This window comes from Ambystoma mexicanum, chromosome 13 (genome assembly GCF_040938575.1).
Source record: "Ambystoma mexicanum isolate Mex_15411 chromosome 13, UKY_AmexF1_1, whole genome shotgun sequence".
Lineage (NCBI taxonomy): Eukaryota > Metazoa > Chordata > Amphibia > Caudata > Ambystomatidae > Ambystoma > Ambystoma mexicanum.
The window spans coordinates 327,598,966-327,671,054 of NC_090938.1; positions in this window are offsets into that span (position 1 = coordinate 327,598,966).

Here is a 72,089-nt window from a genome sequence, read left to right on the forward strand (position 1 = left end):
CATTGCCTCCATAAGTGTGGTAAATTCACATTTTAGCCATTCTCTGTCCAGCACCAGTACGTTTCTGACCTTATGGGCCTTGGGCACTGCCCCTCTCTTCAGTTCAATATTTGGGAAAAGCCACGCAACATACCTGACTTATCAGAAAAAACAGTGCGGTCTGTGCCTCAAATAATCCGCTGATAGACAGCCCTCCAAATAATGCATTTGTTCCCCATCCACCACAGAGAACATAGGAACAGGCTTACTAGGGCATATTTCTATTTTCAAAGTAGCTTGCTCATCCCACCCTTGTATGCCACATACAACTTCCCTTCTGTACTGTGCTCTTTGAATTCTATTTCAGTCCACTCATATCCCAGATCCTTTATAGGTACTTTACCATAAGCCCTGGGGTTGATATTGGGGTTTTTGAGGGTTGACACCTCCTTTCCATAACTTTTCTTGGTTCCATGTAATGTCGCCACAAAAATCTCACCATGCAAAAATATCGCCGAAAAATTGCCGTTTTTTGTGGCGACATTATTGCATGGAACATGCGGGGGACACCCCTGCAACCCCCAAATTTGTTTTATTTTTTTAATTCTTTTTTTTGTTTTTTGTTTGCCACTGTCCCCATATATATGGTCACCCATATAATATTGCCACAACCTTTTCCCGGCGATATTATTTATGGCGACCATATATATGGGGATAATATTACCTGATACCCTTTTCTTGTACATTTCTGCTGAGATCATAGTGTATGGTGATCCAGAATCTACTAACATTTCAATGTGTACACCATTTACAGTTAAAATGTCCCACGGCCCTTTCTTGGATGTCCCTTCAACATGTAACAGAGCCCCTTCACGTGCTATACTGCTCAAATGTCTCACCACCCAGTTGGCACCTCCTTCTGGCTCCCCCATCCTGACAGCTTGCCTTCCTTGCATACTGCCACCCTCCCAATTCAACCTGTGGATTCTGGCATAATGCACCTTGGTATTGCATTTCCTGCACTCCACACCCCAGGCAGGACACTCCTTGGCACCAGTGGAGTGACCTGTCCATCCACATCTTCTACACCCTTGTCTTCCTCCGGCACCAAATGGTCCTCTAGTATTCTTGTTCATGTGGTAATCCACCTTTTCAACTCTAGCTTTTGTCGCTCCACTATTTTTCTTGTTTGCTAACACCGCCTGCACAGACTCCCCTTGAGACATCCTATCGGCTTTCTCTGTAAACACTTGTACACTGGCACGGGACTCTTCAATGGCCCTTGCAATCTCAATCACTTTGTCCAAGGGGGGATCCCTGTCAATCCATAACCTCTCTCTTACTTTAGCTTTGCTTGTTTTCATCATCACTTGGTCTCTTATATATTCATCCTGTACACCTGTGAATTTGCAAGTTTACATGAGCGTGCATAGAGCTGTAACATACAAATCAATCAACTCGCCAGCCCCTTGTGCCCTGGAAAAGAAGTGATATTGCTCCAACAATACATTGGGTCTTTTACTGAAACACCCTTCGAACTCCTTGAAGGCAGTCTTATACAAGCTCACCACAATTTCTCCTTCCCCACTGCCGGGGATATGCACTTCCTCACCAGGCAAATGTCTGAACACTCTCAGCCCTTCAATACCTAAACAATTCAAAAGTGCTTCTTCCTTTTTTATCCTGTTTACTTGGCACCACCAGCTGCCCTCAAGTAGACCTTGAAGGTGCCTACCCAGAGGTCCCACAGCACTGGAGGTTCACCAGGTATCGACAAAAATGCAGGTGGATGCCTAGCATTGCTCTGCTGCATGGTCTAAGACATGGTTGCTCAACGTCCCTTGAACTATCTTGTGAGTTTGCACTCCTCAGTTCACTTAGCACTAACAGGGTAAGCTATTTATTATACCTAACTGAATGTGCACTGCTGTATGCACACCTCACATTCACCAAGCAAAAATTGCTACAGTACCTCCACCAGGCTGATGCTCCTGGGTGTGTACTCCTGTATGCACACCTCTTATTCATGAAGTAAACTGTTGCAAATGGATGCTGCTGCAAGTGCACGCGTGTGTGCACCTGGACAAGTCACCTCAAAAATGACTTACTGCTAAGGCATTCGATATTAATATGGAGAAAGCTCTCACTATTGCACTGTTATCTATGTAAACAAAGGCGGTTGCTGAGCAACCTTAGATTGCTGCCATGCTTGCCCATGTCATTGGGTCCTTTTCTCTGTCCTTTCCTCTGTTTGTGCACATTGCAGTATGCCCGCACTCCTGGCTTACTGCTCTCACTTCTGCGCATGCTGTGACCCACCCACTGCTGGCTCTCCAAACTTCAGGGGAGTGCCAGGGAGACCGGGACCAGCGCTGCATGTTTCTTTTCCTCCGGGAAAAGGAGTGGGCAACAGGCACATCTCACACCAGAAGCGGAGAGCCACTCCAATTGTTGCGAGCGGCTTGGCATCATGGATGGTGCATGGCAGCACGAAAACACATGTCTGGTCTGTAGGTCCGTTTCCTGCAATCTCGTTGCCAGTGAAAAATGCGCGGACAAGCCAGGTAAGAGAAACAATTATGTTTATTCAATAGAAAACAGACCCATGGCGGCCCAGCCACAAAGCCCCTGCCAACAGAAAAGAATGTGGAACCCTGGCCAAGAGTAAATCCACCAGAGATCCATTACACCAGATATCAATGCAAACATAGTTTGGATTCAGGCCTGAAGCCTAGACATCATTCATAAACAGGTCATGCTTGGGTTCTGACAACTGTAGTATTTCCTCTCGGAGGTCAACAGTATCATTATTGTCAACATTCTGGGATAAAAAAAGAGTATTTTTCAAGTTGAAAGAAAAATAATTAGGATAATGATGATATCATAGGAAATTACCAAAAAACATGTTGGAGGGATCCAGTTAATACAGGGGAGAACAGCCAAGTGAATTAACATCATACATAACATCAGAGTGCTTTCCTGTTAGGTATTATGCTACACACATAATAAATCACTTCCAGACATTAGATCTGAAAATATATATTTTACACCTTTTATTCAAAATAAGTAATCACAAATAATTATCTTGTCAACAAATATGTAGAAATGCATGATAACACAAACATGTGTGAGCATTAAACAGCAATTGCTAAATTAACCTCAAGAGAGTCACCACAGAAATCATGAAAAATACTTATTTTTCAAAAGATAATAAATAATGCAAACTAGAATTACACAAATGACCCATCACCAAGTTACAAATGTGAAAAAATGATAATTAATACCTACACCATGAAACACATTTATTTCAAGAAATAATATTTTTTTAAACCAATGTTTTGTTTAAAAACTCAACAAAATGCACAAGACCAGAACCCTGCAACTGTTAAATGATTGTATTTTCTGTGCCAAAAATTGCTCTTTTAGCAGATTTCCAATTTCATGCATTCTTCTGTGACATTGAATGTCCCAAATTTTGAGTGGCAAACTTCATAACCTTCTTTCAAAAAACTGAAGGTAGAAAAATCATTTGACGTGACTCAGTTTCTTATTTCTTATTTAGACGTGCCCAAACCATTCTGAGCACAATCTTGTTTTGGTGGATTCCACTTTCAAAACCCCCAGATAAAGAGCAAGTGCACAACCGAGGCCTCGACCATGACTAGGAACGCATTTGGCATTATGTGATCAGGCCTTGGTTGCATTCTGCAGCTTAGGACAATGAACACATGGAAAACGAAGTTCCATTGCCAGAATAATCAAAATATATATCACGATGTAAAGATAAACATTGATGGCATGGTGCATGAGAAACATACACATGATTTGAGGCCAAATATTAAAGTAGGCCACATGTGTAAAAGGAATTGTAACATTCACAAACACCATTCTCTGTGCATAAATAAATGCTGGGTTTTAGCCCTTAAGACATTTTCTCAGGAGATTCATTGCCCAGGCATTGCTTACCTCTCCTTATCAGATGCAAAAAAGTAATCTCTTTGAAGCTTCAGCTTGGCTTGAAAGGAATTTATAAAGGATGAGGTATTAAACAACTGGGTAAACAGAGATGCAGCCTCTAATCGGTATACCTTTCTGAAATACTTGGTATTAGAACTCAAATTGTGCATCCCTCTCCCTGAGAAGATGACATTTGACGGACACCAGAAGGTGCTTTATGTGCATGGAGGTGGAGCTTGCCTCTCTGCTCTCAAAGATAAGGACCCAAATGGGCATTTGCACTGGGAGAAACAATGTTAATGGATTTATACCAGGCCAAACCAATAAAGAAGCAGATGGCCTATGGTGTTTTAAAGAAATTCAATGTTATGTTGGTAGAAGTTCAAATCGTGTATAATTAAGAGTGCCATAAGCTCATACATAAGATCAGAATTTTTGGATTTTCTCCAGAACTATACATCACATGGAAATGGGACAAACATCACTGCACATCTTAGGAAAAGGCCTATATGTTGATTCCACTCTCATAAAACCTTGGGAACAAGAGCTACAACCTGAAATGTAATTATAACTTCCCAGAAAATGTCCCAAAGCTATGACTGTGGGAGCTTGGTGAATTATTTAACTCTCTGTAAAGTTTTTCAAACCTGCAACATCAATCCAAAATGAGACTTACTTCATTAAGTCCGGCATGATAAGAATAATCCAAATATACATACAACGTTAGGTTTATTTAGAAATTGAAGTTTTTTGCCACCTGGCAGTTTTTTAGGTGCAAAACTGTGAATGTGTGAAAAGGCTATCCCAGATGGGTGGAGTCATACATTCACAGGGATGATGCCTTGTAACCTCAGGAACCAATCATTGCAAAGGGAGTCACAATAGAGGTCCAATCCAAATCAAGAGCCAATAAACTGGCACATACTAATTTTAATAATTTGGGGTGTGATTATGGCTTTATAAAATGACGCACAATAGTAAAGAGGGAAGAGCTGTCTGATATCATCTGAGTTGGAACTGCTGACCAAATTGCTGAAGGAAACCAGGGGAAAACTAAAAGCTGACTTGACCCAAACCAGGAGAGGCAAATCAAAGGGGGATTGAGGCTGGAGATATCCATGACTGAATCTGGAAAGCCATCTGACCACATACCTGTCCTTTCCCTGAGCGAGAAATCCAGAGATTAGATATAAGCAACCTGTCCAACTAAACCAAGTCTTTTGGGGATCTGATTGATTTATATATTCCCTTATTCATTGGGTGGTAGACCAAGTAGATCCCTAGTATTTTACTAATTAATCATTTAATGAACTCCCCTATAGACAACTAATAGGTGATTTTGTTTAAATTTGAAATCAACAATATCTCTTCCAGTGTAAATAAAGATGGGCCTCATTACAAGTATGGTGAAGTAGTAAAAAATTGGTGGTAACAGAATTACTGCCAATTTTCCCACTCCACCACACTACAAGTATGTATACCTTTCCATGTTAACTGTTTCTACTTTTGCAAAGTAACACTTTAGGCCTCCGTCACATTTAATGGAAAGTAGGCCACTGGTTTTGGATCTTATCTTTCAGCATGGGGCCCATTTAATTCTTCCTTTCCTGCTCTATGAGCTCTGGTTCATAGAGTAGGTTTAGGCACCCTCTCGTTTCGGCATTTATCTGTGGTGCAATTGATTACTGCAATGCTACATTGTTGGTGCAGCCCAAATACAAAATCAGCCGTTTACAGGTTTTATAGAATTCTGCTGCAAGGCTGGTACCTAGCTCACCCAGATTAGTGTCCGCTTCCCCACACCTTAGGAAACTGTATTGGCTGCCAGTTGACTGTAGAATCAAGTTCAAGACCCTGTGCTTAGTACATCTGTCCTACTATGGCAAAGGAGCTGCGTATCTTCAGGAAAGGCTCATAAAATATAAGCCATCATTCGTTCTGCTGATAGCCTTCTTCTGACTGAACTCCAATTTTAAAAGCAAATGGTGGGAGGACGTGCCTTTTCAGTGGCTGTAGCAAAACCTTGGAATAGCCTCCCGATGTCTCTTTGGGCAACTGAAGGTCAATTAGCCTTTAAGAAATTATTAAAATGTGTTTGTTGCCGTCTTGTACTTAGCGTTGGTGCTGTTTACTCTCCTATTTCCCTGTTTTTTCACTTTCTTTTTTCTCTCTTCCTTGCTTTGCACCAGGATAACATTTGGATCACAGTTTGCCCTTTACAAGTTCCGATACCATACCATACCATATCATACCTAATTGTGTTATTGCCTGGAAGACAGACAATGTGTTTCCAATGTAAGAATTACACTACAACTTTCTTGTCTGGTTGTTTTTCTCACCCTGCTGGCCTACATTACAGCCTCTACACAGAAGGGCAAGAGGTGGGAGAAAGGGTAAGTGGGTTCAGGTAAAATACCCCCTGTAAAAAATGAACTGAATGCTTCTGGCAGCATTGCACTGGTGTAATTTGCTTGCCAGAAAAATTACATAGAACTGAATGTGTGTCAGTCTAACCCCTGCTCCATCTCCTCACTCCTAGCTCCACCACGCCTTCTCAGGATCTGGAATTAAGCAAATAGATTTAGCAGTGATTCACCAAAACATTCCCACCACTGACCCTACTACCCTCACCTGCTCTCCACTGTGAGTCAGGACCTGGGATGTCATTTCTGTGTTTAGCTTTGTTGGTTTCCTGTCCCTTCGTCTACCATTTCCTTTACTCCCTCATTTCTCTCCATCCCCTGAAGACAGGATTGATCAGAGAGTGTCCTTAGGCCATTAAGGACTGTCCCGTCACCTTTGCCACCTAACTTTTCTCTCCCTCTGCCTTGTGATTTGAAACAATGTTTGCATTGCAATGCAGCAGGTTATGAAACACCAATAAATAGATTAATAAAATAGAAGGCGAGAGACACCACACAATGGTGGTCAATATGAGGTCGCTAGAGGTCCATCACCAAAGACAGGAAAGAGATTGTGGATGAACCTGGAAGGACAGAGAGGGAACATGTGGAAGTTATGGCTCCTGATCAGTGATACATTGTGTAAAGAAATTACAATACTAAACTGGCCTTCACCGGGTGTTAATCATTTTGTTGAGTTGCAAACCAGTCCATCAAGATTGTTTATCTGACAGTCTTTACGTAAGTATAGATTGTGTTTTAATGATTAGAATGCTTTTTATTTGTGTACCTTCTTCTAGAATGATGTTGCTGCATGGAGCAATGACTTCCTGAAGAGCATTTGGACACTTGTTGGTTAAGTGAGTTTGTGAGTGTGTGAGATTGAGAACATATTGATATCTAAAGGGGGCTACCCAGCGGGAAGAGACTTACTTAATGAGGAATGATGATGGTATTTTGGGATTTCATAGCTCTCATGTTACTAATTCTGATATGTGCATGGTGACCTCCCCTGCAACACTTTCCTTTGTATATAGTTGATACATATCTATCCTTTGATGCTCATGTTCAGAGTGAAAACTGGGTTTTTTATTACTGATTCCTTTGTTGATCTGGTGGGGCACTCCCCCGACCCTAAGCAAAGTGAAGGATAATGCCTAAAGTTTTTACAGAGGGGAAAGCTATTTTTAGGGGAAACCTGCAGTCCACATTGCTAAGACTCGTTAATAACAAGTGGCAAGCTAGTGAGTAAAGGTCCTTCTCACACGTTTATGTATAAAAGATCAACAACATAGTGCCTTGAAGGAAAGTGTTATGGGAGTCAGGAGCAATCAATACAAGCTTACTTCATGAAAAAAGAAGAGTTGCTTTTTTCTCTAACCGTGAGTAGTTAAGGGAGCCCCTTTTTTTCCAATGTAAAATTTTTGGCAGGTGGGAACGCCCCCATGTTGTCCTTATTCCTGCCCCATTTTGATATGGAATTTGATATGAGTTTAATTTTTTATATCAACATGTTTCGATATCAAATTTTATATTGATTTAATATCAATTTTATATAAACGAATATGTAAAGTGTGTTTGTGTACTTTGATAAAGTTTATATTAAAATTATATAAAGTGTATATCATAATGATTTTAATATGGGCGCGCGTGTGTGCTCTGTTGCTTGGTCGAGGGAAAGTGCGTTGTGAGGAGTTAGACGGCAAGTGTTAGGGTTTGGTGATGTGGCGATTAAGCAGGAGTGCATTGGCCCTTACTGATGTCGTCATTTTATATAGATTTTATATAATTGTTCAACAGATTTTATATAAACAATATAATATTTTTATATATCAAAATATCAAAAATAATAAAAGTCTAATATTAAAATTATATCAGATATTTTTTAATATCAAACCATTTTTTGATATTACTATTTTTATATCAAAAATTTCATTTTTTATATCCCCCAAACATTTTGATATAAAAATTATATTGGTTATTTTTTATATTGTAATTATTTTTTTATATCAAGATGATTTTTTATATCAAATTATTTTTATCAACATTTTTTATATCAAATTGATATTGGAATTTTTATATCACAATTATTTATTTATATAAAAATGTCTTGATATCAAAATAATACCTTTTATATAATTTTATGTAATGTTAATATAACATTTGATTGAAAGGGCCAGATTATGACCACCATGGTGACGCGGGGTGGGTCAGACAGCTATTATGAACAGCTACAGGCATGATGAGGGATAAACACCTCTGGGAAGTCCCAGTGGTTCCCAGGATAATTATATCCCATATTGTTTTATTGATAGTGATGATCTAGAGATTGTTCAGGACCTGTTGGCGGATCATGAGAGCAAGGAGCTCTGCAATGACATGGCTAAACTCGCTTTTGACATCAACCGGCTCTTACTGTCATGGCTATGGAGGATGCTGTTGGATATTGTATTCAAAACATTAATGAACATGTGCCCGAAACAACTGGTAATCTATGAATGGCGAGCTGGAAGTGAGATGACGTGATCATGGAGGAACCAGTCTTGGGGATGCATGGCTTGGAGACAGTGGATATGAATTTATGGTTCCGCAGATGGACGCAGGAATGCCACAGAGCCTGATCACACCCTATTGCTGTGGCAGAGAAAATTCAGGGTCAAGCACCCCGGGTATCACATGGCCTGCTATCAGGTAGGTATGTTCTAAAGTGTGCATGTGTATTTTATAAGGCATACGATGTAGCCATAGTTAAAACTATGCATATTTGTTTTGTTTAGAGCCTTTAACTGATAAAGTGAACAGCAGTGAGAAGAACCAGGCTGTAGCAGAAATTATCAATATGTAGTCTGTTTGCTGTTCAAGCCAAATTGAAAATGCGGGGGATTCTGAAAATATTTTGTGTAAGACCTGTGTTTCACTAATGAAAATCGATAGCTTTAAAAGTGACACAGCCGCAACAGCTGTGACCTGGATTGATATTATGGCCATCAATGGTATTACGGCCATTGTTGTGAAAACATGTTTAAAAGAACACTTTCACAAATGGAGCTTGGGGCTCAAAATTGATAATCCTTGACAAGATGCTCACAAGTGTTTGGAAAAAGCTTATATGGATAATTCAATACATAAAATATGTCACATGCTGAGCTATAAACGCAGTGTATAAATGATGCGGTTGAAGGGTCGGCGTAGGGTCTGAGGAATGCTATCTAAAATGCTGTGGGCTATACAAACAGTGAATAACCCCCGTTTGAAAATGAAGCAATTTAGACGGGTGTGTCAGCTGTTTGTTAGAGGCATTATCGAGACAACAGTTAGTAAGTGAAGGGACAAAGTATATCAAAAACAGTATGATAGAGCAATCTGCATGAAGCCCCGTAAACTGACCAATGAGGACTAAGTGAGTTGAATGTTTTCATATATATTTCACTTATTTACAGGAAATAAAAAAGAAACACCTGCTGAAAAGTGATCAATTTAATGTGAAACCAGCATTTGGATGTGTACACCGATTATTGCTGGATCTACTTACAGTGCGTCTGACTACTATATGTCCAATGCTGATGTGTTCTCTGGAAGCACCAAAGGTGATATACAGAAGGAAATGTAACAATATTTTATGTATGGCAAACATCTGCGTCAACATCAAGCACCCACTAATGGATAACTACTGGAAAAAGAATCACAAAGGAGGTCAAGCTGATTTAAGATCACCAGTGGAACACACGTTGCGAGTAAATATAGCCACCCTGCAACAGAGCTTTCAATGCATCAAAGGACAATGGCTGTTTGACAGAGAACTTTATGCATTTTTGTCCACCGTCTCTCTATTATGTATGTATGCCTATCGACGTGGTGAAAGTGTTTATGAGGTAATTGATGATATATCGAAATTTGTATCGGAGAGGATTGTTGTACAACAATTCATAACACATGTTATTTGATATACAGACAAAATTGTCATTCTAAATGTGAATAAAAAGCTGTTGTTTTATAAAACATCACTATGTCTTTATGTTGAATGGATACTGGAGTCAAACACACCCTACATAAAATGGGTAGAAATATACAACGAGATAAAAGACTTCAAGAGTTTACAACACTGTCTGCGAAAATGAAAAAGTAAACATTTGAAAACTAATATCGAAAGGAAAAATACAAGTGTACACATATTTTATTTATAAAAAAGATATAGGTAACACAGAAATGAACGATACAAGTGTACACATATTTTATTTGTAAAAAAGATATACGTAATACAGAGAGGAAAAATACAAGTGTAAAAACAATTTAAGGCAAATAAAAATAAACATGTAGATATAGATGCCCGTAATCCCAGTCTCTCGGCTTTAAATTGAAATAGGGTTGCTGTGCAATAGCGAGGGAATGTTAGCGGTTATTAACCCATCTCCCGCCAGGGTTCTTTTATCAAACACAACACTAAGCGTCTTTTGTAGAGTGATGGTGCTAATTTCCCCACAGTTTTTTTTTATCGTGGACTATACCGGATGTCTTACCACGATAGATTGTGGGTCATTACACACAGTGGCATGTATAGAAGACTGCACCAGATCTTTTAAACTGTCAAAATGTTTTTGGGCCAAATCGTTAATATTTAACGGTATACCTTTTACTTTCATGTTAATGTTTCCTAGAGATTTGCGATAGGCATATGTTTTGGGCCTCGCAGATAAAAGCAGCTGTTCACTCATAGGCTGTTTCCACCCCTTCAACCACTGCGTAACCGTCTAACCAGTATTGTCCGTAGCTTTTTTCACCGCCCCCGGTTAGGGCATGTTGTATGGAGATGTTCTCTGTTTTTGAGATTTATAAGAGCCACTGAATAGCCAGTGTGGAATAACATTTTTGTCGACTGTGATATGAATCATGGGACAACATTGCAATTGTTTCAGGTTTTAGAAAGAGTTGTCTGTAGATCTGTATACAACAACTAATGAGGGTGATACTTTGAAAAGGGTTGATGTATGACACGTGTACCCCACCCTTTATAGGTGTTTCATGATGCCTCATTTGAATGATGCCATCCCTAAATAAATTACACGCCTGTCTTAAAATGTTGATATCTTCTTGATAGTAGTGCCCATAACTCTTGGCGAAAGTCAAGGACCCCTTGTACCAGTCCAAAAACTGCTCTTTTTCAACAGGCATCATGTATTGAACCCTGTATTGATCTGGGGTTGGGAATGGGACGATGAAGTCTTGGTTTGCGGCGGTGTTCAAAAGACAGGGAAAGAAACCCTTTGAGTTGGGAACACTAAAAGCTTTTGTAAGCTTGCTGAGTTTTATGGACAAAAAGTTCAAGGATTCAATAAAGCGTATCTGTAGAGCTACCACAAAGATTGCCAGAAGCTTGGCACCCTGAGTGGTAAGTTTCATTTACATTTTTTCCTGAACCAATTCTCTCAACACAAAGTAACCATCATAGGATTTGGAATTATGGGCTAGAAAAGTGTAACTCTTGAATTTACTCGTTATAAAAGTGCTCTCAAAGGCAGCCACACAGGTGTCCTCTGTAAACTCCCAATAGCTGCCCCGGTTAAATGTCTGGCATAGATATAATTTGGTTGGTGGGTTATATTTTCCTGGTGGGCCTCCATGTCATACATTATGTAGCTGCCGGTTTTATTTTGCGGTCTCCCTGCCATCATGTAGCACAGGTGTTCAGCTGTATTGGCAATGGAAGCTTTGAACACACTACAACACAGCCCTGTACAGCTCAGACTCTCTGGAAGACATTTATAGCACGCTGGACAATGAACGCGTGGCTCACACACGACAGACCCTAAAACCGCCTTCTGAATGTGTATGTCTAGACAGCCCCGAGACCTCACGAATGGGCGACACTGATGACATTTTGTAGGTTCGTCCTTATTCGTTTGCCATTCTACTCTCATACACAACCGACAGTGGTATTGGCAACTGTGTCTAGGTTTGTTATTGGAAATGTGGTGACAAGGCTGACCGAGATATTTAGCCCCCAAAAAACCTTTTAGATTCAATACACATAGAAATGGTTGTTGTGATGTAAAACATATAAAGTGTTTTTGGGAGTTTTAGCCATTAGTGGGAAATAATCGCCACATGCCATTGTTGAAATTGAGTATCTTGATGGGTCTATTAAAATATTCCTCAAAGAGTTTCAGTTGTCTAAAACCTACCGGCTTGTCCATCGGGAGTCCCAACTCTGTGTGCACTTGCAAAGCTTTTGCATGTATATCGGCATCTGTTATGCTGCACGGTTCGATTAAACCTATAAGACTAGACGCCAGGCAGAGATTTAAGGTCCTGTGATCAAAATGTAATAACCACTTAGATTGTATGATGTGGCTGTACAGAAGCTGCTGCAAAGGCTTATAAGCACCACCGGAGCATGGTCTGACAACTAGCGCCATCATTTTCAGCAGGGCAAAGCACTAAATCTCAGTCTTACTCTGGAGAAGTCTCTGCAAGTTCTCCAAAAACTGAAAAATGCAAAAAGTATCACAATGTGATCACCTTGTAAAAAAGGGTCTGTTTAAACCCTCACCTCCATTCTTATTTGAATTAAATCACTGGGGCCGACAGTTTCCATTATTTGGTGAACTGGTGTTTCCACTGCCTCAAGTATTACCGTTATTCCGTATGCTAGGGATCGTAAGTGGTTCAGGTTTATGAATCGAAATTCCGCATAATGCCCCACAGCTGCAACTGTTATATCACTTATTTGATAAGCCTGCATCCTTTCCAAATACACTGGTGGATCAGGTGTCTGGGGCGGTGAATGCAACAATGTGGTAGTTTGATCCCGTCAGGCTATAACCAATCAGGCCCACTCTACATCTCTGTGCTCGAGATCTGACCCATTTTAAGTTTTGGTCTCTGTTTTTAGGGTTCTGTTGAAAGAGATGGCCGCCACCGATTTGAACAACTACACCGCCTTTGCCAATGACAACGCCATTGTCTGTGTTGTAAATTTTAATCAATCTCTGAGAGCAGATGTCTGTGGGGTTTGTTCGTGATTGTTTTTTTGTTTTTTAATAGAGGGGCTTTGCAGGTTGTCGCTAGTTGCTAGTCATAACCTTTGGGGTGTGCTTGACACATTTGTCATTTGGGGTGTTTCAGGAACAGGTGCTAGCAGAGATGCTTATAAACTAGTTACCACAAATGCTTGTGGAAAACTAGCAAGACAGGCGGGTAGTGTGTTCTGTGTAAGATCATGGGTCTTGTCTACCGTTATAGAGGGGTGCAATTCTGTGAGTGTTTCAATAGCTGCATCGCTAGACCCTTCCCCGACTAATGCGGTGTGTTAAAAAACCAGGCCATCATCCGATGTAATACTGATCTGTTACCCGGTGACTGCCCCACAGGACAGCGCCATCAAGACCTTAATGTCACCCACCAGGTGTTTTACTAGCGTCAAAGCGGTTGCCTCTGCATTGTCAGAAGTGTACCGAATCAAAGACTGCACAACCTGCTTCTTTTTACAGTGGGGTTTTAAACTTTTACAAATGTTCATTCATTTTTTTCCTTTTAAAGTGGGCTTTTTTTTGCCTGTTCTTTTGAATAACTGCTACACACACACACAGCGCTGACAAAGCTTGAAACGTTCATGATCCTACAACCATCCCCCATAGCCTGATCAACCACATCTTGAGTGTCTGTATCACTATCCAGAATTAGAATGGGCTCATCGCTCGATGTTTCAGCAGGTGGATTGGTGTTAGTGTATGATGTTGATGGACGCGCTGGGGGAGTAGTGAGCCGAGTTTGAACACTCTGCATCTGAACATTTGAAATATTAACATCTGCATTGTAGACCCCTTCATCATTGCGCACACCACCCACTTGATCATCATCAGAAATATTAACAATGTCCTCATCATTATTCACACATCCCTCCTGAAAAACTACAGAAGTTCCATTCCCCACCCTGTGCACACTACCCGCTTGAGCGTCAACAAGAATATTAAAAACACCCACACCCTGAACATCATCAGCTACACTACTGGAAATATTAACATTGTGCGTTACCCCTCCATGAGCATCACCAGAAATATTATCGGGGCGTATTCTCTTCATGAACCGTATTAACAATATCCACATCCGCCAGAAGCGCCTCCAGAGATATAGGACCTCATTACTAGAATCGCAGGAAAAATGCAGTCATTACTGGCATGGTACAATTAGCGCATCTGTGTACCCTCGACACCACAAATAGCGGCTGATTACGAGAGCTCGAGCACGCGCGAACACCCATGCCGGTAATGGCTGCACCGCCATGCCGCTAAAGACCCCCAACTGCCCGATAGCGACATCATGGGACCCGCCGATGCCACCTCCGCCCAGGAGCAACCCCTTAACAACGGACCCGGGAATACCATCATGCAAATACCGGGTTCATAATACCGGACCCGGAAGTAACACCATCGCGCCGGAATGGGAAATGCGCCGGCGGCCATCTTAAAAAACACAATCCATTGCAATCCTCTTAATTTAACACAACACTGTTACAGAGTGGAGAGCAGGCCCAATTACCCCATCAAGTCCAAGACTACCCGTAAATCCACCCACGCATGCACAAGAAGCGCTTCTCCGACGAGGACCTTAATATGCTGGCGGACACGCTGGCAGGCCATGGGGATGAGATGTTTGCCAATAACCTCAAATGAGAAGCACAGATGACTGCGGTTGGCACCACCACCCGCACGGTGAAGGACTGCAAAAAAAGGTGGGACATTCTACATCTCCGGGTCCGCAACATACTTCCAGCCAACCGCAGGGAGGCCATGGCTACAGGCGGCGGGAACCACTCACCCACCAAATTAATGAGATGTGGGGAGACATGCAGCACCATGATCAACATGGACTCGATCGAGGGCATTGGCGAAATGGAGATGGGAGTGCCGACATCGGGAGATGGAGAAAAGTGTCCCCACAAACCCCAGGGAACCAAAGCATGGCGTAGCACAACAGATGTGAAAGAGAACCAAGCCAATGCATGGCCCATCACACACACATATTCAGATCCATGTCCAGATGGTGGGCCAAACCCTGACACAATGAAATGCATGCTGCGTGCCAATCCCATTACCAACAGACACCCAACACAGAGATCAATCACATGTCACACATCATGCAAACCACAATACAACTGCATTCCACCTTGTGCACATCAATTCAGAAAGGAGAGTCCACGGCATATGCCAATATGGCCCCCCACATTGCAAGTACCCTGAGCGTCACATCTACAAGAAGGCAATGCATGAAATGTGAAATACTGAACAGCACTAAACCAAGCATCTTGCACGTACCACCATCACTGATGCCCTGCATCTCTTGTTCCCCCACAGGCACAGATGCAGAAAGTGAAGGCCAGGAGTCTGCCCCAAAGGCCAGTACATCCTCAAAGGGATCCAGGGCCAGACAAGAAGGCACTGGACCTTCCACCTCCAGAGCAACACAAACGCCCAGAGTGCCACTCAGGCCAGCAGTACAGGCCACGGCAGCACAGAAGACAACACCAGCCGACGACACAGCCACTATGGAGTCGTCAACTCCTACAGAGGCAGAGGGTGATGGAATGCAGCCAACTGCCACAAGTTTCATAGGGAAGGTAGCAGCCATTGCCCCCCTCCGTGACGTGGAGGGCCAAGCTGAGGAATTTCTAGACATGGAAAACAACATCCATGTAGTATGTCCCCTTACACCGAGCCCCCTGCACTCCACACAGGGCACACCAGCATGCTCATGCAGGAACATGCCGTTGAACTGAGGAGTCCGCATCTGTCGACCACGTCAGTGGGCAGCTCAGCAATGGCCCACCCTGCCACTGCACCATCCACCTCCAAAGCCCCCACCAACATGGAGGCCCGTCTGACAAGGGTTGAGGCCCTCCAGGACAGTATGATTGAACTGGTCCGGCAGTATGTGGCAGAGGGGGAACAGACCCAACTTGAAATACGGGAGGCAAATGCGGCTTCTATAATGGCCATGAACTCCAACACCATTGTCATCAGAGACAGTTTAGCTGTGGTTACACAGGTCCTTGGCAGGATTCTAGAGCATATGCAACATCAACAACCTGCGTCGTCAGTCGCGCAAACATCCACCTCCAGCCCATCCACCACACCTGCCAGCTCAACTCCCTCAAGTCCTGTGCGCATGACCAGGCGCAGCGCACGCCACACGGACATGCTGCCCCTAGACCCGAAGAGAGGCCGGAAATAGCAGGACCACCCTGCATGTGCTAACTGCCACCTTGCTAAACTCACTAATGGCACATTGTGTGTGGGATGACAATGGGTGTGAGGAGAGGTGGTGTTGGAGTTGTTTGGGGTGTTGGAGGGTATGGGATGTTGGGGGTATGGGATGTTGGGGGGTATGGGGTATTGGGGGGTATGGGGTATTGGGGAGTATGGGGTGTTGGGGGTTTTGGGGGTGGAGGGGAGGGTGTGTGTGAGGTGGAGGAGGGTTCAAGCACAATATTGTTCATTTTCAAATACACCCATTATGTTCAAAATCATTTAATGACTGGATGTTGTTCATTTCGTGTGTGTTTATTCGATTCATGACAGCGCACAGTGCCCAACTCCCCACACACCCTGTGTCCATATCCACATGATCCCAGTGGCGAGTGTAGTACTAACACAGACCCATCAGCATCCCTGTGGTTCAGAATAAATCGTCAATCAGTGATTGGTGGACAACACAGCCGTCCTGTGCATCGCGAACTGGCAGGGGTGCTGCTTCTCCTCCATCATCCTCATCATTATCCTCACTCGGTGCATGCAGGTCAATGTCAGGTGGCAGTGGTACGTTTCTACGGATGAACATGTTGTGCAGCATGGCACAGACCATGGTGATCTTTCCCACCTTCTCAGGCCCGTAAAGGAGTGCTCCACCAGTCCTGCTGAGACAGCGGAACCATGCCTTCAACAGGGCAAAGGTCTACTCAATCACAACACGTGCATGGGTATAAACCCAATTGTACTCCTCTTCATGCCTGTTCTGCGGGCCCGTACAGGGGTAAGTAGCCATGGCTTCAAGGGATAGCCACCATCACCTGCATGGGGGCACAATGAGGTATGTGTTAGTCGATATCTGTCCTGACACCTTTAGTAATCACTGACATGGCAGTAGCTATTCGGTGTTGACATGAACATGTCCCCGGATGCATGTACGCAGGTTCATTTGATGCTATGTGTACTGTACTATGGTCTGCTGGTGTGGATTGCATTGTCCAGATGATGCAGGGCGTTCACTTGCATGCTGATGCAGATGTACTGTGGATGCGGAACAATGTTTTAACACCCATGTTGGTGATGTGTGGAACTCTGTATCTGTTCCCAATTGCGACATTGCCACAGGTGTGATCATTTTTGGGCTTGACATTCCCATGGTGTCCTACTTGTACGTCTGGCATATTGTCATTGCTGTGTGTTAGGAAAGATTTTGTAATTGTAGGTAATTTTCCTTCCATGTGGCAACCCCTAAACTTTTTGCTGTTGTTTTCACCTTGTTCTTGACTTTGCCAGAGAAGTGCAGCCTTCTGCCGCACTCCTCTGGGCTTTCGCTCCTTTCTTACGGGGAAACTGACATGCCCTTAAGACAGTCAGTACCGGGGAACGCTGTTTCCCGTAGTTTCTTTTATCGTGTTGCGGCTTTAGTGCAACATGACACAAGAGGGCACTGTAAGCTAAGTTACAGCTCTCTTGGGTCTCTAGCCTTCTACAGGCCCTAGATACTCTTTTAGGATGGTATTTGATCGGTGCAAGTCATTCAGGGACTCGAATGGTGGCAGCGATCGTTTTGTTTATTTTGAGCTCCTTTTGGCGTTCTGAGCACGTTTTTCGCACTGAACCCAAAATGGTGGCCTGGCTCCCAAAATGGCCAGACCACGAGGCTCCTTTGTCTTGTCCACTGACCGTCTTGCTCCCTTCACCTTCCCCAGGTCGAGAGACCCGGGGCCTTCCTTATTTGGGCATGTACTTTCCCGCGAAACGTGGTTGCTTTCGCGGGCTTCTACATGTCGTTTGTGTGCCTCCAGGGTGTGGGCTGGGATGTCTGGTCCCAATACACATCCTGGGTGCCAGAGAGTCTAGGGTGGTATGAATGCCTGGGACTACCGTGGTCCGTGATTGGTCCACGTATGGTATGTGTGTTGATGAGCGGATCTCCCATTGGCTCCCCTCCGTTTTGGCGCAAAGGGAACCGTGGATAAGAGGGGGCTGGAAACACCACTACCATGTCGATCTCCTGAGTTCTCACGAACGAAGGAATACAGGAGCCAAGTATCCTGCAACCAAGAGGCTGGACCGAGGAATCGCTGGTGACCCGCTGAAGGAATCCTCCTTTGCACTGCTGTCGTCCTGTGAAACCCTTTCCTCCTTGGATCGAACCAGAAGGCCTGTACTGGTGCTTCGACCTTTGGAATAGCAGGAACAGCTATTCCCGGCGACTTCATCATCTCCTGCCAAGTAAGCCTTCGGAAGTGTCTCTGGGCCATCCAGTTGACTGACCAGCTTACAAGGGAGTCCTGCTCTGTAACCGCCGCCAGGTTGTGTTGTATTTCGAGTCCTTGTCACTCTCCCACGCTTCGTACACTTGGCGTTCCCAAGTCTGAAGGGAGGAGTGTACATTTGGCTCGAATACACACGGCCGCTCCGTTGTCCTGCTGCGGCAACAAACTGTGCTGGTTTCGTCGATTGGGACGTCTTTTTGCTCTACACGATTACGAGGCGTTCCCTGCTCTTCTGAACCTGCCAGCTGCTGAAACTAACGTGGAGAAGCCTGGGTCTGCTTGCTTCGGGGACCGGTGAGTAGTTTAGCTAGGATCTGGTCGCCCTCCTGCAGTATCCCATTGCTTTTCCCTGCTGTGTAAAAACAGCACCCTTTTGGCCGTACTCGCGCTCTGCTTCTGCCCGCTGTGGAGGCTGCGCTTGAGTTGCGGAACCTGTTCTCCTTCTGCTGTGCACTAACCCGAACTGCCTGACTTCCTCCGAAGAGCTTCCCCTTTTGCCCGTTGGCACCGGCGTGGCAGGTACTTTGAGCACAAGGCTCCACTCTTCGCAGGGCTCGGACTTCCATCTAGTTAGGTGCCTCTGAAGGCGAACTGAGTCTAAAGCGTTATCGCACTGCCTGTTTTCCTTTCCTTTCAGGTGGACTACATATTTCGTGCTTTAAACGCTTGCGACTGTGTATTTGTATATATATTGTGTTGATATGGTATGTGTTGGTTTAATATTGTGATATTGTGATTTTCTCGCTACGGTCATTGTTTTAAAGGCCTTAAAATAAATGTGTATCTATTTTTGATATAACAACTGTTTGGAGTAGTTTGTAAGCGCTCTTGCTTTGTGTGCTCATTGCGGGCTTTCAGTCACCCTCACCCCTCTTGAGACCTAGTCTTGACCGCCGCAATCGCTACCTTGATTGGTCTGGCTCGTCCAGAGGTTACCCTGTTCCAAGTAATTAGGTTGGCCTTTTGAACTTCTGCGTCACCAGGACAGAGTTCAGAAATCCGTCTTAACAAATTGGTGTACAGCGGTGGGATACGACTGAAGGTATCCAGTGTTGCGCTCGAACTAAGGCATTTCAGGTTATTCCAACCAGTACACGTAGTGAATTGTTGTAGTATAACTTTAAAAAGGCCATAGTCCTATCAAACAGTATGGAAACAAATACCTTGTTAACTTTAAATGCTTCCAAGTCAGAAACATTGAAGAAGATGTGTGCGGAGAGAGGTGTTTCCTCTCAAGGCACTGAATTGGAAATGATCCAAAGAATCGTGGCGTGGCAAGAAGCGCAGCTTGACGCTATTACTTCTGAGGACAGTGCAGAAGGTGGTGGGGCTGCTCTCACTGGTAGAACCGACGGTTCTGCCGCTGCACTGATCCATCGCGACCACGAGGACAGGGAGGACGAGCTGTCTAATGTTTCCTCTGCCAGTGTTGATGGGGAGGCTATGCTTGAATTCAAGAAGCAAGAGCTGCGGTTTAGGCAGCAGGAGCTTGAATTCAGCATAGCCAAACTAAAAATCGAACAGGCAGAAAAACAGAAAGACAGGGATCACCAGTTGGAACTGGCCAAGCTTCAGGTTGCAAATGGGTCCAAGGGTCCTGGACATGGGTCTGGGGCTTCCTCTCATCCACGGTTTCCAAAAGATCTGCTCAGTGTGTATGAAGAAAGGAATGACATTATGGACTGGCTGAATGCGTTTGAGTATGCATGCGAGGTTCAAGAAGTTGACAATGCTGATAAGATTGCGTGGTTGCTCAGTAGACTGCCCCATTCTGGCTGTAGTGCCATTATGGATATGTCGAAGGCTGAGCGGGCTGATTTCGCAATGTTAAAGCAAACTCTAATTTTAAAGTTTGGGAAGACTCCGGCCCAATATTTAAAGCGTTTTCGAGAGTATAAGAAAAAGGAAGGTGGTACTTGGGTATCTTATGTCGCTGAATCTTTGAAAAACTTAACTGGCTGGGTCGAAGGTTATAAGGTTTCTACCGTCGAAGGCATGATAAATCTTGTCATGCTGGAACATATTTTTGCTTCTTCTTCCCCGGAGCTTAAGCAGCATTTGGCCGATTCGAAGGAGATAGATCCTAAGAAGCTGGCCATTGCAGCAGACTTATGGGTGTCACATCGAGTGTCCCATAAGGACAAAACTCATCCTGGTAAGCAGGAGGAAGGGAAAAAGTCCAAAGATATGGAGGGTGGGGAATCTGCTAAATCTTCTTCCCATAAGGGCCACAAAAAGAAAAACAAGGGTAAGACACAAGAGAACTCACAGGGCAGTGGAGGTCCGCCTCCGAAACAGAACTCTGGTTACAATAAGCCTCCCTACGTAAACAGACCCACTGGGGCTTGTTTTTCTTGTGGAGCAACTGACCACGTGAAGGGGGATCCCCGTTGTAAGGTTAGACCTTTGGGGGTCCACTCCGCTAATCTGGCCTTCTCCTCCTACGAGGAAGAAGAGATTACAGGAGCATCCTTCTCCTCAGACTCATTTCCCAGTGGGATAGAGGCTGAGGTAGTTTTAGTGTCCCTGGGTTCCTGGGAGCCTAAAGTCGCAGAGGCTTATGCTAGGATTCCGGATAATACCAAGCACTACTTTAAAGACAGTGTGCTGATCAATGGAGTGGATACTCCAGCTCTTAGGGATAGTGGGTGCAGTCGCACTGTAGTGGATTCTACCTTGGTAGACTCAGAGGAAGTTGCCAGAGCTACTCTGATGCCCACTAAGTTGGCTGACGGCCCCCTCCGTATGTTTCCCGTGATCCCTGTAAATCTTACTTTAAATGGTACAGCAGTCAGGATTCCAGTGAGCATTCAGAGAAACGTCCCAGGAAAGGTCTTGTTGGGTAATGATCTCAGAGCTTTAGGGCTCGTAGGAGACACTGCCGAAAGACCCTACACACGGTCTCAAGCACGGGCAGCATTGGCCAAGTCCAATACGCCGCCCCAGCCGAAGGGGAAACCCAAGGCGAAAGGAGTCTACAAGTCAAAACGAGGGAAAGAGAATATTCCCCCGAGCTCGCCTACCACTGCGGTGGAGGAAGTTGGTCAATCGCCCGGGCCTGACGAGGAGGTGGCGATGCCTGAAGTATTCGACCCCAACGATCATCCTGAACTAAAAGACTTGTTAGTTGAAGGAGGTCCTGATAGGGACGAATTCAGTAAAGGCCAACGTGAGTGCCCATCTCTGGAAGGCCTAAGGAGACAGGCCTGCTCCCAGCTTGAGGGTGAACCTCCTGGGAAGCATAGGATTTATTGGGAAGGTGGACTCCTGTATAGTGAGCCCACAGAGTCTACAGAAGGAGACCATAGGAGGTTGGTGGTTCCCCTTGCTGTTAGGCCCTTCCTCCTGCAGTTGGCGCATGAAGTTCCCCTTGCTGGTCACCTTGGTATGAAGAGGACCAAGCAAAGGTTATCCATGCACTTCTACTGGCCCAAGATGGGGGTGCAAGTAGAAAGTCACTGCAGGAGTTGTGCCTCCTGCCAGTTGTCTGGTAAGGTTGGCGCGACAATCCAAGCTCCGTTGGTACCGCTCCCAGTTGTGGGGGTACCATTTGAAAGGGTAGGGATCGACATCGTTGGTCCCCTTGACCCGCAAACATCCTCGGGCAATAGGTTTATCCTGGTGCTGGTCGACCATGCAACCAGGTATCCTGAGGCCATCCCATTGAAAACTGTAACTGCCAAGTCAGTTGCAAAAGCTTTACTCGGCATATTTACTAGGGTTGGCTTCCCTAAAGAAGTTGTGTCAGATCGTGGCAGCAACTTTATGTCGAAGTATATGCAGGCTATGTGGAAAGAATGTGGGGTCACCTACAAGTTCTCTTCTGCATACCACCCCCAGACCAATGGTCTGGTGGAACGTTTCAACAGAACGTTAAAGAGCATGATTGGGGCTCTGGAGGAGCCTCAGAGAAGAAAATGGGATCTTCTTTTACCATGCCTACTGTTTGCCTACCGAGAGGTACCACAGGAGGGTGTTGGCTTCAGCCCCTTCGAACTTCTGTTCGGTCATCCCGTACGGGGACCCTTAGCCATCGTCAAAGAGGGATGGGAGATGCCCACTCCCCCTGTTACTACCAATGTAGTTGATTATGTGCTAGGGCTCAGAAAACGGATGGTACTTCTGATGGGCTTGGCTAGTGATAAATTGAAGGCAGGGCAAGCGCTGGTGAAACATTGGTACGACCAGAAAGCTTCCCTCATCAACTTTACACCTGGTCAGCAAGTCCTGATCATGAATCCAATAAGGCCTCGAGCTTTACAGGATAAATGGTCAGGCCCTTACACAGTGGTGGAGCCCCTGGGTGAGGTGAACTATTTAGTGGACCTTGGAAGGCCTGGACAGGCTCCAAAAGTGTTTCACGTGAATAGGCTGAAGGCTTTCGTCCCAAGAGTCGAAATCGCAGCACTGCTACTGGCTTCAGATGTTGAGGAAGAGGAGTCTGAACCTCTCCCCGACCTGTTCCAGAGCGGTCCTTCAGATAGCTCCTTTGAGGGTGTCCGAGTGGCCCCTCACCTGACTTCTGATCAGCAGGCTGAGGTGAAAAGTTTGCTTAGGCAGTTTTCCCCCCTGTTTTCACAGTCCCCTGGTTTGACACCTTGGTGCAAACATAACATTGACACAGGAGACAGTGTACCTACCAAAAGTAGGGGATACAGGATGTCAGACAAAGTACGGTCTTATATTAAGACCGAGGTCAACAAGATGTTAGACCTTGGGGTGATTGAACCCTCTAGTAGTCCTTTGTCCAGCCCTGTGGTGTTGGTTCCAAAAGCAGACACTTCTGAATTGAGGTTCTGCGTGGATTACAGGGCTCTGAATGCTGTCACCAAGACAGATGCACACCCCTTGCCTCGAACAGATGAGCTGGTGGATACTTTGGGTGCCTCCAAGTACCTCAGCTCGTTTGACCTCACTGCTGGCTATTGGCAAATAGCTTTAGCAGAACATGCCAAGGAGAAGACAGCATTTTCTACTCCAGACGGCCTTTACCAATTCCGGGTAATGCCGTTCGGGTTGAAGAATGCACCTGCCACTTTCCAGAGGCTTGTGAATCATGTGTTGAATGGGTTGGACGAATTCTGTCTTGCATATCTGGACGATATAGCAGTTTTCAGTGCCACCTGGGAAGACCATGTGAAATACCTCAGGATTGTGCTCCAGGCTCTTCAGAAAGCCCACTTGACCATAAAGGCTAGTAAATGCCAGATTGGACAAGGCTCAGTAGTTTACCTTGGACATGAAGTAGGTGGAGGGAGGATACAGCCTCTACCCAGTAAAGTACAAGCAGTACAAGACTGGCCTACCCCCACTACACAAACCCAAGTGAGAGCCTTCTTAGGACTCACGGGGTATTATCGCAATTTTGTGGCAGACTATGGCACCATAGCTGCTCCTCTGACTGCCCTCACAACTCCGAAGAAACCCAAGAAGGTAACTTGGACCGACGAGTGTGAGAAGGCCTTCAATGGCTTAAAAGACTCCTTGTGCCAGGCCCCTGTCCTTAGGGCCCCTGATTATCAAAGACCTTTTATCGTGCAGACGGATGCCTCTGACACTGGGATAGGAGCTGTACTATCACAAGTAGATGAGAAGGGTAAGGAACACCCTATCGGTTTTATTAGTCGCCAGCTTAAGGACAGAGAGCTCAGATGGTCCACGGTAGAGAAAGAATGTTTCTCTGTTGTGTGGGCCCTAAGGAAGCTGAGGCCCTACCTCTATGGGACCCACTTCACTGTGCAGACTGACCATAAGCCGTTAAAGTGGCTAATGAACATGAAGGGGGAGAATCCAAAGTTGCTTAGGTGGTCCATAAGTCTACAAGGCTTCGACTTCACTATTGAGCATAGGCCAGGTGTCCAACATAGCAATGCTGATGGGTTGTCCAGAATGTTTAACCGACCTGAACAAGAGACTCATCCAGGGGTGGATTAGTTCCCCCTGTCCATAGTCTGGGAGGGGCGAGTGTTAGGAAAGATTTCGTAATTGTAGGTAATTTTCCTTCCATGTGGCAACCCCTAAACTTTTTGCTGTTGTTTTCACCTTGTTCTTGACTTTGCCAGAGAAGTGCAGCCTTCTGCCGCACTCCTCTGGGCTTTCGCTCCTTTCTTACGGGGAAACTGACATGCCCTTAAGACAGTCAGTACCGGGGAACGCTGTTTCCCGTAGTTTCTTTTATCGTGTTGCGGCTTTAGTGCAACATGACACAAGAGGGCACTGTAAGCTAAGTTACAGCTCTCTTGGGTCTCTAGCCTTCTACAGGCCCTAGATACTCTTTTAGGATGGTATTTGATCGGTGCAAGTCATTCAGGGACTCGAATGGTGGCAGCGATCGTTTTGTTTATTTTGAGCTCCTTTTGGCGTTCTGAGCACGTTTTTCGCACTGAACCCAAAATGGTGGCCTGGCTCCCAAAATGGCCAGACCACGAGGCTCCTTTGTCTTGTCCACTGACCGTCTTGCTCCCTTCACCTTCCCCAGGTCGAGAGACCCGGGGCCTTCCTTATTTGGGCATGTCCTTTCCCGCGAAACGTGGTTGCTTTCGCGGGCTTCTACATGTCGTTTGTGTGCCTCCAGGGTGTGGGCTGGGATGTCTGGTCCCAATACACATCCTGGGTGCCAGAGAGTCTAGGGTGGTATGAATGCCTGGGACCACCGTGGTCCGTGATTGGTCCACGTATGGTATGTGTGTTGATGAGCGGATCTCCCATTGGCTCCCCTCTGTTTTGGCGCGAAGGGAACCGTGGATAAGAGGGGGCTGGAAACACCACTACCATGTCGATCTCCTGAGTTCTCACGAACGAAGGAATACAGGAGCCAAGTATCCTGCAACCAAGAGGCTGGACCGAGGAATCGCTGGTGACCCGCTGAAGGAATCCTCCTTTGCACTGCTGTCGTCCTGTGAAACCCTTTCCTCCTTGGATCGAACCAGAAGGCCTGTACTGGTGCTTCGACCTTTGGAATAGCAGGAACAGCTATTCCCGGCGACTTCACCATCTCCTGCCAAGTAAGCCTTCGGAAGTGTCTCTGGGACATCCAGTTGACTGACCAGTTTACAAGGGAGTCCTGCTCTGTAACCGCCGCCAGGTTGTGTTGTATTTCGAGTCCTTGTCACTCTCCCACGCTTCGTACACTTGGCGTTCCCAAGTCTGAAGGGAGGAGTGTACATTTGGCTCGAATACACACGGCCGCTCCGTTGTCCTGCTGCGGCAACAAACTGTGCTGGTTTCGTCGATTGGGACGTCTTTTTGCTCTACACGATTACGAGGCGTTCCCTGCTCTTCTGAACCTGCCAGCTGCTGAAACTAACGTGGAGAAGCCTGGGTCTGCTTGCTTCGGGGACCGGTGAGTAGTTTAGCTAGGATCTGGTCGCCCTCCTGCAGTATCCCATTGCTTTTCCCTGCTGTGTAAAAACAGCACCCTTTTGGCCGTACTCGCGCTCTGCTTCTGCCCGCTGTGGAGGCTGCGCTTGAGTTGCGGAACCTGTTCTCCTTCTGCTGTGCACTAACCCGAACTGCCTGACTTCCTCCGAAGAGCTTCCCCTTTTGCCCGTTGGCACCGGCGTGGCAGGTACTTTGAGCACAAGGCTCCACTCTTCGCAGGGCTCGGACTTCCATCTAGTTAGGTGCCTCTGAAGGCGAACTGAGTCTAAAGCGTAATCGCACTGCCTGTTTTCCTTTCCTTTCAGGTGGACTACATATTTCGTGCTTTAAACACTTGCGACCTTGTATTTGTATATATATTGTGTTGATATGGTATGTGTTGGTTTAATATTGTGATATTGTGATTTTCTCGCTACGGTCATTGTTTTAAAGGCCTTAAAATAAATGTGTATCTATTTTTGATATAACAACTGTTTGGAGTAGTTTGTAAGCGCTCTTGCTTTGTGTGCTCATTGCGGGCTTTCAGTCACCCTCACCCCTCTTGAGACCTAGTCTTGACCGCCGCGATCGCTACCTTGATTGGTCTGGCTCGTCCAGAGGTTACCCTGTTCCAAGTAATTAGGTTGGCCTTCTGAACTTCTGCGCCACCAGGACAGAGTTCAGAAATCCGTCTTAACACTGTGCAGCAATGGTCTTATGTATGGCATTGATGTGTCATGTTCAGGTTGGGATGTTCAGGGCTACAGTATTTTGCTGTATGTGCATTGTCCACTCACCACCCAATCTCACCCAGGTGGAGTATGCATCCCCCCCAATCTCACCCAGGTGGAGTATGCATCTCCCCCCCAATCTCACCCAGGTGCAGTATGTATCCCCCGGAATCTCACCCAGGTGGACTATGTGTCCCCCCGGTCTCACCCTCCACTGCACTGCCATGGGCCTGTCAGGTAACTTGCCAAACAGCCAGGCATGTCGTCCAGCATGTTGCTCCATGTAGCGGGGTAGTGAGGAGTTACGCAGCACCATGGCATCATGTGTGGTTCTGGGATATCGGGCACAGCAATGTGTGATCATCTTGCTGGAGTCACATACCATCTGCACATTGATGGAGTGGTATTGCTTGCGATTGCGGTACACCACCTCATTGGCATGAGGGACCACCAATTCTACATGGGTGCAGTCGAGGGCACCAACGCAATTGGGCATGCCTGCCAGTGCATGGAAGCCTACTTTAGTGTCAGCGAGCTCCTGGCCAGTCCGTGATAGGGATATGTGGGTGCTTGCATGCTTCAGGAGGGCATCCAGCACTTGGGTCAGCATGCATGAAAAGAGTGGTTGTGCTATGGCATGCAGCTGGCCCACTGTGTGCAGGTAGGTGCCTGTGGCCAGGAAGTGGAGCACAGATGCTAGCTTCAGTAGAGGGGGCATGGCAGTGCGGATTTCTATCAGGCTGACAATGTCGTTGTGTATTATGTCCACTATGGTGGTGATGGTGTCCCAGGCCAAACGGTAGAGGGTGTGGATCTGCACAGGGATTAGGTTGAATGGACTGGCTCTGATGTGAGGGATTGTTGGCTGCCTACGTGGTAGCACTGGCTGCACTGGTCGGACTTGCTGGGCCTGTCTCACCCTCCTTCTCCTCTTGCGTCTTCTCTGTGCTGCCTGTTGTTGTTGTTGTTGTAGTTGTTGTTGTTGCTGGTGTAGCAGTGCAGGCATGTCCTCCAGCCCCAGGATTGCTACAGCAAGTGGGAACATTTTGGTGTTGGAAGGGGTGTGGTGTGTGGGTGTGCTACTTTTGTGCTGGGTCAGGCTCCATTGGCTCCACCTGTGGTATTGAGTGCACCTGTGGCAGTTGGGTACACAGCAGGTTGCTATTTACAGGTGGTCTGCGATGCCTGTAGTAGTACCATCGTCCAGGCCCTATTTAACGCCTTCGGGATGCCGGTTGGTGCATGCCCGACTTACTTGTGATGTCCTCCTGTTAGCGGCATCCCGGTATTGCCGCCGTCAAGGGCGCATGGATGCGTGCATGCCGGTAAGTAGGGGCAAGGTACAGGCGGTGGTGGTAATGCCGGGTTTTGAGGCTTGTAATGGACCAGAACGGTACTCGATGCTGATATTACCATTCCACCTTCCTTTTTTCATTTCCTCCATGCTCATAATGAGGCCCATAGGGTAACAAGTAAACTCTGGATTCCTCTGCATATCGAATATTTGCGCTTCCAATTCAGATAATGTGCCATCCAAAATAGCAGCTGCAGCACCAACCAACATATATGCCATATTCCCTGTACTCACCAACAGCACTATGATTTTATGTATAAACCTTAGAACCACTATCAGCTCACAGGGTGAAAGCCCCGAAACTGAAATCTCATTGGGGCCTACTGCTGCATTAGATTTGGCATCCACATTTTCAACACCGGCCATGCTGGTTGCTTTATTTACCTCTTTAACAACATCTACATTCTGCAGCGCATATTATGATACAGTTGTCTTGTCGGTGGCCATCAAAATCATATTGCTTGTGTCAACCCCGAGCGGTGCAGATCTGTTTACACACCCCACTCTCTGGACATTATTTTTCTTTAGTCGCTGTTTATCCATGCCTCCTACCACAGGGTTGTCTCATCACATCCCGATTGTTCTCAACATTTTGCTTTGTATTTTGCAGCTTAAAACATGCAGAATTTACACCATCGACCGCATGAACCCGTTTCACACCGGTACTGTCTTGTGATTGTACACTTTTAAAGGAGGTTTATAGCCCGGGCCCGGCGGCCTATCTTACTGAAAATGTATGAATGCCCACAGGCACAACACAACCAGATGTTTGAATGTTTAAATGGCCAGTAATTTCCATCAGAGCCCTCAAGCCCCCCAGCGCTGAGTGACTATCTCCTTAATCGTCATTTAGAACGGAGCATTCCCTATTTTACTCGCGATTCACCGCTGTGTTAAACGCTGACTTCAGCTGGTAGAACCCTTTGGGATAGCGGCCATGACTGGACCACTGGTTGTAGAATCATGTGTCTGTCCATTTTTAAGCTATTCATTAATATGGTTCAGGGCTAAAACAGCGCAAAAGTCGTAAACAACTGTCGGGCCTTAGAGACTTCACTGCTCAATAGCCCTACATAGACTCCATCGGGAATAGCAGACACACCAGACCCAAGTGGGCCTGTTGAATTCAGTGTTGAATTTACAAAAGAATTCTCTGGTATCTGCCCTACAGACACTCCATCGGGCGTAGCAAATATGCCAGACCAAAGCGGGCCCAGTGTTGAATTTATAAAATAACTCTCCAGTGTCTGCTCTACAGACATTCCTAAGGGCGTACAAAACATGCCAGACTCAAGTGAGCCTAGTGTTGAATTTACAAAATCCCACGACCCTTGCTGATGCTGTAACAAAAGAGGGTACCCCATTCCCGTGTCATTGAAACATTCCAAAATTGTTCATCCATGCAGAACAGACCGTACCAGCACCCTCTAAAGCCCCAGTAGAAACAGGTTGCATCATTGCATTTACCGCAGGACATCCAAGATTTGTTGAACCGGCTGCCAAAAGCACCATCCCCGCTACATCCTTCCATCCGTGATTTGCTGAATCACTTGCTGTACAATTCACATCCAGAGATTGTGAAGGCTTGTGCCATCCGGGTGTTGTAGGCCCTTTCTATAAAAACAGAGAAAGATATAATCAGCGTCTTATAAGAACCTGAATCTCAGCTGCTTTAAAAAATGTCAACCGCTTGACTGATCTGTGACACATTTACAAACCGGGCATTCTTGTATAATAGGTGCTGTTATATTTTAAAATCATGACACACAGTTAAGAAAACAACACAGCGACTATGTGACCATGAGATGCAGTGCGGCCATTCCGACCGTCAGGGACAGCAGCAGGATCACTGCCGCATTGCTACCCTGTTCCTGAGGGTCCAAATTTATGCACTGTCCTCAATGGTCCAAGTGGCTGCACTGTCCCTAATGGTCTGAAATGGTTGCATTGTCCCTAATGGCCATCTGTGCTCTCCAGCAAATTTGAAAGAGCTTGCAGTGAATATATATGGTATAAATGCTACTTCAGAATACATTTCTGCTTCACTATATAAAAAGGTGTTGCCTATTCCCTTTGTCAATGTCTTTTCTTGTAAGCGTGTGCATACAGATGCAGGCCCTAAGTGTATATGTATCATTTTCATTTTCTCGCTGTGGTTACTTTAATCAGGGCTCACCACATCTATTTGCTTCGTCATGGGTCCCCAATTAGAAACCGCACAAAGCGCCTATATTGTGTGTACACAGCTGTTTTTCTAGAACCAAAAGTGTTGTGCACTTTCTAAATATTTATACATTTCTAATACCCTCTCCAACCAAAACAAATGTTTGTTTTAAAATAACAAACATGTTATAAAATAAAACCGTGGCTGCTTTAAGCAATCTTCCCTGTGTCTATATAAAGGACCTGGCTTTTTGGTTTGTCAATGGCTTTTTTTCTTCAGAAAATGTGCTCATTTACACCATTGATTAAAGCATCATTTTTTTTGTTTAGGTCTGTGTCATAAAAAAGTAGGATTTCCTTCACAGAGAGGCCTATTCAGACATGTGCTGTGTGTCAGTTCACAATGCCTCATGTCACTTGCTTGCATAGTCAGAGACCGGCATTTAAAAAGTTTAATTACATAAAACCACACAGCTTGTCATATTATTGTGCATGCTGTCAGCACTGTATGTGGCGATAGACCCTCACCCCAAGTCTTTAATTTTACACAAAGAATGTCCCCGCTGCTGGAAACTTCATAAACCAGCTCGACATTTAAAAAGGTTAAATTACCTAAAAGCCAATGTGTCAAAGACTCTCTCCAGTAAAACAACATAAAATGTGAATTACAAATGACCTTATCGTGCCGGGCAGATTCTAGAGACAGTCTTTCCATTTCCAGGTGCACTTTAACTGAAATATATAAAAATGCATGCTGTCAGTTAATCCTGCCTGCAGCTAAAGAATACACACATTTTGTTTTAAAAGCTCTGCTTGCACCGTTAAATAAAAATACACAGGGCCAGATTCTAGAACAAACTTTAAATAAACTAACTTACATACTGCTCTGCCCATAGAAAAACACCAGTATTCTGCTTATCCTGCATATTAAATAGCTAGTAAAAACACTTGGCTTATCCTGCATAATTAATAGCTCACCTAAAAGCACTTGGAACTGCAGCGTCAAACACATATCTGCACCTTGAGAATATTCATAGTGCTAAAAATACTCTTCTCTAACTTTAAATATTTAATGCTTTTAAAACGTAGCATGCCTAGTCAGAAAAACAGTTATTTTGTTACAAGTCTTTACATAAAGACTAAGCACATTTTGTTTTAAAATGTATGTTTGCCCCATTTTTAAATAAAATCAACTCACTTTTTAAAAGTAGAATGCCTCTTTCGTCACTGGACTTTAGAGGTCCTGGGGTCTTCAGTTCCAGTCAGGGCTTGCAATTGTACCGAAATGCACAGCGATGTTCTGGCAGGCTTCAAAAGCATGGGTTTTAAAGACATTCAGTTAATGCCCCCATTATGAGAACAGCCCCCATCCTGCCTATGACAATATTTCCCGTGCAGACTGCTAGACCCTTTGAAAGGCCCATTAGTCTATAGTAGGAAAATTTACCATGAATGGCCTGAATGGCTGCCAATTAGACACACCACCCGCATGATAGCTTGCTCTTCATTACAATACCCTCAGCGGTCCTGTGATTTTACAATGACTAGGGGCATGCAAATACAATTTAATCAAGCCAGGCACATGGTGGCACATGATTAAAATAGCCTCTGGGTTTCATTGCAAGGTTGTATAATTGATGTGGCTTCATATCATTTGTAATAAACAGAGAAATCAAAATAGTTGAGTCAGAGCTCCGGCCTTGTGTGACTTCCACAGCTTCATAAAGCCATGCTGAGGCTGTGTTGCTGGAACATTGCTTTCTGCACAACAGGGAGAATGGTAGAATCCAGTCTCTCAGCATGTTGCATGGGTTTGCCTGTGTTGTCTGGAACCCTGGAATTAGATGTTCACTGTTCATTTTGTTATATATTATAAAACTATATATTCACAGTCCTATAACTTAGCTGTAACTTAACATAGCACAGGTTTTGGCATATATTCACAACACTTGCGTGTGAGGGCATGCCCTCTGATATTATTTGTTATATCAATTTTTTTAATTTTGATATAAAAGAATGAAATTTTGTTCTAAATTCTGTAAAACATTTCTATATAAAAATTGCATTTTTTACAGCAAATTTTTAGAAAAATTGGTCTAAAGTCTATATTACTTTGATATCCCGAAAACATGTTTGGATATAAAAGAAGTAACCTTTTTATATAAAAATAGTTTTTATATTGATATCAAATGTTTGTTTGATATCAAAATTATATCAAAAACACATTTTGATATCAAAAACTTTTTTATATTAAATGTTTAACATTTTTATCATTTTTTTTTATTTTGATATCAAAACATTTTTTGATATCACATGTTTGCAAAATGTTGATATCAAAACACATTTTATACAAAGTCTATATTATTTTGATATCCCCACAAAATGTTTGGATATAAAAAAGTAACCTTTTTATATAAAAATTGTTTTTAATATTGATACCAAATCTTTGTTTCATATCAAAATTATATAAAAAACACATTTTGATATCAAAAATGTTTTGATATAAAATGTTTGTAGCATTTGTATCTAAAAATTGTTTTCATTTTGATATCAAAACATTTTTTGATATCACATTTTTGTAAAATGATATCAAAACACATTTTTGATATCAACTTTTTTTATTTTGATATACAAAAATCTGATATAAAAAAATTTGATATCAAAAATAAATGTTTGATATCACATTTAAAAAATATATGTTTTGTTTTTATATCAAACATTTTTGATTTCAAACCACACTTTTTGATAGCACATTTTTTTTGTTGGGATACATAGAAATAATATAAAGTTTATATAAAAACTGTTGTAAATGATATCAAGTGAAGTAAATGCCCACACACATTAACGAACTACCTCTGACCCATGATTGTTACAAATGTATTCATTAGGGGGATTTAACCCGTGAATAATTGGTTCCTCGGATTAGAATACATATCTGAAACTTAAGTAAGGTCCTTCAAGTACATTATTATTGTATTAGAGTAAAGTATATATATATATATATATATATATATATGAACTTTAACTTCAAAAAGCTGTTAAAAATTGTTGGGAAGTGACATTATGCTGTTTATTTTTCCCTTCTCTCACTATCCCTTAAACCTCTGCCCCTTTCACCTGTCCTCAATGTCTGTGACTTCAAAGAAACAAAATGGATGACATTTTAAATTTGGGGTTCACAAATTGTTTTCTTTTTTCTGTTTACACAGTGATCAAAGATTATTGTAAATTGTACAGACCTCATTTGCCCTGATTTGAAAAATATACTGATGTGTTGAAACACGTGTAATCTGATAGTGCACTGTTTGTTTTCACTCATTATATTCGAATAAACATGATCTCTAAAAACTAAAAAATATTTGTATTCACCTACCAAGTGTGACACAGTTTGTTAATGTGTGTGGCCATTTACCTCACTTGGTCCTACTAAGAGGTTGGGGTCTTTGCCTCTTGTTGCCTCTTTTTGCCTCACACACCTGCAACACCATTTTGAGAACTCAATCATAAATCAGGTGCATGGTCAAATTAGAGTTGGTTATAAAAAAACTATATCCCCTGCCTGTAATCTTCTATATTCCCTCTCCATTACTTTCCAAGTGTTGCTCTAATAATCTGTCCTTTCTGTATCCATTCTGTATCCATTCTGTACCTGATCCCTGTGTCCCTTGGTTGTACAGCACTCTGTTGCTTCACAGCTAGATTTGTGCTATATAAAAACCAGCACATGCAAACTATTTGAGGCCATGTAGATTGCTCAAAACCCATATACTTGACAGAAGTGGGAGGAATTGTGGTGAAAACATTTTCTGACTCAAGCACTCAGACACAATCTCATGAATGGGATATATGTCAAGGGGCAAGCAGACGTAGAGTGGAGAGAGTGTGCAGAAAGGGTGGATGAATTAATACAAATGTAAGGACTCATGAATAACTGATAGCGAGAGGGGATGCATGAATGACTGATTAGAAGAATGGGCAAGGTATGGTGCAGGAGTGAAGAATCAAACATTCTGAAGATGGATGGATGGATGACTGATTTAAAGTTTGAGGACATATGTTAGTGTGAGGATGCATACATGGCTACATGCATAATAGTGATATGGATGAATGGATTATTGAATAAGCATATAGGGATGTATACAAGAGTGTTAGGATGGGCAAATTAATCAGAATGTGACAATGGATGAATGAGCGAGTCTGAAAACAGCAGTACAAAGCACACAGCAAGCTCACATCAGATGACTACACTTTTTACTGCACAACAGCCAGGATGTTTGAACTTATTTACCACAGCATGAGATGAGGGGCATGTTGCATTAGCTAATTTAACAAATGCCTGCAATAAGACAGGATACATGTAAGTCTTTCAGCAGCTGCTTTCCGGGCATGATTACACAGCTTTAGCTGTTAATTCTACCATCTGCCCTTTCCTTCAATGTCTGCACTTGACTATGTTGTGCCTTTGGCATCAGAGGACAAGGTATCTTCTGAAGAAACACCACATTTCTCAGTGTGTCAGTGGTGGCTGATGAACATTTTCAGAGGTGGGGCATTGATATTTTCCTGAATTAGGGAGCAATGGAGGTTTGTTTTATGTGTCTTTTCCCCCCTCTGGATTTTCCTTAGGGAGGATCTTTCCCCATACAATAGGCCCAGAAAAATGTGCTGGTTATTTACCAGGGAGAGGTTAGAAACCCTAACTTAGAAAAGCATAAAGACACAGATTTTAAAGAAACGTTTGTATCCTATAGTGAAATATATATATGACATTGAATCACAATTTTTATAATACTGACATTTTCACCCAGTCAATCTCTTGCCCTCTAATTTTGTTACTCATGGTTTACTCCTTTCCTTTTTCTGTTCTCCATGTTATATTCTTTAGTATTTTCTTCAGCCCTGATTTTGGATGGCTCCTCAAATCTTTCTCAAGGCTATTTGAGGTTTTTCAATTGATTGATATGGACCCATTTTCCTCAATCAGATCTTATTTTGCGTTTTGATCTTACAGGCAACAGGATAAATCTTATCAAAGATGACAAGTTTTCTCAACAAGATGGTAAAAACATCTTCTCCTTGGATTGATTACTCTGAAATTTATAGAGAAAAACCCTTTCACCTACCTTGTGCTCCGTTTATGTTGTCTTCAGGTCATAATAAGTTTTCATCTCTTCAGCAGACTTCTCAAAATAGCTCTGGTTTTGATATTTCAGATATATCCTCCAGTTGGGTGGAGAGATTTCTTTTGATGGTGTTTACCTGAACAGGTTGTTTCATGGATTTAAGATAGTTATTATTAACTCTAAATACTACCTCATCTTCCAAGATGACACAGGTAAAATCTTCTACCTCATATGTGAATGAACAATACACCAGGAAATCTCTGCCCTGTCGGTGTGAATCTATTCTGGTCAGATACTGTCAAAAGTATCATAGCAATCTTCAGCAATTGGACCTATAATTTCATTTTCTAAATCAATAAAATATTATTTGGAGTTGACAACCATTCCGGTAGAGGTGTCTGTGCCCACAGTACCACTTTGAGGATCTCTGTTATACACCAATATTCAAATAGCGTTGTCATTGAGATTGACTGGTGGCAATGGATGCAGGGACAAATTCATTATTGGAGATTATGATTTAAATTTGTAAATGTCTCCTAATTTATCAGGGTTCATCCTCTCTGTACTTTGTTTGGTACTGTAAATTGCCACGCCTCTTTTGGGATACTAACCTCTTATTTTGCTTGCACTTCAACAGCATAGGGCAAGAGTTGAGCTAAATAAAATGCGTTCTCAATATTGTCAAATGCCATTGGGTTAACCCCTAGTCTTGACCAAACTTTATTATTAATAAAATCCAAATTAATTGCAAAATCATGGAGTATGTCACTACTGTGACCAATCCCAAGGTACTGTCACGGTTTAAGATGAGACCAGGGTGGTGAGGCCGCTACCCGATAGTCTCCCTGGGGCTGGTGCTATGTGGGAGGATCTCATGGGGAGGGAGTACCCCATTGAGAACAGTGACATCAGAGGGAGAATGCAGTATCCCCTTAGCCCTCCCACCATTACCCAAAACACTTCACTGTACCCTTCATCCAGTACTCAATGTACTGTTGTCATGCTGCTCCAGTAAAATCCAATGAAGAAAAGGACACTCACCTAGCAGCAAATGGCAGTACTGTCATGAGGAAGCGGACGCCAGCAATGAATATTGCTTTCAGGGAAAACGGCATATGTTCCAGTCCTTGCCTTAATGCAATTGGATGCATGTAATTTAAAGATACAGCGGGAAGGGGGGGTGGCATCTTGGATCCCAGCTTGGTACAGAGCAAGCACTTTGCTGCACAGGGGAAGCAGCCAACAGAGCGCAGAGGAGAGACAGACCAGAGGGAGCCTGACAACACAAGAGGTGGAGCAAAGAGGACAAGACTTACCTGCTTGTTGCCAGGACTGCTCCGGGGACGCTGACCCAGAGACAACCTGCTGCAACGGCACGCAAAAGACTGCAGGGAGACCAGTGAACAACCAAAGCGATGAGGCCAAGGCCTGACAGGTACACTGGTGGCCAGTCAGAAGGTTAGGGAGAACAAAGGCCACAGGGAACACAACCCGAGGGAAGACAAGAACATTTACCGGGTCAGAGAGTCCCAGAAGAGAGGGCTTGGGCCCCGGCACAGACATCCATACTCTGCATAGGAATATGGGAAAGGATGAACTTTGCAAATGTAAAGAACATTCATAGACCTTGGCAGGAGAGTGAATCATGGCTACGGGGTGAAGCTAGAGTGAGGAGAGATACCATTGTAATCACTCAAAGGAAAGGGGTCTCGGACCCATGGAGAAAAGGCAATCCCCAACTTATGACAAGAGGGTGCATGATCACGACCGAGACCAGTGACAAACACAGACCATGGAAGGGGGAGTAAACCAGGGCTGCCGAACAGAGAGAAATTGGAGCAAAGACACACTGAGAGTGAATAGTGAGAAGGGCACAGTGTTGGTTCTGCATGGTGCAGGATTTCATCACTTGCTGTCCTCTGTGCCTGGAGCAGTCATGTCGACCCAGCATTCGTATACCGCACCGCAGACCCACAGCGGTGAAGCCTGCAGCAGTGAAAAAGGCGTGATGTTTCCACCGTGTGGTGCAGGATTTCTTCACTTGCTGTTGTGATTTCCTGGACAAGCCCCACCCCCAGCATTCATATACCACACTGCAGATTCGCAGCCGTGAGAAGGGTGCGGTTTTGGCGCTGCATGACCCACAGCGGTGAAATCTGCGGCAATGTGAAGGACGCGGTGTTGGAGCTGCATGGTGTTTACGCCGAAGGGGGAGCAAGAGCCTGTGCTAAGGCTCATTTTCAGGATAGTGGCATGAGAGAGAGTGAACAGAGGGGACAAACTGTCCACGGACCTGCCTATGGACAGCAGAGTTACAAAAGCATGGTTGTTCTTTATTCAAAAGGGTCCAAAATGTCAGCTTGGGAATAAGCTTGTTGAAACTGCTCACTTGACTGGTTCCTTGACTGTTTTCCGGACTGCTTATTTGACTGCTTATTGGATGGTACGGGACAATTAAAGGGCACATCTGTTTATTAAAGTTTAACAGAATTCAGGCCTGAGGGAGCGAGGGGTGGGGTCGGACTCAGGGTGCCCCTCGAGCCAATCGGGCGTACCTCACTCCTGAGTATTGGAAAGATTCTGTAGCAGGCTCAGTGGCAGCTAGCTCAGCAACTCTAGTTGGGCTTTTTTTTGCCTGATAAAACATACCAAAGCCCGTAGGAAAACGCCATTTTGGTTAATAGTAACAACCACAGAAGCTTAGCCCCTCGAGTGGTCAGCCGCTGAATGGATGATAAGAACTAAAAGATAAGTACTGTCGTCCTACATGCTCTAGTGGCAGTGAGCACCTCAGCCTGCCTAGCATGCCCAGCTACTACACTGCACACTATTGAGAGTATATGTGGAACATCTAAAGCCGTTTTTAAAAAAATGTTTAGTCGCTGAGTGCCTAAACAGTTTTAATAGTTTAATAATTGTGTCACATCAATTGGAAGTATTACATTTTTTATGTCAGCACACTGTTAACTTTTGAGGTGTTTTTCTAGCGCCTTTGAGCACGTTTGAAATCTGTGATATTGTGTAGCTAGAGTATATTTGCAACACCCGGGTTATCCAGGGTTTACTAGGGATTGTTGCTTTTTGAGCATTAAGGGCAGTTCACATATACCTGTACCTGTACTACGGTACACGAGCAAGGAGTGGGGACAATTTCATGTACGGTGGAATTATAATCTATAATTCATAATTTATATTAGTTCCCCGCTCCCTGCTGCAGAAGCACTTTAGCACCTTGCACCTGAGAACAGTGGCATCATAAGCATAATTTCACAATCTGATTAATTTTCTTTGCAATTCAGTATCTTTGCGCAATATTTTAACAACAAAGTACTTTAGGCACTAGTACTGTCAAATCCTAGCACTTTCGCCTGTTTGCACACTCCGATTTTTCGTCGGGGATCTAGAGGGAGACACGAAACAGTAATTCATTCCAACAGCAATAGGAAATAGTAAAAAGGAGACCCTCGAGGCATCACAGTAACAATATCAAAGCATTTTTTCAACCAATAAAAGATGTTAATCTTCGGATCTCAGAGATCAAAGTTTCCTACGTGACTTAGATGGGAGTTCAACCCAGAGGATAATGGGAGTGGAAGTTCCATCAAAGATAAGAAACTCGAATTGTGTGGCCACAAACAAAGACCTTTGTTTAATAGACTTCTGTGATCAGGAGCCAGTGTTAAATGCAAACCCCCGAGGAGGGCTGGCAAATGTACCATTAAGGTGGATAGGCTAGCACCATTTGAAGTGGTACAATTGCCAAGGCAAGCAGGAGAGAAAAATTATCATTTCCCAGTAACCAACAATGACATGGCTCTGGAAGCCCGAGATGCCAACATAATAGAAATACACTCTGAACCCAGTCAGAGTTCCAGCAAAGTAGACATTGGCAATTTAGTTTAAAACCCAGTTTAGCCCTCCAGTAACAACTAGAAAATGGTGAGAAAGAGACCGGACAACCAGCATTATATGTAATTGCGCCATCTGTCACAGCCTAGGTATGGTATCCCAGTTGTCGCAGATAACACTCTCCCAGTTATGGAAAAGTATCCTTCTCTCTTCGAACACGAAAAGTCTCTAACGTGATAGGCCAAAGACTTTCCCCCCCAAGAGCTCAGCCTACATGAATCTATTCCACCTGTCAGGCTGAGGGCTTGAGTGAAAAGGCAGGAGCAGACTCAGCAGAGCTAAAGGAGGGAAGAGCAGAGCAGACGTTCAGAATGCAGCCAGGTATTGCCAAATGAACAGCAAACAAGACCCCCAAGTACCCACTCTTACCTGTTCCGTAGGAAAATGTACCAGTAACCTACTAGTATTGGACACAGAGGGGAAAGCTTATATCAACGGTGAAGGAGGAGTGCACCAGTGTATCAGGACATCAGTGCTGCAAAGCGTCCCAAGAAGATGTCCACAGTGCTCAAAAATAGACTCAGCAAAGCGTCCCAAAGAATATCCCAAAGCAATCCAATTCGGTTTCAGCAAAGCGTCCAAATATGTCCAAAGCAATCCAATTGCAAATTCAGCAAAGCGTCCAGATATGTCCAAAGCAATCCAATTGCAGATTCAGCAAAGCGTCCAGAATAAACAGTGCCAATAAAAAATTTTAAGCAAACAAAAAATAAAGGCAGAGGAAACAAGCGTTACCCCACGCTAGTTCCTTTACTATAGTATTCGAGTGAGAAAGCGTCACAGCCAGAGGACTTTAACAAGTGGAGGTCGAGTTGCAAGCCGAGTTCAAGGATTCCGGGGAAAGCAGTCGAGGAGGGACGGGCGTCGGAAACAGGGAAGGAAAAGGCAGAGGCGGAGGCTTGAATTAAGCACAGGATTCAAGATCAAACAGGAGTCAGGAAACAGCGCTCGGAACTAACACAGTTTAGGAGCACTTGGCACTCGAACAGACAGTATTAAATACGGTCTTCAGAAGGCACGGCAACGTGGTACGTGCATGTCACGTGACTAACATAGCAGGAGGATGGGAATTGTAGTTTTAGCGGGCTCTGTGTGTTGAAGAGCACTCATATAAACGCCATGGCAATTTCCAATAAAAACGGGATGTGACAGTACCCCTCCACAAAGGGCGACTTCTCCTGCGCCCGCGCAAACTGCAACCAGAAAGCACGCAACAAATGGGATGCATTCAGATTAGAGGCTGGTTCCCAGGACCTGTCCTCTGGACCATACCCCATCCAGTCAATCAAATAGGACCGAACCCCACGGCAGAGGTGGGTATCTAGAATGGCACGCACCTCATATTCATCCTCGCCATGGACGGTAAGTGGGGCCGGAATGGGAGGTAGTCGGGTGCCAAGTCCAAAAGGCCGAAGCAAGGAGACATGGAAGACCGGGTGCACCCTCCAATGTGTTGGTATGTCCAGACGAACAGCAAAGGGGTTGAGACACCGCAAGATCATGTAAGGACCCACAAAACATGGTAACAGTTTCCGTTTACCCCGAATGGCCAGGTGCTTTGTTGAGAGCCATACGCGGTCCCCACGGGAATAAGGAGGAGCCGGCGCACGCTGCTTATCCGCCTGCATTTTGGTGCGACGTTGTGCAGCTTGTAGATGTGTTAATACGGATTTACGGATGGTAATCAATGAATCCCTAACTGCATTGACTGCAGGAACTTGCCTTAGGGAAGGCAGGACAGGTGGAAGGGTCCTTGGGTGCAACCCATATAACGCATAGAACGGGGAACAGCCAACCGATGAGTGCAGAGAATTGTTATAGGCAAATTCCGCGGCACCTAAGACCGACAACCAATTTGATTGATGTTGTAGGCACAGACAGCGAAGAAACTGTTCCATGGTGCCATTGGTACGTTCGGTCTGGCCATCCGTTTGAGGGTGGTAGGCCGAGGACAAGCGGGCATCAACACCCAAGGAGGAAGTGAGAATGCGCCAAAAGCGCGAGGTAAACTGAGACCCCCGGTCGGAAATCAGAACCGTAGGTAGTCCGAAAAAGCGTACCACATGGTCAAAGAACAAGCTTGCCAATGTGGGAGCAGTTGGTATTCCCGAGCATGGTATAAACCGAGCCATCTTAGTAAAGACATCCACTACCACAAGAATTGTGGACATACCCCCGATACAGGGGAGTTCTACCACAAAATCCAGGGTCACCGTATGCCACGGGTGCGGTGGTAAAGGCATACACATTAGAAGACCAACGGGTTTACCAGGCTGTCTCTTGCATTGTGTACATACGGCACACTTAAGGACGTATTGTTCAGTATCTTTCTTCATGCCAGGCCACCAGCACCAACGGTGCAAAAGATCATAGGTTTTTGCCCGGCCAGGATGGGCTGCTAAAGGGAGGTCATGGGACCATTCAAGAGCCTTCCGTCTGGTTTGGTTGTCAGGTAGGTACAGGAGACCTTTAACGTAGGGAAGTCCGGAGATAAGTTCAGCGTCCATCTCCTTCAGGACAGAAACATGATCCCTGGCCCATCTCCGTAATCTGACTATAATTGACGGGGAGACCGAACAAACACATATAACAGCACCTGAGGATAATACCGGGGTTGATTGTTTTACAGATTCCATGTCAGTACCAATGCGGGACAAGGCATCTGCCTTTCCATGCAATGGTCCAGGGCGATACGTAACCGTGAAATCAAACATGGTAAAAAACAAATGCCAACGTATCTGTCTGGCGTTGGTACATTGAACGTGCGACAAGGCCTGAAGGTTTCGATGATCTGTATACACAGTTATCGGGTGTCTTGCACCTAAGAGATGATGCCTCCACTCCTTGAACGCCACCTTCATTGCAAGGAGTTCTCTTTCCATAATCGTATAATTACGTTCAGATGGGGTAAGTTTTCGGGAATGGAAGCCACCGGATGTAGGCGTTGAGTAGCGAGGCAAACCTGCGAAAGGATGGCCCCTATCGCAATAGCAGAGGCATCTGCTTCCATGATGAATGGGAGAGCTGGATTGGGGTGCTGTAATAGAGGAGCGGTGGTAAAAGCGTCCTTCAGGTTCCGGAATGCTGTCTGCGCTTCCTCATCCCACAAAAAAGGGACATTAGGACTGGTCAACCGAGTTAATGGGGCTACTATTTCAGAAAACGAGGCGATAAAACGCCTATAAAAGTTGGCAAAACCCAAGAAGGATTGAAGAGCTTTTACTGAGCTCGGAACGGGCCAATCCAAAACTGCCCGAACCTTGGAGGTACACATGAGCACTCCTTTTTGGGAAATCTGAAACCCCAAGAACTCTACAGATGATGCATGGAACACACACTTCTCCAGTTTTGCAAAGAGAGAGTATTCCCTTAGACGAAGTAGAACAGAGCGCACATGCTGTATATGTTGGGGCAGAGTTTCCGAATATATCAGAATTTCATCCAAATAGTAAACAACATAGCAATCCAGCATGTCCCTGAAGATGTCATTTACAAAATGCTGAAACGTCGCTGGGGCATTGCAAAGCCCAAAGGGCATTACACAATATTCATAGAGCCCATATTTTGTCTTAAAGGCAGTCTTCCATTCATCTCCCTTTCGCATCCTCACCAAATTGTATGCTCCCCGCAAGTCCAACTTGGTGAAGATAGTGGAGGATGTCATTTTATCGAGGAGCTCAGTAATAAGCGGCAACGGATACTGGTTCTTCACCGTGACTTTATTAAGGGCGCGGTAGTCCACACAGGGGCGCAGATCCCCTTCTTTCTTTGGCCCAAAAAATATTGGGGAGGCCGCTGGTGAGCGGGACGGACGTATGTGTCCAAAGCGTAAGGCGTTGTCAATATAGCTCCGTAGTTGTTCTTCCTCCTTCTGTGTAAGGGAGTAAATTCGACCCTGGGGGATTGCTGCTCCAGGTATCAGGTCGATGGGGCAGTCATAGCATCTGTGTGGGGGCAGTTTTTCTGAAAGTCCTTTGTCAAACACATCAGAAAATTCCTGGTACTCCAAGGGGAGTACCGAAACAGGGTTAGATGACATGGCGTTGATAGAAGGGAGGCAAGTTACCATCGCCAGACAAGGGGACAATACCGCTAAATTACAGGACTCAAAGCACCTCTGTATTCAAAAAGAGGAAGAGAACCGTACGGTTTGTTCAACCCAGTCAACTACAGAATTGTGTCTTTGCAACCAAGAAAGCCCCAGAATGATGCCAAATTGAGGGGCCGTGATAAGGTCGAAAGTGATGGATTCCGAATGTCCTTGTAAAGTGGACATTTGTAGTGGACCTGTTTGATCCGTCACCTGTCCAGATACTAAACGTGAACCATCTACCGCATGTATTTCCTCAGGTCTTGCTTTAGGAAATATAGGTAGTCCGTAATGTTCGGCCAACTTAAGGTCCATATAATTCCCGCTAGCCCCTGAGTCTATCATTACCGGGTTGGAAAAGGTAATGACGCCGGGAGCCGTAAAGCACATAGTAAGGTAAACATGCGAAGACGGAAAACACTCACCCGGGCCTGGGATCATTTGACTCGTCCGGAAGGCCCGGTTTAAGGACGAGTCCTGGCGTTTCCCGACGACTTGGCGGGCCTTTTGGGACACAGACGGATGTAATGACTTGACTGGCCACAATAGAAACATAGATTGTTCACCACCCGCCTTTCTCGTTCAGCCTTGGACAATGGACCCCTAATTGCCCCAATTTGCATAGGTTCAGCTTCTCCCTGAGAAACAGGTGTAGTTCCATCTGATCGGGAGGTGGTGCGAATATCGGGATAGCGACGTTCGCCACTTCTTTGCCGGAGTCGAGCGTCGACTTGTAAGACTAAGTCCAGCAATTCGGGAAAACCAGATGGAAGAGCAGGTACCACTGATAGGGCATCTTTCAGGTCGTCCAACAAACCTTTATAAAACACAGCCGATTTCTTCTGTTCTGGCCATGTGGTTTCAGCCGCTAATTGATTGATACGGGCAAGATATGTCAAGAGATCCGACTTGCCTTGGCTAATAGCCAAGAACTCCAGATCCGAGGACTGTGCTTTATATCTCATATCAAAAACACTGTTCATGGCTTGGATTAACATATCAAAATCATACAGAGCCGGGTCATCTGCTTCCAGCAATGGATTAGCCCATGCTGCAGCAGTGCCACCCAGATGGGAAAGAACAAATGCCGCCTTTGTAGTAGCATCTGGAAATGCCAAGGGACGACAAAGAAAATGAAGGCGACATTGGTTCACAAAGGTTCGATACGCCTTGGGATCACCCAAAAAGCGTTCTGGTGGGGCCAAAGGGAATAGCCCAGGGAGGACAACTGGAGCTGGAGCCGGAGGCGGTACAAGTGGTACAGGAGGAGGCGCCGCAGCCGCGGCGTCACCAAATTCCTCGTCATGGGGTAGGGGCTGCACAAAGCTCTGTAAAACATCCATGCGTTGATGTAAAGTCGCATGTGCTGATGCCATATCGGTACGAAGAGCAGAAAAAGCCTGCATGAGGGCTGCCAATGGGTCCGATGCAGCCTCCATAACCGAGAGACAGTTTAAAAGGGCTCCTAAATCTGTCACAGCCTAGGTATGGTATCCCAGTTGTCGCAGATAACACTCTCCCAGTTATGGAAAAGTATCCTTCTCTCTTCGAACACGAAAAGTCTCTAACGTGATAGGCCAAAGACTTTCCCCCCAAGAGCTCAGCCTGCATGAATCTATTCCACCTGTCAGGCTGAGGGCTTGAGTGAAAAGGCAGGAGCAGACTCAGCAGAGCTAAAGGAGGGAAGAGCAGAGCAGACGTTCAGAATGCAGCTAGGTATTGCCAAATGAACAGCAAACAAGACCCCCAAGTACCCACTCTTACCTGTTCCGTAGGAAAATGTACCAGTAACCTACTAGTATTGGACACAGAGAGGAAAGCTTATATCAACGGTGAAGGAGGAGTGCACCAGTGTATCAGGACATCAGTGCTGCAAAGCGTCCCAAGAAGATGTCCACAGTGCTCAAAAATAGACTCAGCAAAGCGTCCCAAAGAATATCCCAAAGCAATCCAATTCGGTTTCAGCAAAGCGTCCAAATATGCCCAAAGCAATCCAAATGCAGATTCAGCAAAGCGTCCAGATATGTCCAAAGCAATCCAATTGCAGATTCAGCAAAGTGTCCAGAATAAACAGTGCCAATAAAAATGTTTAAGCAAACAAAAAATAAAGGCAGAGGAAACAATCGTTCCCCCACGCTAGTTCCTTTACTATAGTATTCGAGTGAGAAAGCGTCACAGCCAGAGGACTTTAACAAGTGGAGGTCGAGTTGCAAGCCGAGTTCAAGGATTCCGGGGAAAGCAGTCGAGGAGGGACGGGCATCGGAAACAGGGAAGGAAAAGGCAGAGGCGGAGGCTTGAATTAAGCACAGGATTCAAGATCAAACAGGAGTCAGGAAACAGCGCTCGGAACTAACACAGTTTAGGAGCACTTGGCACTCGAACAGACAGTATTAAATACGGTCTTCAGAAGGCACGGCAACGTGGTACGTGCGTGTCACGTGACTAACATAGCAGGAGGATGGGAATTGTAGTTTTAGCGGGCTCTGTGTGTTGAAGAGCGCTCATATAAACGCCATGGCAATTTCCAATAAAAACGGGATGTGACACATCAGAAGAGCTGCCAGAATGCGATGGTTCGCTCTTAGCTCTAGCTCCTATGGTGTTGTATACCACTGGTCAGAATAATTAATCTGAAACCCCCAACAGAGCAGGAGACCAAGAGGCCTGCAAACTGGGGGTAAGATGCAAAAGGAGGACAGCAACGAAGGAGAGCTGGAAAGAGGTGGTTCCAAGATATTTGCAGAAATTAGGATCTAGCAAGTCACAAGCAGCGGGTACCCAGAGTCCAACAGACAACCCAGATTCTAAGAATTAGCAACTAGAGCAACTAGTGACTAAAGATATAATCATGGAGCTGGAAGAGATTGTCACCACTAAAATAGGAAACTGGTTGAAAGAGATAACAGAAGAAATTGAAGAGATTAAAAGTAAGGTGGTTGAACTGGGTTGAACAATAACCTGCTGTAGCCCTGAAATAGTTAAAACAAAAGAGAATCCACAAGTTCAAAATACAGTACCCCAAATTATACCTGTGAGTTACTCGCTCACCAATGAAAGGGTAAATACAAACCCATGGAGTGAAAGAAACTATGAAACCATGGGAGGCCCTAGAAAAAACGGATTTGGCACAAAAGCATATGCAAAATGAAAGGGTTCCCCCGCTGACAGGCGCCAATACAATAGCCTTGAACAAGCCCGTAGACAGGGTCAGATAAGGAAAGGTAAGATTACACCTATGAGAGATCCTCGCCACTCAGTTATTATGACCAATATCCCCGACATAGGTCAGGGAATGTGTGAGGACCAGGAGAGCCATATGAACAAATGCATCCATTGGATTTGGCACTAAAAGGTTGTTTGTTGCTAATCAGAGATGACATAATGTTCTGTCAAAGGGGTAGGCTACTGAACAATCACCTAGATTAAATACAGGTGTTTCTCCGATTGTGGGCACAAGTAGAGGGTCTATTGAGTATAGACCGTAGGGTCCTGCAAATGGGACATTCCTTGTTTGTTCTAAGATCTCCTGAGTTTTTTCAACTCTTGTGGCGGGTGCCAATGTCTGTAATGAGAGAAGAGAGTGAATTCTCCAGCGCTAGCAAGGCATATGAGAAGACAAAAGGAACCCGTGGCATGACAAACCAGTCAACTGGGTGATACAGAAGATGTGGATTGACTGGAAAAGGGTGAAGGTATCCCTACTGACCCACGCTCGCGCCAAGGGTACCAAACATTCCATGTGCCTGCTATAAAAGGGCCAAAGGGCAGACCGAGTGGTAGCTTGATGATCTGGGTTGAGGTGGTCTTGGGATGGAGGGTGGTGGTCAAGCAAATGGGCACGGCAGATGTTCAATGGCTATCTATTTCAAGCGGAGACAACAAATCATTAGAATTGTTCAATGTTTACAATAGGCCCTCCTCCAAATTAGGTATGGAGACACTGACCCTCATTCTGAGTAGGGCGGTAAGGGATACCGGACAGCGGTAAGGAGACTGTTGCTGGTAATCCCTTAACGCCCTACTACGAGGTCCCTTAGCGGGTCCCTTCCTTAACGCCTGGTCTGACCAGGCGTTGAGGACGTGACCCGTTAAGGGACCTGGGCGCAAATAACGGGCTTGGCATACGCCAGCCCGTTATTTGCGTCCTTCCCATTGAGCCCCATGGGCTGAATGGGAACCGTCAGTACCGTTATGGGAGGCAGTCATGGCGCAAATAGCGCCATGACTACCACCATACTCGGAATGAGGGCCACTGTTTAAGGAATAGCTTAAACACTACCCAAGGGAAAAAAAGTTTGAGCACCACATCACTCGTAGTGGGGGATATCAATCTCCAGAATGAACCTGTGGGAATACTGGAAGGTCTATGGGAAGACCAATATTTAGCTTGGGACATCCCTGATGTGAGACCACCCACCCTGGCGTCTAAGAGCATGCAACGGGTGATTCTCCAAAGACCAGCCGGCAACAATCACCTTTAAGGGTCATAACGGATCATCCCTTATAGATTATATCTTTATCTCAGGAGCTACATGGGCCAGTTAGGTGGGAAAGGGTGCTGGTTCAGAATGGCAAATTGGTAATTTACACATCAATTATACCTAATTTAGAAGCCATCTGTGACCCAGAGACCAACGAGCCACTTATATTAGAAACCTGAGTTTGAAAGTAAATCTGCTCCGCCACATCTCGATACCGAAGGGTATTATTAAAAAGAAAACTTTGTGGAAACATGAGTGTTACGATGGGGAGTGTCGAGAGGTGAAAGGGATAATTCAAGGTTGCATAGCTGCAAAGGGTGCAGTAGACAAGAATAAGCTGCGATGGGCCCGTGCACTGGACAAATTGTTAGTATCCTCAAAAGAAATGGGTTTGTACAGAAGAAGTGGAGAAGTATGTCTGAGGCTCTACAAAAATAATGTGCTCTTTTGGCAGCCTGTAACCGATAAGGACTTGAAAGGTGACCAAACTCTCAACTGCTGCATAGAAGCAGAGGAGTGGTGACTGCATTTTGAGAGTCTATATGGGGGAACAATGGGTGACATTACCACCCGAGCTATGAACATAGAGGTTGATTTATCGAGTGATGGGCCTTGGTGTATAACTGTAGCGGATGTAGAGAAGGCGATTATGTCCCAAAAAGGCAGTAAAGGAGCTGGGCCTGACCTCATCCTAGCAGATTTGTTTAAAGACGAGGTGTCTATCTGGGCCCCAGCCCTGTGCAGAGTCTTCAATGCAATCATAAGGGGAGGGGTAATCCCTGAATTATGGCATAAGGCTACGATAATTCCCCTGTATAAAAAAGTAGGCATAATCCAGCCAATTATCACACTATATCCCTCTTGCACACTGCAGGTAAACTCTTTGTGAAGGATATCTCAAGCAAATCACAAAAGTGGGCAGAAAACAACAATGTTATAAGTGAATTGTAGGCAGGTTTCAGAAAAAAGAGAGGAGGCATTGATAATTGTTTCTTGCTCCACATGCTGATCCAGAAATACAAAGTCCTGAAGCAAATGAAACTATATGCTGTATTCCTCAATCTGAGTACAGCTTTTGATTCAGTATCAAAGAGAAATGCTGTGGAAATGATTAACATGCCGCAAAGCCCCTGCATACTTGATTCAAATAATAAGGCTCCTTTACTCCAGAAATAGTGCTACTGTTGGATATGGTTTAGGAGGTTAAAACACTGAAGCCTTTCATGTAACTAATGGGGTGATGCAGTGTCGGCCCCTGACAACACTTCTAAACAATTTATATATACAAGAAATAATCTACAAATTGTTAAAGGAGTACCAGGACTGCCCTAAAATGATGGAAATAGATAAGTAAGCCAAAATTATTTTATGAAGACGATGCAGTATTATTGGCTTGGAAAAAGCGTTGCCATTATTCAAGTTCAAGTGCAATGAGCTGGAATTGCAGTTGAACATTGAACATTGAACATTGAAAAGTCAAAGACAATGGTGTTCAAGCCTAAGTTTGCAAAATGAAAGCCTCTAGTTTTAAAGGTGAATGGCACACATTTAGACCAAGTTAAAGCCTTTGATTACCTTGGGGTGCGAATTAAAGAGGCAGAGGGATGGCTAGCCCAGCTGAAGCGGTCAGTTTCTCCTTTAGAAAAATGTGGGGGTCTATCCAAGCATTCCATGCAAGCCACGGTCGCAGAGCAATATCGCTGGCACTAGATCTATATAGGAAACAGGGTGTCCGGTCAATTGGTCGACAACAAACTGGTCGACTGCCATTTGGTCGACACCATTTGGTCGAATGCCAAATGGTCGAATTTTTTTTTTTTTTATATATATATGTGTGTTTTGTGGGTTTTCGTGTGGGGAAAAAAAAAAAAGAAAAAAAGGGGGTTGGGGGGGGGACCCCCCCAAAAAAACCCAAAACAGGGGTAAAAAAAAAAAAAATCGACCATTTGGCATTCGACCAAATGGTGTCGACCAATTGTCCTGTCGACCAAATGTTTTCGACCAATTGACTGGGAACCAGGAAACAGGCTATTCCGGCTGCTTTATATGGGGCTGAACTATGGGGGCATGCAAACCTGGAAAAATCGACTCCTTGTGAATTAAAATTCCTGAAAAAACTGGTTCTACTTCCTAAGCGTACACCCTCTGCATTGTTACTTCTAGAGTTAGAAGTAATTCCAGTGGCCTCTATAGCGTACATTGGTCCATTCCTTTATTTTGGATTGTGGAACCAAGAAGGCCTGGAGAAATGCAGAGATGCCTTAAGCCATGTGATGTCTGTGGACGGAGGGAAGTCCATATAGTGGCTTTGCCATGTGAAAAAGTCCCAGCTGGAAATAGGGGGAGGTAATTTATGTGAAAACCCTCAAAACCAAACACTGGGAATAAGGAAAGAGCAAAGGGTTTGTGCGGCCCAAAGAGCAAGGGTCGAGTTGGTGGCTGGTGCTGGGAAGTTGAAACTGGGACCTGTCTATCTTGAGCTAATGAGCCCAGGTAGGAAATTATACCAAGACTTCATCTCACGCCCATATGAAAAATCCTTATACATGCGAGTGAGACTAGGAACCCTGCCAATGGCCACCTTTATGCACAGCTGGAAAAAGTCGAACTCGGACAAATGTGTGATGTGCAAGGAGGCAATAGAATCTATGATGCATTTCATGCTCTATGTGGAAAAATGAAACATCTGCGGTACATGTATTTGAAGGCTGTATTGATGGAAGCTGTGATGAGAGACATAAGTTGAAACAAGGAAAAGTGTCTACATCTAGAGACACTCCCGTCCCCTGCACACCATTGATACTGATACACTATCAGTCAATAATAATGAAAAAAGAGTGTAATCTTCTAATAAGTCAGACTTTAATCAAAGCAAACAGTTCTAAGTACTGTAAAAATCACTTCAAATCAACATAAAGGAATAAAGGCATTCAATACATAGAAATAAGCCATTGATCATGAGAAGAATACATACAAATTAGCTTACCGCAAAATTGAGCTGCAGTCGCTTAATTGTATTAAGATATTCGGGGTTACAGCTGAAGCAATCAGGAAAGGTCCAGCTTCAATCCTAGACACTTCAAGAGTCAATCGAGGAAGTACCCAAGTAATGCCAATCTTGTGCGGAAGACTACAAGTACAGTACTACATGTACTAAAAAAGAAAAAGAAACAAGAATTACCACTAAGCTAACCTAAGCATCTAACCATAGCAAAAACTCTTGGGCTATCACTCTAGAAATGTGCCATACAGGTAAACAAACAAAGAACAAACCAAAGAAAACGCATGAGGCAGGTAATGCACATGGAGTGCACACCCAAGATAATTACCAAAAACTGAGCAAGGAAAACGTGGTCCAAGGTACATTCATTCAAAGCACCAAGTGGCAAAAAGTAAAGAAGAAGCCTTAAACTTGGCGCACGGATGAAAGTGCCCCACATAAATAACAAAGCCTAAATAGAACTTCCAAACTCACCGTGGAAAAACGCAAAGAACATCCGCGCACGTCACCGCTCCAGTAGCTCTGCACGCTGATGCCGGACGTGTGTTAAGTAGTAATGACACATAATGAGTCATATGACAAAGAGATGTCACATGACCCCCAGGGTTGTGGACGGAACGTTCTAATCGCGGAGGCATAGGCGGAACAAACGGTAGCTGTGCACCACTGAATGCACAGTATACCGTTAGTCAAGAGTAATAGTAAAGATAAAAAGAAACACTTACATTTAGGGGAGGGAACAAATATAAACTGAAATAGGGCGCCATATATGGAGAACTAAGTCAAGAGAGCCAAAAAATAAATCTAAAGCGTGAACTAGCACCCATTTAATGGAAGTGAATCCACAACACCGGTACAAAACAGATGCTGAAGGGAAATAGGTGAGAAAGGCAGCGGATAAATAAAAAGATAAATGAGCAAAAATTCCAAACCAATTACTAAAACTAAGCAAGCGAATAAAGGTACTGCGTGAACAATGAAACAAATGTAACCCCGTGTGCACAGTAAAACAAATAAAATAGCGAAACAGAAATAACTAATAAAGTGAAAAAAGATGCTCAACACAAGTTAACAGAATAAGAAAAAAATAGAGAGATAAACACTACTAATTGAAGTCACATGTAAGTAGATCAACCTGCCAGAGGAAGATCAGATTCAAACAAAGCAGTTAAGTGAAAACTCCTCATTTAATCCTCTAGGTGAAATAGTGTCAAGCAAGTCAATCCAAATCATCTCTCTTTGGGTGAGTATTCTCATAAAGTCCCCTCCCCTGGTGGAACGCTTAACAGCTTCCAAAATGGTAAACCTAATCTGGGCTATGGTGTGGCGAGCTGATGTGAAATGTCTCGAGACCGGAGATTTGTTATTCTTGCAGCGAATATTTGATTTGTGCTCGGTCCACCTCTCTCGGGCTGAACGGGCGGTCTGCCCAACATAGTTTAAACCGCATGGGCATTTGATGCAGTAAATGACACCAGTAGATCGACAAGTTGCGAAATGTCGTAATTTGATCTTTTTCCCCGTGTGGGGGTGTGAAATAGATTCACCCTTAGATATATTGTTACAGTGACTGCAGGATAAGCAAGGAAATGTACCTTTTTTCTTTGTGGCTAGTGTCAACTGAGTTTCCTTAAGTGTGCGTTCTGCCTTTACAACTTTGTCTCGGATGTTGACTCCTCGTTTGTATACCATCATTGGTGGTTCAGGAAACAGCTTACCTAGAGTTGGATCATAATGCAGAATAGACCAATGTTTTTGGATAATTTGTTTAATGTGGAATGATTGTCTAGAGAATTTAGAAATGTGGAGGATAGCCGTATTCTCTTTTTTGGTTGTAACGGTCAATAGTTGTTCTCTGGTCATCGGGAGTGACTTTGCCTGTGCTTCTTCTACTAATTCCACTGGATACCCTCTTGAGGTAAATTGCTTAGACAAATTCACACACTCCTCTTGAAAAACATCACAATCAGTGATGATTCTCTTCAGACGTAACGTTTGGCTATATGGCAGACTCGCCATCATTGCCTTAGGGTGGAAACTAGTGTAATGTAATAAACTGTTGACGTCAGTAGCTTTGTGGTATACAGATGTTCTAATTTGATTGTTCACAATTTCTAGTTGTACGTCTAGAAAATGGAAAGAAGGTTCCCCAATGTCTAAAGTGAATTTAATTCTTGGATGAACAGAATTAAGATAGTTAAGAAAATCTTCCAGTTCTTTTTTGGAGCCACACCACACACCAAAAATATCGTCTATGTACCTTTTCCACATAATAATCTTTGACGACCATTCCCTGTTGTCCAGTACAAATCTTTTCTCAAACCAATACATGTATATATTAGCATATGCTGGGGCCATCACTGACCCCATCGCTGTACCAGATATTTGAGCGTAATAATCGCGTTGGTATCGAAAAAAACTGTTGTGAAGGATGATTGTGATAAATTGAATGATTCATTGTGGATCACATTTAACATTTCTTGCTTGCAATAATAACCATTCTACTGCGTGTATACCCTCCTGATGGGGAATAGAGGTATATAGGCTGCATACATCCATTGAAAAAAAAATACATTCAGATGACAGGCAAGAAAATTCATTAACATTCAACAAACAATCCGTAGTGTCTCTCAAATACGTTGGTATAGATTGAACAATTGGTTGTAAAATACGATCAACATATTTGGATAAGGGATCAAAAATGCTCTCAGTACAGGCAACAATTGGTCTCAACGGGGGGTGGTCTTCATTTGTGTGGATTTTTGGCAAACCATACAGTACTGGCATGATAGGGATTTTTTTCAAAAGGAAATACCTAGTTTTTACAGAGATCCAATCATTCTCAAGTTCATCGTTAACACAATTTTCAATGATTACCTTGATTTTATGTGTTGGGTCGCCGTTCAACTTTAAATATGTGGTGGTGTCCTCCAACAAAGTGGTACACTGGGCATGGTAAAAGGTAGAATCCATAACCACTACCGCACCTCCCTTATCTGCTGGTTTGATCGTGAGATCAAGATCTCTGGCTAAGGATTCCAACTCTTTCAGTTGAAAATCTTTCAAGTTCACTGGAGATTTTAAGTGAAAATGTATTTTCTTAAGGTCATCCTCAACCTTCAATTTAAACATATTCAAAACTGGATTGTCAATTGGCGGATCAAAGGAGCTTTTGGATTTCATTTCCAATGAGTCACCTGAATCTTCCCGTTCTAACTCATCAACTTGCGATGCGAAAAATAGTTTAAGTTTGATTTTCCGGAGTAATATGTGTAAATTAACTTTCTCATCAAAGAGGGTAGAATTAGAGGTCGGGACAAAAGAGAGTCCCATGTTCAGAATGTCCAATTGGCTAGATGACAGTGTCTTACTTTAGATATTCACCACAATTGAATCCTTTACTTGTTTTTCTTTTTTGATCTTGTGCCCACGTCGGGTCTTTTTTCTAAAAAAGGAGGCTCAATGAATACACCTACAGGATTAGATGCAACTGTACTATTCTCTAAATTCTGAGGGGATGCTGGTGATCGGTGGGTTGATACTTGTTTACCTGGTATAGGATCACCTATACTGCCCTCACTTGTATTCTGTGAATCGGAGGAAGTAGGTCGAGGGTTTGGAAATCTAGTTCTATTCCTTTGGGCATAAAACTCTTGCCACGAGTAGATGATATCGTTATGGTAATCAAAAGTGTCACGTTTAAATTTACGAAGTTTACGTTGTTCAATGTCCTGTTTATAGGATGAAAGTTTCTGATTAATGTCTTCCAAAATAGCCTGAAGGTCTTGTGCGGATTTCAATTTACTCAATTGAACTGTTAAATCGGTGATTTCTTTATCTATAACGTCTAGTGATTTTGCTAATTCTTGAATAGTCAAAAGAATAAGGTCCAGTGAACATTTGTTCAATATCTGATCCCACTTGGCAATGAAATCTTTATTCTACCTACATAAAGTGGGTCTCAGATAGACTCATGAGAGACATAAGAACAGCAATGTCATTTCTAAGGCAGTGCACCTCATGTAGTCTATGTGGTTGCCAGATATACCCATAGATCCTTGCTACTAAAAAAGAAGTTGTCAAATCTGCATACTCTATGTAACTAGGAGAATAGGAAAATAATGTTAGAGGCTGCGAGCAGGGCTCTCCACTGTCATATGTACCCAAAGGTTGATTAATGACACTGACTCAAATATGTACTGTCAAGACTCATATTGTCAAGATTCCCAATTTTACAGTTTTAAATGCTGCTTAGGATAATGAGATGATTTTGTATTATTAGCATTGCTAATTTCTATCTGTATATTATATGTTTTATGTGATAACTTGAAGATTTTACATCAAATAAAAGTGTGTTGACTGAATACGTGAAAGAGATTGAGAACGCAGATTGGGTAAGTGTTCCCCAAATGATACTGCAGGAGGATGCGCACTTTGTGTGGGACAGTGGCACTCATAGATCTTGTCAGGAGAGAGAACCAAAGCTGTGGGTAGATTACCTGGTATGGTGAATGGAGAAAGAGCCAGGCGGTTCTACCTTGCAGCAGCCCTGTGAAGCAGGTCTGCTTATAAAGAATCAAGTTGGCGGAATATGAGAAAGGCTGTGGAGGAAGGGGAATTAACTCTAAGTCTTGTGGAACTTATTTTGACCTTTTTGGCACCCTTATTTTACTATCATTTGGAACTTTTCTGTTGAACATAAGATCGGGGTGCAGGTCAGCAGCCAAAAAGACATTTACCCTTTCACCTTTTTCTAAGTTTAGCATGTGAGGGATAGGGTAGGTTTTGGACACAGAATGTGGGCTATAATTTGGACATTCTGATGCTGACAGTATCCTTAGTTTTGTTGAGGGAGGGAAACCCCTCATCGATATAGGGCTCGTTAGGGTTTTCTCAAAACCCCTCTTATTTTGTCTTGAAGACAGGTTTTTATTAATCAGTATGCCACCTTGTGTGCGTCTCTTACTCCCAGACCCACACACTACCCAGATAAAATTCAGAAGTGACATATCTAGCGATCCAAACTTCATGGTCTATAGTTTTATCCACAATTTAAATTTTTAACATGCACCTGATAGGTTGTATGTGTTTTCATTTTAGGCTTCCAGACCAACTTCCCAATTATTTCTTAAATTAAGAGGGTGTGGTCAGACCTTTTTGGAGTTGTAGAAATAGGGCTTCACTTATGAAGCGTTTTCCTTTGCTTAGACAACTGTGGCGATCACAGGATCTTTCCCTCCATTCATCTGAATATTTTTCCAAATCAGAAATATTTGGGATAGAGGATGTTAGACATCTCTTAACTTCTTGTTCTCCAAAGGGTTCAGGCATATTATGTCCCTCAGCATGCACATGGGAGATTTTATGTAGGTGGAATGAGGACTTTGGCAGAAGAGAATAATCCTACTTGTCCAAAACACCTGCCTCTTGTGGTTGTCTGCTCTGTGGTTGTAAGGCCATGTTATAGTCACTTTCTGGCCAAATGTTTCATTTTCCTTCCATCTCAATAATCATTTTCTAATTAAAGTGGACTAAATGTTCTCTAAGATTATGCATGCTGGACTGATTAGCTTCCACCATTTTGCTGTGGGAAGACCTTTTTAGTTTGTAGTTCCTGTTGTAATAACTCATTCTTGTGCTGTCGAGTTTGAATTAAATTAGAATGTTCATGATTTCTGTCTTGCCAGTTGAACATTTCTTTTCCAAAGGTCCATTTTTGTTGGACTGCTTGTTTCAGGCCAGTCTCTAGTTGTTCCGATTGGTCTTGTACATGCAATTAGTCATCTTTCACTTTGAATATTTCTCAGGAAGAGACTAAGCTCAAACTCTCATTTGCATGTGCATGGTTTACTTTTTGAAATATGTTCTTGAGCTCTGTTTTTCTATGACAATACAATTATGATTCATTTGATCAAATTCAATTTGGCAATCAAATTCCTTGAGACTTAGTTTGTTGTTTTCTTGTTTTAATTTGACAATGTGCTATTTCAGTGCCATAATGTTGTCTGATAGGCCATTATTACACGTAGAGTGGTTATTATATTTTCCCTGATGTTTATTGTGGGCCTCCATACACAGACTATAAGTGTCCTGGAGACTCATAAACTGTGTTTCTTGGTTCTGCAGCTCATCTCAATATCTTTTAATGCCAGCTTCCATTTGATCAATGACATTTTGGTGTTGCAATAGGGAAACCAGACTTTCTTTCAGTATTTCTTGCAACCTCAAAATGCCTTCTAGTTTACCATTACACAATTGCTTGGTGCTCAGCAGCTCCAAAGAAGGTTATTGGGTCACTTCTTGGCATTGTTTAATCTGAGCATCCCTGTTTGCTAACCGGTCCAAGTCCTATATATATTTGGAAGGGAATGATTTAAAGGTCCCTTTTCAGCACAAATATCTGAACTCACAGATGCCACTCTTGCCATTATTGCTGTCTTCCATATTTCAATACCTGTGGCTACCCAATCCCTCTTCAAATATAATTTTGAAAAAACATGGGCTTTAATCACAGGCATTTCTATGGCAGGCAACTCTTTGTTTAAAATGTAGCAATCCACCTCCAAAATTCTCACTGAACAGAAAATGGAAACCTTTCTTACTCCTATTTTGCCACTGCCACTCAGTCCCTTCCTACTTCAAATGTGAACCTTAATCTTGTTGTTTATCTACACTTCTGTGCAGACCTTTCTGTCTCATTGTGAGGCTGTGGTATCCACATCATGTAATTCAAATCAACACAAAGATTTCACGCACATTTGTGCAAAGCTTGAGTTAAAAATGTTTCTGTTGCAGTGACACCAGTCCCAGAAACCATATCACGCTGGGGCCTTCAATTTTTAGGATCATTTAATCAGGCAACATCTAGTTTGGGGAATGTTCTAACCAAACAACCCAAATTAGGCTCACACAATTTTTATTTGTTTAACAAAGTTCTTTGTATGAACCGGGGAGGTACCAGTTTAGCAGTATTTATTGATTCCCTACAACCACCCTTCTCTTTTGGGACAAGAAATCTGCAGGTTTGTACTCAAGGTCTATTTATTAAAAAAAGAAACAATCAAGCCAATTTAAAATATAAACAAATTATATTCCTTTTCCATTCTGTATGAAATCCCGATATCAATGAATACCACACCAAGTAATGTTCACGACACTGGTCAGTTCCATTGTCAAAGCTGCATTTAACTTGAATGTAGACTTTTCAAAAACAACCACATCACCATATGTACATGTGGTTTACTCCAAGCGCACATTCACCATTGTTTGCAAAATTAATGAGGGTTCAGGACTAAGCTTTTATTTTAAAGAAAATTAAATTAAATCAGAACATCTCTGCCTATCTAAATCTCACTATCTCCTTTTTATTGCAATGAATATGTCAGTGTTTCAAACAACACTTTAGAAAACTAAATTTAAAGACAGGCTACTTGACATTCCTGCATGTAAATCGCATGCAAAATGAAAATGTCTATTTACTGTCTATGTTTGGTAGATTCTCTTCAATTGTGTTTCTAGTGCATTCATGTGTAGGAATTACTTAGTTTGTCATTTTTCCAAAGGCAATTTAAATTGGGAAAAACAAGTAACATTTAAAACCCCTTCCTCTTTCTCTTTGATGGGTTCAGAGCCAATAACAGGACTCTGCTCAGTGATATTACCAGGGAATGACTTCAATGACATTATTTTCCTAGTCATGTTCAAAGTGAGAACCTATTAGGCTACCAGTCTGTACTTGGCCATTGCACAGAAAAGAAGGGAGGGTTCTCCCAATATACACCATTTGGGTCTATTTTATCAATTCAAGTTTCCAGAAGCACTTACACTTCAGAGATATTTATTAATTTCCTAGGATGTACAGTTAATTGAAATACCCACTCGGTACTTTCACAGATAGGAGAGGCTGGGATTTAAGCTATCCCTCCTTAGAGTATAGCTCCTCTATGAAATATGTTATTCATTTATTCAAAGGAGAATTTCTTTTGTCCAGGTCACAGGCAGGTGGGAACCTTCTCAAGACTGGTTCAATTCTCCCCTTACAGAAACAGCTGGACATCAGTCAGCAATATTGGCCAGCTTCCCTCCACAGCATGTTTTCTCTCCTTTTACATTGGTCTTGTCTGCTTCATTTTCCTCTGCAGCCTCTACCACAATGGTCTGCAAGCATTCAAAAATGAGTTCAAAGGAAAGCAAGCTATTTGATTCTTTCTATCGCTTTCTTCCAGTGAGTCTGTCCCCTAAATCTATGGTTTGGACTTTGATAGATATTAATGAAGAGGGCAGTCCAATGGGAGTACCATTCTAACCCAGTTTCCCTACCATTTGATGTGACGTCATCTTGGATATTATAAATTAAACAATTGTGATGTTCTTAAACATTATTTCCCACACACAAGATAAGGTTAACAATTTTCCAGATTGCTCTCACTCAGGTGATTAAAATGATTCTAGTCTCAACACAGCATGATATGCATTGTGCATGTACCAGATGTTTGCCGTTTATTATCTGATGCTTCCACACAAATATTATACTAGCATCTTAGAATATTGGGCTACCCGGCACTGATGCTGAGATATATAAATCACTGGCGTGCAACATTTCTGTGTAAAAATATCTACATTTGGATACTTTGCATAATTAAAAGAATACCATAAAAATATTGTTTTACATTCAGCTGATACAGTTTTTCACTCTTAACATTTTTTTTAAACGAAGTTGCTATGATGCCCCGATCAAAAGATTTCAGGAAAATATGATTCATATGTAAAATGTAAAGGTGTACTTATGTTCATGTCCATGTAATGGGTTTAACAAAATAATAAATAGCATTCCAATTCCCTGGTCTGGCACCAAGTCATATGGTGTCAATCCTATGATGCTCAGAGCTGGGCCATTTATGACTCCTGAAAGGCCTAGTTGTCATGGCATTTTGTTAAAAGGTCCTTTGAAATTAGACTTCTCAGAACTAAAATGTTGGCATAGTCCTCAGCCTCTTAAGTGATTAGACCTGGCTGTCACAAAGGCCAGACTCCCTTTCTCTGCAAGCGTGCCTGTCCACTTTGGTCCCAAGTTTCAGGACACTTTTCTGTATTTATAAGGAATTCTTGGGTAGATCCAATGACAAATGGAAACTGTTAATGGCATCATTTGTTTTATTACCAAGGCCTGCTTCTCAAAGTAGAGAGAACATGTGATACTTTGGTGCAAGAACACTGCAATACATTGCCCATCCTCCAGGCCTTGGTTTCAAATCTTTTAGAAAAACCTCTCCTAAGAAAACCTTCTCCTAAGCACTGTTGTTGGCGTCAGAGATAAAATGCCATTTTGCCATCACCCATTATAGATGAGCCATCCCTGGGAAAGAGGTAAGTGCCACGCAGGGACCCAGATAAGGCAGATGCAAGATAGAAATAGTACACACAGGTACAAAACATGTAAGACAGGGGGAGAGCAGGTACCAGGTACATGCATGGACACTATAAAAACAATAGATAAGTGACAATTTAAGGCAGTATAAGTAGAAAAAGTAGGTTAAAACCTCAAAGCCTGGTGGGGGGGCTGACAGGCAAACCCTGGGAGAACCCAGGCATGGGAGACCAGGTGACAGTGCTAATGTGAGAAGCAAGTATGTGGGTTTGGGATGTGCAGACATGGAAAAAGCTCTCAAGAACGGCAGCTGCACAAAGGAGGTAAGATAGGCCACGCCATGGGTTCTGTGAGGGAATTGGGAATTGAAACAGGCAAGCGAGATCAATCAGCAGAAAGCTATATATATAAATATAACTAAGGTTAAATCTATTGCCCTTGTAGGTAAACCTTGGTGCTAGGTATAACATACTCCGTCAGGCACGTACATGTCGAATTTGTAAGAGTGTGGTGCTACTGGAGACTGCTCAACTTTTATTTACTGAAATTCTGGATTGGGACCACCGATAATGACCACTTTTAGTAGCCTCATACATAGTTATGAAACTATCAAAACAGATTCATTCTGGACCTATTGTTTAAACACTGATAGCGAAATAATGCACCTTGCTTTATTTAGACTTTGGGGGGCGGAGGGTAAGTCAATTGCTTCCGAAGCTTACATCTACTGGGGGAGAATAATGAATATTATACTTGAAGAATGGCATATGGTCCTTTATGTCTTCCCAGATATTATGTACAAATGTGTTTTAATATGCTGGAAGGAAAAACAGCAGTTTTATTATTTATTATTTTAGATCAAGTTGTACTACGAATTGTAATTTTAAAGTTCCTTAAGATTGTATAATATGGATGTGTTGCACTATTGCTATGAGTGTACAATATGAATAATGTCTTATAACATGGATAGTGAAATGGTTATAAGCTGTCTTTGAATTGTGTTTGAATTGTGTCTTATGGTATTAGAATTTTGTAAAGGTTTTATAACCGATTACAAATAAAATAATATAATAATAATAAAGAAAGCTATATCAGTCTGAGAGTGTTGGAGGGACATCCTAAAAGGCAAAGAGCTTTAGTATGAGTTTAGGGGTGGATCAATTAAGTGGTGATAATCTTGTTAACGGTACAATTGTTTGGAGATAACAGAATTACCACAACTTTTTCTGTCCTGCCAAATTCTGAGTTTGGAGGTGAAGTAAAGGATATACTTCCAGGAAAAAGCTAGGGGCAAATCCTCCACTTTATCTCCAAGAATTGGTGGATTTTCAGTACAGAATTAAAGCTCACAGTAAATCCACCAAAAGTCTGCTTGGCTCCTGTGGACTCCAAAATGGGGATTGAGCCCACCATACCACCACTCATAATCCCATGTTAATGCCAGAGGACTGAGTGGTGGTAATGGCAAAGTAGTTTGGCAGGAAATATTTATTGCCAATTTACCACCATGCCTGTAATGAGGCACATCAATTTTTTGAATACGGCAGCCTTTAGTACATTTCTGAATGGAAGCCTTTCTTCTTCTCTCATGATTAGAAGTGTTCTAGAAACACACAGGATCCATTCACATGGCAGGCAAGGGGGGCACACACACACACACACACACACACACACACACACACACACAAGCATGACACATTATATCAAATAAGGGCACAAACATATATGCCCGAGCACTTTTCTACAAAGTGAGATGGTGCAGGAATGGAGGTACAGACACCCGGCAACCAGGGACCGAATGACAGCACATAGGCAATAATGGCCAAATTTTCATGCAATCTCCAAACCCTCACAGGATTTTGAAGTCTCTGCAGCCATCTTGCTGAGCTCCCCTGTATAAGTCACCCACTGCCCTTGGTGCGTGCTTAGCATTGTTCTTGTGATGCAGTCACCACTCCAGCCCATCCCAGCTCACCCTCAACTTACCTAAGAACCTACCTGACGTCTTCCTATAAATTCCAGCTCTGATTCCTGCTCGCAACAAGGACAACTCATCTGAGGATTTGGCTTCGGCTCCTGCGGGCAGTTTCGGCTACACACTCGCATACGGGCGCAGCTCCGGCTCTTATGCTCAATCACACTACCTATGCTACCACACTTTACCTGATTCATCCCATGCATTGCCACGTGACACCAGCCACACACCTGCAGAAGTTATAGCTTACCTGTGTGCTGGATCCTAGGAGGAGGATCTTTGTGCTCGGTATTGTGAGAAGAATCTTCTTGAACAACCAAATGGGATCCCGGCAAGGACCAAAACCAAGGAAGACATAACCACCAGACACAAACTTTGCATAGACGACATTGAACCAACAGGAACAGACACTCATTATAAGGGATATTCCACAACGAGCTGGAGAACTTTGCCAGCCACACAAAAAGCCAGCAGGAGTTGAAGACAGAATTTCTTTGTTGTTGAATCCACTGAAAGCAACTGACTCATGCACTCCACAGCACTCTCATGCCAAACATAAGGTGGTGGTTGGTGGAAGGTTCATCATATATAAAAAATGGGCTATAACCACTTATTCCTACCAACAGGGTAGTGCAGGGGCGACTCCTGAGAAGAAGGGCGCAGACCAGTAGAGGCCACCACGGTTAAGATGAGCAGCTGGCAAACAAACCTACCCTTCCACTGTCGATTCTCCCTGAGTTCTCTAGAAGCACAAAAGGAATCAGTGGGAGAGTGGTGAGGTCCTGCTGGCAACCCCACAAGATCTAGGCTCTGGTGACCTTTACAAGAAGTCACGTTACATATGGCCACTGTACGTTACATTTCACAGGTTATGCTTGCATGGGAATGGGAGGATGCAAGTAAGTTAAAAGAAAAAACACAGAAACAAAAGTAAAGATGGAGGAATACTTGTGACCTTAGGACAATGGTAAGAGCGAGAGTAGGAAAGAGGGTCTACGGTGTGCGGCGCCCATAAAACAGAAGGGATATTTGAAATTGAGCATTAGGTAAACATATTAGTTTCTAAATTCAGGGTGAAGCGTTTAATTTGGGATAATGACGAACAACCACAGGTGTGACGTGTGGTGTGCTGAACTTCTGTTCAAATAAGAAAGAGTTGGAACTTGTTTCAGAGTTGCTTTGGTTTCTTTTGGAATACCATCTTTTTGCTCTCTTTTCCCCCATGGCTCATTTTTGTCATCTTCTTCCAGGTGTCTGTATTTAGCAAGCATTTTAATTCTGATACATTGATACATTCAAAGTCATACCCGTTACCTGAAATTCACCTAGCAATGTACAAGCTGGAGATATACAGGTTGCACAGTATTAGGGTAATTTACAGACATAGGCGTGTGCAGTTATTTATAAGTGCTGCAATAAGGAGGTGCAATGGGGAACAAAGAGTGAACATTATGTATTGGGAACAACCGTAACATGTCGTAACATTTCATCATGGCATAACCCTACAGTTTACCATGCTCCATGCGTTTCTGTCATGGTAATCTCCTCCAGCCGCGCTGAGGTAGCATCTGCCAGCTCATTTGTAGATGCAGGTCATTCACCACGATGAGAAAGAGTGTCAAGTCAAGCCAATGGCATTTGCTGCAGTTATCAGGCCGCCTTGTGGTAGAAAGGTTGGTTGTGCCTATATTGCATGGGCATCTGTTCTAGCATGCAGGCCGACATTGTCTTTACGGTGGGGAGGGCAACGGCAGTGGGATCTATAAGATTGTGCACTTCAAGTCATTTGGAGACTCACTTGCAAGCTCATCGCCCCCAACATCCTCCACTAAATTAAACAATGTGGGACTGACAAGTGTTCCATATTTTACATGGAATATCCCCCATGCTCACCTACCTATTTCTTTCTCTTGTCATTTCCCTCCTACTGTTAGCCTACCATCTAGCTCTTTCCTAAGCCTCTCCATCCCTCCCAAACCCGGTCCTTCTCTCGTCTTGCTCCTTTGCTACGCTTCATAATTGGAACTCCCTTGACATCCTTGACATCAAAATCAACACCAAATTACTTGCTACATTTGAAAGAGGCTCCCACCCCTTCCCAGCACATCGCTGTCTCTGTTGATACCCTCTCCCTGACTGCCACTGTCTATATGCGTGTGTGCATCTTCTTGTAAACGGTTCTATGTTATTACAGATAATACATATAAGAGAATGCTTTTTCAGCGAAAAAACAATGATAGTGAACACATATCGATTTCTGTTCCCCTCAAACACCCTGTTTATCTATGTGCTTGAACCAACCCCAACCTCACCCATTTAACACCCTTACTCCACCCCATATTTATTTTTTTAAATGATGGATTTTCTTTCTCTGTTTTTGTTTCTCTGTTATAGCATTCTCTGTAATTGTATGCTCTATTATGACTGGATACCCTGGAAAATACTTTTCCTTGTTGCACTGTTCCTCTATACTCTTTCCCCAGTTCATGTACTCCTAGACTTTCACCATCACATGGGATACCCTGAAAAATATTATATGTTTTTTTCGGTCTCTATAAAGTATTGCAGGGAGAATTAAGAAAAATCTAATGTTAGCAGCTCTCCGGTACAAGGAATAACCCTACTAATTCTCATGATTTTAGCCCAGAGAGAGCGAGAAGAACAGAACATAATTCTCATGTTAGTGGGAAGATCGGGTGTGAGGGGAATAAACCAAAATGTACAGTTTAGTGGCCTGGCACAATTGAAAGGTATCTCTCCTCCCCACTGTTAGGTAAGAATTGGTGTAGTAACACTGTGTGAGACTGCACAACACTTATCTGCTTGATATTAGTAAACCCACCTTTTGCTATAGGTCTGTATTACACAAGTTGGTAGTGTGTCTGAGCAGCCAGGCCCATATCAAGAGGAGTAAATGTGAGCTGCAGAGCTGTAACAATGACATTTGTATATACAAGTAAGCAAGTAACACTTACACTCAGGGTTTCAGTTGTAAATAGTTATTTATTTATTTAACACACGTTTTTAAATACGCATTCTTAAACAGGGCAAGATATGTAACACTGTAAATATACTTTAAAATACTTTTCCAGAATCAAACAAAGCTAGTGGACACTCTTTGGATATGCTTCTTACACAATTTCTACACCCTGAGGTGACTTCATTCACAAGGACAGTAATGGCATTTATATATCACACTAAATATACTTTGTAGATTCTGAGGTTGCAGAAAGGAAAGGTTTAAGGAAGGAAAAGGTTAAACAGGTTATCAGTATATGTGAGGACAACAAAATCTTCCAATGAAAACCAGACAAGCCTTTCAGAGCAGTACCAGTTCAAAACAAGCTACCACCTATGAGGTACATACAATATCAAAGTCAATGGACTAGAAGAGTCTCCAGAGAGCCAGGGCAGCCAAAGTCAATTGGGACACAGTCTATGGAGCTCAGGCACTTCTTAGATAAAAAGTCTTGCACAACGTTAGAGAGTTTGTAGAAAAATGACATGCTGTTAAGCCTGTGAAAAGCAGAGTTGGAATCAACTCTAAAGGTAAGCCACTGAAAGTCTAAACTGAGAAAAGCACAGCTCAAAGATACTGAGGTAAGTACCCCAAATCTAAACAGTACCACTGGTTTTAAGAAGAGTGGTCCAGCTAGATTCTCTCCTGTTGCAGCAATGTAGACCCTGCGTTCCTGAGCCTCAGTTGTGGGGACAAGAGGGAGGACGTCTGGAGGGCTCCTGCAGTGGCAATTTGGAGGTCGTCGGCAGCTATGGGCTCTTTTTGGTTCAACGGCACTTGGTGGTTTCAGCACTCGGTAAACAGCACCGCTGCGGATCACGGATACTGGTTGGGCTTCCTTCACTGCTTGGGTCCTGCACTCTGATGAGGGTACTCAAGCTTTGGGCGTCCTGCTTCCGGAGGGTCCTTAGGAGACTCCTGGAGCTTCTGACCAGATTTTAGATGTTTCACTCGACTATGGATTTCTCGCCCCCTGGCACTCAGTTCCTGCAGCAGCAAAGAAATACAGCCAGTCGGGGAAGAGGGTCCAGTGGTGTTTGTTTCCGGGTTAGTTGGCCCCACTAACCCAAGGGAAGAAGTCGTCCCTTCCGGAGCTTCTCTGTCGAATTGAAAAAGGAGTTTCAGTACAGCAGCAGGGCTTCACCCGGCAATTCAAATGTCCAGGAGGATGCAGCAAGCTGCTTTCACGGCTTCTTCGTCGGGTGTTTCACCCAGTGGTCGACTCTGCCTCTAGTCCCAAAACCCTCACCTTTTAAGCAGGTTTCTCCCATTCATGCATATCCTAGGCTGCCAATTACACAGCAGGGTGCAGCCAATCAAGACTGGTTGCATTCAGGTATTCCTAGAGACAAAGAGCAGGGGAGTTTCGGGAACCTCCCTCACATTCTGCCTTTCCAGACACAGACACACTGGAGCCAGAGGCGGCTTCAGGGCTGGAGCCCGCCAGAGGCAAAACTAACAAAGGTATCAACCCTGGCTGCATGCACAAAGTAAAACTGAAGAAAGACCTCACAAACAGAAAATGCTGAAAAAAGAAGACCAGGGCCATTTTGACAAACAGAGGAAACACATAATCCAAATCAGGTCAACACACATGAGAGAGTGAGAAAAAGGTTTCACTCACTCCAGGGTTAGAAAATCCTAAAGGCCTAAAGTCCAGCAAAAGAGCTTAGGGTCTCTACGGTTGAAGGGAATTGGCACAGAAATGAGAATTCTCCCTAACATCCACCACTATCCTTTGAAATAGCAGGCCCATGTCCTGGCAGCAGGATTTAAGAACAGAACGGTAGTAACACAAAGACTAATTGCATCTTAATTTTCCTGTGGCCATGCATGAGAAGACTTTACTCGTGAATGACAGAAACTAGGTTTTAACAAAAGAAATTGACAAGAGGTTCATAGGCAATATTACCACCAAGTGAGCAGTAAGCAAGAGCACTGTATCATGAGATGTGATCTTTTTGTTAATGCTCCTCAAATGATTCAATCACAGTGATCTGACATTTAAGCCGGACTAGTATCACTGCAGGAAGCATAGCTGCGGTTCTACCTCTGGAACATTGTTAGCAGAGCAGCAATGATTATTGGGGTGACAGTAAGGTCTGGGACTAAAATGGCGATTGACTACTGAGGGGGTTGCAGTTGAGGCCTTCTGTGTTGGACCTCATCATCTGCATGATGCCATTTCATGTGGGACTGCAAAGATGTGCAACCTAAATTGGTTTGATGCTTGCCATCTCCAAACAGTTTTCTTGCACAGGGTGCAAATGATAAAATTGTGAGATTTTGTAGATCTGTCCTGTTTAAAAAAAGAAAAAGCCACAATTTGGATTTTTCTGATGGGCTCAGATATGGCCTTCTACATATATCTACTGCGTAGGTGTTGTGGAGGTTGTGGTGTCATTGGTGGTCGGTGCCACACACTGATGTTTTGCACATCTAAATCTTACAGTTTGTATTTCAAAGACACTCTACACCAGTGGAGGAGTAGTTTTGGCTTTCTCTCCCGTCTCTCTAACCATAGCATTGTCCTGCTCCTCCATGGAATCACTGGTTTCCAGAAACATGTGTTGCTTGTGCCTGTACTAATATAGGCAATTATCATTATCTAGCTCATCATCATTCATTATTCTTAGAACTACTAGATTTGATGGGTGAAGAGACTATGCACCTCCCCATTACTGCTGCTCTGGCCTGTGTGCAGATCTGTTTCTCCTGGCTGAGCATGCTCCTCTGTACTGTGTGTTGTGTGTCCCACACTCAACTAAGCCGTCTTATAATTTTCAATCTCTTACTCTTTCGAACTCTCCCTGTGCTAAATATTATCGATTGTCTACCTATCCGTCAAGGTTTCCCTCAGCTACAGTGCACCCTTCTACCTCTCTGTACAAAAACCTGATTCAGATTTCAAACCATGAATGAACTTTTTTAATCTTGTCTAAACTACCCAAAACACCTACTCAAATGACTCTCACATTTCTAAAAAACATGCTTTGAGTGAAACAGCTAAAATTTGCATGATTCAGTTTGTGAATGAATACTTTATTTCCGTACAAATACCATAAAAGCACATAAAACAGTGTAGTGAGTATAAAATAAACTTAAATGATAAAAACACACACAAAAGGAATAACAGTAGGTGTACCACGCCCCTGTACACCCCCTTGGAAAAGCTTCACAAGCACAGACCTCCTCCACCTGGTGAATCTTAACACCCACTCAGCCACCAAACACTCGGCTGACATCTGCCTCCTTCTTGAAGACATTAACCTTGTGATGGTTCAATGCCAGCTCAGTCACTGCTTTTGACTCCCTCCTCCCTTATGGCTTCAAGATCATCTCCAAGCTTTGACCTCTCCGCACTGGGGTGGGGGTGTTACCTTAATATTCCCTGTGTGGGTTCCTGCTTCCATCTTACTCACCCAGCTCTACTCTTCATTTGAGAGCCTGGTTTTCAAGTTGGCTATCTCTCCCATCTCCACCCTGACCTTTTTGACCATTTACCAGCCTCCAGGCTCCACCACCCGCTTCCTCTCTGAATGGGCTGATTTGTGCTCTTCCTTACTTTCATACACCACCAACCTTCTCCTCCAGGGTGATTTGAACATCCAACTGGACACTCCTGGCTCTGCATCCATCCTCTTCACTGACCTCTGCACCTCGCTTCCCTCTCCATTCTCCCTTCTGGGCCAACCCACTCAGCTGGACACACTCTGGACACACTCTGGAGCGCTCATACACTCTAACCTCTCTCCTGCTCACTAGTCACCCCTCTCTCCTGGTCAGACCATTCCCTCCTCTCCTCCAACCTGGGTCCCTTTGTCCCTCTGACCGCCCCCCAAAAATCCCTGCCAACCTCGTTTTCTAACATCTGCCCAATGAAACGAGTGTTATCTGCTGCCTCCACTTCCACCTTCATCCCCTCTACCCCTTACCTCTGATTCTACCTCTCCATATCCATTTAAGGTAAATGCTGGTCGCAAAGACCGCAGGAGTGTCTGCTGAATTTAGTCACAACCCCATAGCTTCAGCAACTGTCCTGCAGCCGCAGCTCAGAAATAGCGGTTTCAGAAATAATTTCCTTAAGCCCATAGAGGCCGGGCGCAGCAACATTAGGTGTTGTACATCTTCTTTAGCGTCCTTACATAACAAGCACGATGAAGAAACAGCATTATGCCACCTATGCAACTGGTCGTCCGTGGGCAAAATCCCCAAGCTAAATTTTACATGCAGAGATCTTTCAAATTTAGAGAGAATGTAATTTAAGTATTCTTCACAGCCGACCTGGTTTTTGATGGCAAGATAACAAACTAAGGTTACAGAAGCTTGGGAACTCAGCACATTATCGAGCTCCACCTTAACCAAATCAGCCTTCTTCCCCACAGCACTAGGGTTACGCCAATATTCTTCAAGCCCCAAGTCCCCTAGCAGATTGTTAACATGCTTGAACCATTTCAAAGAACAGCCCTCTTGTTGGGCCAGAACATCTCGTAGTGCCTCTCTAAATACCAAGAGATTTCCATTGGTCCACAGGTGGACCCAATAAAGCACTGGTCGCAATTGGAAAATGTTAACAATCCCTTGCATGTCTGTCTCTAAAAGTACTGGGATATTTGGTGCACTTACTGGAAGCCCCAATATATTTTTCAAGAATGTTTTCTCCACCACTGCTAGAAGGTGGGATTTCATCTAGCCACACAATTTCAGTGCTGTACACTGCAGCCTGCCTTGCTGGTGCTCTAACTGCCTCAAGAGAGACACATTACTATGTTCACTAGTAAATCTGGGAAGGGTCCCGCTATACCTCACCATGGTTATTTCCGCCTTCTCCAGATGCAATGCCCATTCACACGACTCCATGACACACACACCCAAGTAATCTTAACAGGCTACCTGCTCAAGTTTCCCTTCATCCAGTGCCAGCCTACTTCTGTTCTGTCTCCTTTTAGCCATTGTATTAAAGATCATCAACTTAGTTTTACTAATGTTAAGCGATATTCAATTTTTCCTGCACATGGAGACGAAGATCTCAAGCTGCTTGCGGACGTCCGAAGGTGTTAGCAATAAAAGGACAGCATTGTCTGCAAACAGCAGCACTAGGATTTTTTCAGCAGCCAGAGAGGGGGCGTCAGTGTGCGGACCCAAGAGCTCCCTTATGACAACATTGATGAACAGGCAGAACAGTATTGGTGCCAAAAAACACGCTTGGGGGTCGCCCTTCTTAATGCCTATACTACCCGAGGTACTCCCATCAGTTCCCCACTGCACCACTGCAGTATTGTCTGAGTAAAGACTCTGGATAGCTGACAGAAGTGCACCCGGAATACCATAGTTCCTAAGGACTGCCGTTAGCCGTTCTCTAGGAACAGTGTCAAAAGCAGTTCATAAATCTAAAAACACTGTGTAGACGCTGGTCTTCCTGAGAATTCTGTATTTGTTCACACTAGCCGTAGCCAAAGGCTTTGGTCAGTTGTGCTCAGCCCTTCGCAAATGCCAGCCTGGGTAACTTTCTTATTGTCACTTTCCCATTCAGCCAAATGGTATGGGAGTACAAACGTTTTTCCTCCAGCGTCCAATAAGTTAGCTGGATCATCATGTGAACATTTCTTTTGGTTGGGACCAATTCAGCACTTCTCCTAGACCCCAGTACCATCACTCCACTCAAGATTGAGTTGAAGAGTTTGGTCAAGTATTGGACCCAGACCGTAAGCTCGTTCCCATGAAAATAAATGGGAACCCTGTCCGGGCCTGGTGCCTTACCTAAGTTCTGGTCTAAAAGTGCCTTTCTCGTCTCCTCGCTGGATAATACCAACAGAGAAGTGCTAAATTCCTCCTCCATTCCTTCCAGAATTCCCTTGCAGTTAGTCCCAACACATGGCGTCCCTTCTGCATGGTACAAACTAGCATAGTAGTTGATTGTTGATTGTTTTGATTGTTCTTATCCTGAGTCCTGTCGTCTAGTCCCATTGCCAAACCCCCCCTGCCCTTCGCTGTCTCACCTGCCGTCACCCTACACGTTCTCCTTCCTTATTGTTCCCCCCACCCTTCCACCTCACTCCTCTCCCCACCTACTCTATGGTGCTCTCTGTCTCTCCTATCTTCTCTAATTGCTTCTCTATTGACTATCCTGCCCTCCTCACAAAATCTGGTAGGAAGAAGTTTAAAAAGGATATCCTGGTCTCCAACCCAGGCCTCCCTATCGCTGCCACCTATACCAGTGCCTCCTCTAAGGAAACTTTTACTGACATCCTCTTTGTCGTTCCCTCGCCAGACCTATGGACTCTACATATGGTCTCTGTGCTCTCTCCTTTCTCTTCTTCTCCCAATAATGGTGGCACCCGGTGGGATGCCCTCCTGGCCTCCTTCCATTCCTCTAATGTCATCATAAATGTTTATTCAAATGGGACCGTCCTGGTCCAAGGCCCTCAGGCCAATCTTCACCTCTTTGATAGATGCTTACCGCGCCTCATCAACTTCCTTTCTTCTCCTGCTGACCCTCCTCCCCCCGCTGCTTCCTCCTCGGCTTCCTTGCCCTTTCACTCCCTCTCTGCCCCCCCTTGGGCTCCTTCCACACCTCCGCAGGGCGTACCTCTGATCTGTACCCCTCCCCAGAAGTCCTTCAAGGACGGCAACCTTCTCCACATTGCCACTCTTAACTC